This window comes from Panicum hallii, chromosome 3 (assembly GCF_002211085.1).
Source record: "Panicum hallii strain FIL2 chromosome 3, PHallii_v3.1, whole genome shotgun sequence".
In the NCBI taxonomy this organism is placed as follows: Eukaryota; Viridiplantae; Streptophyta; class Magnoliopsida; order Poales; family Poaceae; genus Panicum; species Panicum hallii.
In genome coordinates, this window is record NC_038044.1 from 58234834 (window position 1) to 58295781 (window position 60948).

The 60948-nt window shown below is 44.8% G+C and overlaps 6 protein-coding genes across 8 annotated transcripts; 4 read left to right on the forward strand and 2 right to left on the reverse strand.

Annotated features, from left to right (window-relative positions):
• The first annotated feature begins 6656 nt into the window (after window positions 1–6656).
• LOC112883995 (LIM domain-containing protein WLIM1) lies at window positions 6657–8853 on the forward strand. The gene is made up of 5 exons (XM_025949274.1): window positions 6657–7059; window positions 7236–7332; window positions 7438–7475; window positions 7928–8011; window positions 8439–8853. Exons 1-5 carry the CDS (start codon window positions 6919–6921, stop codon window positions 8658–8660), a joined length of 582 nt encoding a protein of 193 aa, XP_025805059.1. The 5' UTR covers window positions 6657–6918; the 3' UTR covers window positions 8661–8853.
• A 2074-nt stretch (window positions 8854–10927) lies between these two features.
• Window positions 10928–14412, reverse strand: LOC112887525 (F-box protein At3g12350). The gene is made up of 2 exons (XM_025953714.1): window positions 13566–14412; window positions 10928–11656 (listed from the first exon to the last, which is right to left on the reverse strand). Exons 1-2 carry the CDS (start codon window positions 14319–14321, stop codon window positions 11219–11221), a joined length of 1194 nt encoding a protein of 397 aa, XP_025809499.1. The 5' UTR covers window positions 14322–14412; the 3' UTR covers window positions 10928–11218.
• A 2407-nt stretch (window positions 14413–16819) lies between these two features.
• LOC112887425 (heptahelical transmembrane protein 4-like) lies at window positions 16820–20860 on the forward strand. 2 transcript variants are annotated; one of them, XM_025953598.1, is made up of 4 exons: window positions 16820–17243; window positions 17379–17679; window positions 19325–19347; window positions 20005–20860. In XM_025953598.1, exons 1-4 carry the CDS (start codon window positions 16924–16926, stop codon window positions 20639–20641), a joined length of 1281 nt encoding a protein of 426 aa, XP_025809383.1. In that variant the 5' UTR covers window positions 16820–16923; the 3' UTR covers window positions 20642–20860. The 2 variants fall into 2 exon arrangements, with proteins under 2 accessions (XP_025809383.1, XP_025809382.1); XM_025953597.1 differs by lacking the exon at window positions 19325–19347 and having other exon boundaries at window positions 19991–20860.
• Window positions 20861–23856: 2996 nt separating this feature from the next.
• On the forward strand, window positions 23857–26892 carry LOC112886063 (protein CLT2, chloroplastic-like). 2 transcript variants are annotated; one of them, XM_025951820.1, is made up of 10 exons: window positions 23858–24233; window positions 24371–24516; window positions 24684–24721; window positions 24946–25061; window positions 25281–25380; window positions 25455–25490; window positions 25656–25706; window positions 25822–25945; window positions 26231–26356; window positions 26496–26892. In XM_025951820.1, the coding sequence occupies exons 1-10, from the start codon at window positions 24094–24096 to the stop codon at window positions 26651–26653; spliced, it is 1035 nt and encodes a 344-aa protein (XP_025807605.1). In that variant the 5' UTR covers window positions 23858–24093; the 3' UTR covers window positions 26654–26892. The 2 variants fall into 2 exon arrangements, with proteins under 2 accessions (XP_025807606.1, XP_025807605.1); XM_025951821.1 differs by lacking the exon at window positions 25656–25706 and having other exon boundaries at window positions 23857–24233.
• A 9374-nt stretch (window positions 26893–36266) lies between these two features.
• Window positions 36267–41943, forward strand: LOC112886724 (indole-3-pyruvate monooxygenase YUCCA2-like). The gene is made up of 4 exons (XM_025952700.1): window positions 36267–37104; window positions 38598–38846; window positions 39086–39208; window positions 41470–41943. The coding sequence occupies exons 1-4, from the start codon at window positions 36352–36354 to the stop codon at window positions 41686–41688; spliced, it is 1344 nt and encodes a 447-aa protein (XP_025808485.1). The 5' UTR covers window positions 36267–36351; the 3' UTR covers window positions 41689–41943.
• Window positions 41944–43558: 1615 nt separating this feature from the next.
• Window positions 43559–46121, reverse strand: LOC112884150 (polyol transporter 5-like). The gene is made up of 3 exons (XM_025949501.1): window positions 45646–46121; window positions 45173–45519; window positions 43559–44763 (listed from the first exon to the last, which is right to left on the reverse strand). Exons 1-3 carry the CDS (start codon window positions 45776–45778, stop codon window positions 43765–43767), a joined length of 1479 nt encoding a protein of 492 aa, XP_025805286.1. The 5' UTR covers window positions 45779–46121; the 3' UTR covers window positions 43559–43764.
• Between the last annotated feature and the right edge of the window lie 14827 nt (window positions 46122–60948).

A 60948-nucleotide genomic window follows, 5' to 3' on the forward strand; every position in this document is an offset into this window, starting at 1 on the left:
TTCATGATATATGTTCCAAAATTCAAGTTAAATTAAGTAAAGCCTTAACAAGCCTGCATAAATCTAATAAAATTTAGTTAGGTTCCTTAATTGAAAAAAATAGGGTGTTACACCGCGACTATGCTGGCCCCTAGCCAAGGGGATCTTTCGTTTGACTCTGCAGCGGAGCCCTCCCGTCCATGTCATCGGCCAACGCGGACAGGGTGCCGCAGAACAAGCATTTGTCATGTAGGTAGCTTTCATTTCTAGAACAGTTTGTGCGGGGGTCTTGAAGGGCCCCGAGTGAACAATGTTATATGCTTGTAATCGCTTTCGTTTTTATGGTCTTTTGGGAAGCTTGTTCCGTCCGTATCCCTTTGTTTCCTAGAGTGATTTATGCCTTCGCACTTTTCCTTTCGAACCTGCTCGTTAACCGTAGGCTGCAGCATGTAGCCGGGGACTGACCTGAGTGGCGTCAGCTGCTAGTTCACTGCAGGTTGTGACGAAGGTTCGGTAGGTCAGGTGGCCCAACAAACATCATTTAGGTCGCGTGGAGAGAAGGGGTCGCCCTTTCGCTTGGGCGAGAAAACAAAAAAGTTGACTTTTTCGCGCGTGATTTGCAGAAGGGGGTAGCAGCGCACGTGGCGGTGCATCCCTGTGGGGGCCCCGAGTGACCCGGGCTGAAAGTGTTCAGGCCGGGGCACTATAGGAGTTGGTTTTTGGAATGAAAGCACATGAAGAGACTAAATTTAGGGGAAGAAACGACGTAAATGTTCGATATTCCAAGTGTTGGTGAGGATGTTGCCATCGCTGTCCTTCAGTTGATAGGTGCTTGGTCGGATCACTTCCACAATCGTGTACGATCCTTGCCAGGGCGGAGAGAGTTTGTGCTTCTTCTTGGTCGACTGCACCCTCCGTAGCACCAAGTCGCCGACTTCGAGGGTTCTTCCCCGGATCTTCCTCTCTTGGTACCTGTGAACGGTTTGCTGGTAGCGAGCCGAGCGGACCAAAGCCATCTCCCGGGCCTCCTCCAACAAGTCGACCGCATCCTGCTGAGCTGCCACGGCTCGGTCGGGGTCAAAAGCTTTGACCCTTGGGGCGCCATAGTTTAGGTCGAAGGGAAGCACCGCTTCTGCCCCCGTATGTTAGGAAAAGCGGGGTGAACCTAGTGGATCGATTGGGAGTTATCCTAGGCTCCAGAGGACAGCCGGGAGTTCCTCGACCTAGCGCCCAGCTAACATTTTGAGTTGGTCAAAGATGCGAGGCTTGAGTCCTTGGAGGACCATGCCGTTCACCCTTTCAACCAGTCCGTTGGTGCGTTGAGGCAACGTCGGTCATTCTTCTTCCTTCTCTCCTGCCTTGAGGAGGGGCCCTCATCCTGGTCCTCCCGCTTGGCGTTGCCCTTGGTCCGACTGTAGATGAAGACCGCCCCAACCGACTCCTCACGGGAGGTGTGGTTCGTGGCGATGTCCAGGAGCTCGCGGTGGTGCGCGGCTTCCGGCAGCCGAGGTTGTGAATGAGGGACTTACAGGTGGTCCCAGAGATGATTGCACTGACGACGTCCTCGTCGACGACGTCAGGGAGAGAATTGCACTGCTTGGAGAACCGGCGGATGTAGTCCCACAGGGACTCGCCAGGCTCCTGTTTGCAGCTCTTGGGGTCCCAGGAGTTTCCAGGGTGCACGTACATCCCCTGAAAATTCCCAAGGAAGACCTGTTTGAGCTCTACCCAGCTATGCATGCTGTTGGGTGGCAAGAATTCAAACCACGCTCGAACGTACTCCCCGACACAGATGGGGAGGTACTGGATGATAAAGTAATCATCATTCGCTCCTCCGGCCCAGTAAGCAAGCTGGAAGTCTTCCAGCCATACAGCGGGATTCGTCTCCCCAATGTATTTGGTAATGTTAGTGGGCGGTCAGAAGCGCAGGGGAAATGAAGCTTTCTGGATGCGACGTCTGAAGGCCCGCGGGGCCAAGCCATCCGGACTGGGGCTCCGGTCGCCATCCTGATCGCACAGTCAGCCACCACGCCTAGGGGCGCCTCCTCGTGCTCCCACTCGAATTGGTGGGCATCAGTCACGTCCGTGGCGGCCCGATCGAATTCGGCGCCGCGGCAGGCCAGTTACCACGAGTGGATGACGCTGGACGAGTCATAGTTGGGGCCTGAGCTGGCCATGCACGGGCGGGAGCTGCGAGGCAGGCGCCGGATCGAGGTGAGGCGCAGCCGCCGCGTCGCGGCCCGCCTGGGGCGACACACTTGCTGCTAGTGGACTGAGGGGTTTGGCTAATGTGAGCATACGGCCCCCCAACTAGGCAAGAGGCTGCATGCCGACGACGTGACGTGGAGCTTTTCGCCAGCTGCGTGGCGGCACGCTCCACCAACGTCCGGATGTTGCGGTGGATCTCCTGCTGTTGATGGTCCGCAAGCTCGGGCAGGTTGTGTAGGAGCATCACTACGCGCGGCGATGTTCTGCCCGGCCCGTGCAATCTGCGGGGGATCATTGGCATCTGCGACGATGGCCTGCTCGACTTGACAGGCACGTGCCCGTGCGCCGCTCGCAACATTACGAGCATTCGGCTCGGAGTTGCGCTGGAGGTGCACCGACGCGGGTGGCGGCTGGTGGTGCTGCCGCTGGCGTAAGTCCTCGCCGTGTGCCTGGGTGTTAGCTAGAGCCTGGGCGCACGGGTCTGGCAGGGTGTTTTTGTCCTCGATCTCTAGCGGGATTGGCAGTCGCCCTGCACCTCCGCCAAGGCAGATTCCCACAACGCGGGATAGCCAAGGGGCGACAAGTCGCCCTGCACCTCCGCCAAGGCAGATTCCCACACTTGACCCTTCGCTTAGGAGGTCGTCGTCAGAGAAGAGATCGTGGAATGAGGCGGGACCATACCCCGTCATGCCCACAAACTCGGTCAGGGGCGGGGGCTGCGGTATGTCTCTCCAGAGCCCCCTGTCATAAACGCTCGCAGCATTTGTGAGGCCAAACAGGGAGCGACCGCGCGGTGAGCACGGTGGGGACAACGGGGTCCCTCGAAGAGCTGGTGGAAGATGTTGCGCAGCGAGAACAGAAGCAAGTCCACGTCACTCGTTGTGGGGGTTGGCACCAAGCATGAGCTCGATGTGACGTGCGAGCGCCTCAGTGTCAAGGTCAGCCAGCGGCCCGTTTGAGGGAGTGTCTCCCTCGAGCGACGTTAGAGGGGTGGCCTCCTCGCGGAGGCGAAGCATGCCAAGACGATCAGCAACAAAGTCAAAGCTTTTGAAGCGGAAGGCCTGGAAGGGCGCGAAGACGGGAGGTGCCCACAGCCCAGCGCGCAGGGCCCTGGGAAACTCCAACGAGCCGAAGCGAATTGTATCGCTCAGGTTCACGAGGCTGGACGTGTTGGAGACGGAGGCCATCCGATCGCCGGGATGGTGGATGCACAATTTCCTCCCCACGGACGGCGCCAAACTATCGGTTCCGGAAATGGCCGGCAGCTAAACCTTCTCGAAGTGTGTATCGCGCGTCGTGATCGGAGGTAGCCTAGCACACAATGACTCATGATTTATACTAGTTCAAGCAATCGTGCCCTACGTCCAATCAGGGGTCAGTCAGCTGTATTGCTTGAGCCCAGGTGCTCATGAGAGTTTGGTGAGTTACAAGCTTGCGAGTGGATGATATGGTATATCCCGATCTCCCTTTCCTAGGCGGATGACCCTCGCTTTTATAGTCCAGGGGGGGTCTCCATTACAGGGTAACCAAAGGTAGAAATATAGAGTGTTCCTTGCTTCGCCGGTCGAGGTCACCAGCTCTGTCACTCGAGTCCGCCAACTCTGTCAGTCAAGACCTTCCGACGACCACCGCCCAAATCCCGCATCATGGGGTGGCCACCTTATCTCGTCCATGTGCGTCATGCTCCGTCCCTGGCGCTACGCCCCGTCACTCCGTTGTGATGGAGGTATGTCTGCCGCGTCGTGATGACGCTGCATCCCATCTCTTCGCGAGGATGGGCAGGTGGAATAGTATCCCCTACCGTGGGGACAGATAGGACTGTAACCTCCGTGGAGGGAGTGGTTGGCATGTACGGCTAGTTGACTCCGGCGTGTCCGTCCCTATCCTCAGCAACTGCCCCGGGGACGGTCAATGTGCGAGGCCCGGCCGGCCCCGTCCTCGTTAGCCAGGGAAAGTGATACATGTATGGCGGAGTTAAGTCGGAGGACCACAGTCAGATCCGTGGTAGAGACCCAATCCCTGAGCTTCTCCTAGGTCGGGGATGCGAGCAATACTTTTCCTGACCGGCCGGTCAGCCGGGATCATGAGCCTGAGCTGCCTGGACAAAGCCGCGGCCCACGAAGGTGGGCATTCGTTCCAGGTGTTGTATTTGAGCTAGTCGGAATGCCAGCGGGAGGCAGGTCCGCTGCGGTTTCTTGGACCCGTCAAAGTCAAGACTCAGGAGGGGAGTTAGGGCTTAAGGTGAAAGGAAAAGTGAGGTTACTTTGGTCTTCTTATAATTTTTTTCAATTGTTTTTCCCTTTTTCTATTCATTTTATTTTTTACTCAAAACGCAAAAGACAAACATCTGAATTAGGGGAGCAGAAATACATTTGCACCGAATTAATTCATTTGCACCGACCCAATTAATTTTGCATTTTCGCACACGGGCACCGCGCCGCCACCAACATACAACCCAGACACGCCACAAAGATGTCACCCTCACTGCCTCACACGTTCATCAAACCACAATCACTTGTACTCTCTCCACCAAAAAAAGAAGACAGAGAAAAAAGTTTATCATCATCACCTCATCGTGCATGCGCGGCACGATGGATGGATCTGCAGACAGAGCTGCGAAAATGCAATTAGTAAGCTGGACCCACGCACATGGAGATTTACGTGCCAACAACATCCATCTTAAATCTTAATCAGGAACAGCACTTGTCTTTACAAGAGCAAATCATGGCCAATGAGTAAGGCTGAAGGTTGCAACAGAAGAATCTGGCCTGACAGGGATTTGCTTGCTTCAGAAAAAAAAAAGCTGACTTGACTGAGCTGCGAGATTTGTTCTCTCACGAGCTTGCCAGCATTCTAAGGAACTGCCGACAAATTAAAGAGGCGGAACGGCGAAGCTGAAAAGAAGACGAAACTAAATCCTGCACCGTGCCTACTTGAGGTTGAGGGGCACGAACAGTTAACTTCTTTAGCTATGGAGAGGTACGAAAAATAAAATTTCTTTTACAAAAGAATATGCATGTAAACATTGCCTGCCCTTTTTGACGCATTGATCTTGATATTTGTATTGCATATATTCCTTAAAGAAGCAAACGGGTCAAATATGCTACGCAGTTTACATACATTTCAAATATGCTACGCAGTTTACATACATAGTGAGTTAAGTGTTTGGTTCTTTTTTTTTTTGTTAACCGTGTGATGCATCATGTCGGGGTAGAATATGAAGAATCATGGAAAAATAGAAGCGAGCAACCCCTCCAGAATGACAGAAGAAAGGGGGCAAAGATTGACTGTTTAACTTTAACTGTGGCTAGAAGCAACCAGAAGCAGTGAAGACACAAGGCTGCAGCCACGTCAAGCTCTGTTCAGTGCACATGGTGTGGTATGGCCATGTTCCAATCAAGCAGAGATCCCCAGAACCGGTTTCACTCGAGGAGGAATACAAGGCCTTGCCAAGGTCACAAGCTACCGACTACACCTCTGGAGTCTGGAACCCCAAAGATAGAAACCAAGCTTTTTTTTTTGGAAAATCAAACCAAGCTGGTTTTCACCCACCTGCATTCCCCCGTTCTGAATACACGCACCCAAATCATCTCTCACTCTACTATTTCAAAAAAGAAAAGTAAGTACGGTTTACACCCTCGAGCTATCGCAAAAGTTCAATTTTCAACCTTAAAACCGAAAACAGAAAATCGAAAACCGAAAACTGGATAAGAGACGCCATCCAACTGTCGAAACCTTGCAAATTTGGTCCTTAAAGTGGTTTCGAATGTGGTTTTCTATTTTATAAAAATTAAAAATATTTAAATTTAAACTAAAAGATTCATAAGTAATTCATTTCAAATCTAGAAAAATACAAAATGAGTATAAATTTTTTTCTAAAAATATAATCTATCTATTGGCACTGTACTTGTCAGTTATTCTGATCTAATTTTTATGTTCGTAGTATTTGGTTGATTTTAGTTATGTCTATTATTTTTGAATAAATAAGATTCAAATAGAGAAATAATAGATAGCTTATATTTTTAGAAAAATTTTGGTACTAGTTACATATTTTTCTGATTTAAAATGAACTACTTTTAATTTTTAGATCTAATTAGGATTTTTAATTTTTTTAAAAAATATAAACCACCTTCGAAACTACCCTAAGAGCCAAATTTGTCCGGTTTCAATAATTGGATGGTCTGTTTTATCCGGTGTTGTAGTTTAAAGTTGAAAATCAAACTTTTACGGTAGATTAAGGATGTAAACTGAATTTTTTCAAAAAAAATCATCTCTTACTCTCTCTAGCTATCTCTCTCTCTCTCTCTCCAATTATTGACTCAAACTGTTTTCTCGCACCCTTTTGTCACTGTCGGTCTCATTTGCTTCGCCCCTCCGCAAATTTTCCACAACCACCGCACCACCATTTCCTCCCGTCCATGCCGGCCCGGACCGGCCCCCCGCCTGCACCCCTCCCTCCCCAGCTCATCCACCCCTACCCGGCCGATCTGCCAGACCCCCAACATTCCCTGCCCCCTCTCTCCCCTATTCACTAGCTGTGTCCTGCCCAGCGGTGTCAATGCCTGGCTGCAGCCCGCCTGCCACCAACCACCCGGCCACGCCGTGCCCAGCTCCCATATAGCCAGCCAGCAGCCACTAGCAGCAGCCTGGGAGCGCTGGCATCACTAGGAGCCCTGCCTCTGTAGGTAGAGACTGTGTTGTTGCAGGGGGAAGAAGGGAAGAGGCCGGGCAATGGCGACCTCCTTCCAGGGGACGACCACCAAGTGCACCGCCTGCGACAAGACGGTGTACCTCGTCGACAAGCTCACCGCCGACAACCGCGTCTACCACAAGGCCTGCTTCCGCTGCCACCACTGCAAGGGCACCCTCAAGGTACAGCCTAGCCCACCACACACTGAACTAACTCAGTTTGCAAAGTTGAGCTCTTAAGCTCAAGCCCCTACATTTAAACTCAATATAGAAGTTTATCTTAAGATTTGTATCACTACTGGGATGTGCAATAAGGCAGTGAGACTTACCGGTGTGCGTGGCGATCTCTCTTGCTGTAGCTTGCGAACTACAACTCCTTCGAGGGGGTGCTCTACTGCAGGCCTCACTTCGACCAGCTGTTCAAGAGGACGGGGAGTCTGGACAAGAGCTTCGAAGGTATGATGATAACCCTGTTCTCTTGATTCCTTTGCGTTACATACATAGAGATCCGGTGGTTCTTGAGCCTGATTAGCCTGTCCTCACTACCTGCAAATGGTTCAGGAACTCCGAAGGTTGTCAAGCCAGAAAGAAAGAATGAGGTATGCAACAATCTGTGATTCATGCTTTACTTAGTACGTAGATTCATGTCGAGTAAATGTTAAATTGCACCGTGTTTTTCAGTAATTAAGGTACATATAAAAAACAGTAGGCATTTGAACCATTCATCAGAATAGATGCAGAGCAACTCCTCAAATCTGAAGTGACTATAGATCGAGGACACACAAATACACGGTGGTGACTAGTGAAGATAAGTAGACACTCAAAGCCTGATGAATGACGCATGGATCTGAACAGTGTAAGTCTAGCTCAGTAAGAAGTGACATATAGGGAGAAGGAAATATTCATAACACCTTGCCCCCCTGAAATAGATCGTTGCATCAGTGTTGTATGTTTTTAATGTTTCATACCATCCAGTTGGCACTATTCATCCTTTGTTCTTTATCAACAACTGGCACTTGGTGATGCTCATCATGATTGGGTATGTTGGCAGAATGCTATTAAAGTCTCCAGTGCCTTTGCTGGCACCAGAGAGAAATGTGTTGGATGCAGCAAGACAGTCTATCCAATTGAGAGGGTACGGCTCTATATTCTACTATCTCAATTATTTGCCTGCAGTGTTGAGTGTCCTTTACTTGACTATCTGTTACCAACTTCTCATTCATCATTTAAACAAATACAATGTTTTTGAGAGAAAAAAAATATGTAGAAAGTTATATCCATGAAAACTGCATTTGCTGCATTTTTTCCAAGTTGGATGCTCAATTATTGATGCTTGACAACAGTAGCTGAATTCACATTCGTGACTTATATAAATGTGTTTGAAAAAAATAATAGAAAGTCTATTCATGAAGACAGCATTTGCTGCATTTCCATGTTGGAAGCTTGATTGTTGATACTTTCTGCTGAAAGATAAGAAAAGGTGACAGGCATATCGTACCTCTTGAGAATTAATTTTCATGAATAACAATATGCTGATTGCGACACACCCACTAATCCTTCAGGTTACCGTCAACAACACAATGTATCACAAGAGCTGCTTCAAGTGCTGCCATGGAGGATGCACCATCAGCCCTTCGAACTACATCGCGCACGAGGGGAAGCTCTACTGCAAGCACCACCACATCCAACTGATCAAGGAGAAGGGGAACTTCAGCCAGCTCGAGAATGATCACGAGAAGACATCACAGGCTGGCTCGCTGGAGGACGAAGAAGCAGAGTATTAATCTTTGAGCATTTCCACAGATGAATAATGAATCTCCTTGCATTTGCTCGAGAGCAATATATCTTTCTGTGGCACGGTTTGGTTTCAGTTTTACCCATGGAGGTCATGTGCGCTCGGAGAACAATGATACATCGTCTTGTATCTGCATGTAAACCTTGTTATATCTGAGTCAAAATCTCTACCTTGTTTCACCATTTCCATTGCTTAGAAGATGCACCTGCTATACAGGATAGAGCTGTTAATTATTGATCCACCCTATTTTTTAAAAGATATTTGGCTAAAGGATGCATAACAACAGAAAACTAACAAGACCAACAAAACAAAAGGGTGTGGGGGGTTTGGGGGGGATGCATAATCTGAATGAGCAAATGTTTCAAAAAAGAGAGAAAACATCGATTAGCTGGCACTGCATCAAAAGCAAGAGGTATAGATCCAAACTGAATTAATAATCGGTACCAAATAGATGATCCAAGGTGTAATGCGAATATAATTTTATGCCAGAAGGTAGAGAAAAGCTTTCGTGCAGGTGTAAAGCAAGTCAACAAGTCCATTATGACAATTCGGAGCGTTGCATGGTACCGAATATCACACAGAGTACTCAACAAGCACATCTTTTGAGTTTAATTGCCTAAACGAATTCAAAATTGGCACAACCATCACATTTTATTGTTTCTGATAATATGAGAGATGTATTATTTACAAATAGTTCAGGATCCCAGAGAGGATAATAAACCTGTACCAAGAAAAATAAAGCTGGGAGGATCCAAGCTGGCACTTATTTTATGAATCATGACAGTCACTGCCCAGCTGCTGAGATCCCCCAGCACCAGCTTGAATATCCTGACAATTTCCTTCACTAACTGTCCCTTAGACCAACTAACATGACAACGTCCCATCCATCAACCATTTTGGTTTGTTTTCTTGCAAACAGGACAGTAACAATTATTGTGAGGGCCCTTTGGACTGCACATCTAATTTGGCATGTGCACAAAAATAATGGGAGAAACGTAAGGAATTTGCCATACATAGTACCAAAATTAAGCATGCTCCGGGACAACCATAACTCCAGTGTACAGAACGAATGAATGATGCAGTACAGTAAAAATACAGCAAGTAGATATCTGTGAGGACTGAGGAAAACGAAGATTCAGTGCATAATGTGGAAGCCATGCAAAATTTTATATAGAACATAAATGTTTTAGTACAACTCGCTATTTAAATTACCATAACATCATCCTGCGGTTAACTGATTTTAGGATGTATTAAAGTCAGCACCCCAATGGATATTAGATCTTTTTTTGAACTATTCCTGCGGTTCTCTACATCTTCATTTGTATTGTTGTGGATCGTGCAGACAAATGATAAAGCCTGTATCATGTATGCACCAGAGCTGTCCTCAGCTGTATCTATTGCTGTTGATGCAAAGTCAAAAGTTGGCAGATGTTCTGCAGCAATATTGCAAATTTGCAATAGCATTTTCTGCAGGAATAGTTTTCCACAAGCAAGGGTCTTAATTTGCTCACCTGATTTGAAGTCATAAGCAATGATCAGTGTATTCAGATTTCCATTAGATTCCATGACTACAGATAGTAGCTTCTGCAAATCAGATTTCCACCTAGCGCAGAAATACAAAGGCCTTATTAGAAACAAATAACATGTTAGTGCCATCCATATACAAAGTACACAGGAAAAATCAAAACATATGTAAATCACTGTACCACAAGATCAAAACCAGATAAAGTTACAGGACAAGGCTGCAAAATATTTGGCCTTAAGCTACATATTTGAATAATGGAGAGATCAGACAACAATCTGCCAGGAATTTTTGACACCAGAAACCTGAAGAAAGATTGCACAGGAAGAGATGCTTTTCAGGACAATTAAATTGAATGATTGACTTATCTTTGGAAGATGCAACTACAACGACAACAATTATTTTACAGAGACGAGTGAGTAAACCAATTATGTTCAAATACAGATAATCAGCTATGGAACTGGAACTACTACTATTACCAGTACAGTTTCAATGTAGGAAAAGTATTTATACAAGATAAAGAAACCTTCATATAAACAACAAAAAGAACTGAAGAGACAGCAAATGCTTTTCTAGTCTCAAGAGAAGACAACAGTAAATGACAACTTAACAAACTTCCTATGCTGGACAATGACATTTGAAAGTTGGAGAGTCAGAAACATCTCTTTATTACTGGATTGTGAAGTTGGCAACAAGGACATAGCAGTCATCTATAAGGATGTACCAGCTCCCACGAGGAAGTAACAGTTGCAATTTATTGGGATTCAATGAAGAAATGATAATGTACATTGGTATTCTGGCAACAAGTACATGCCAGAAGGGACCAAGTTTTGGTTCAGTATCAGGATACATGGGTATTCTAGCAGCAATTACATGCCAGAAGGTACCTGTATTCAGCAACTTGTCATCAAGAGTACAACAACTGGAGGCAACATGCCTCAACACCAACTATTGAATTTTCCTAAAAGTACTGTACAAGGGGTTCGCTGGCAAAAATTATGTGCCAGCCAGACCCAAATTTGATGTTAAGTATCAAGAACACAACCAGCTGAGGAGACATGCCTCAGATCTATCACTGAATTAGTGCCAACAAATCCAAACCCGAAGGTTCCATCCTCATATAGCCAAATCCTTCCCTCCACACTCCTCGCATCATCTAAGGGGGTCGATAGTTGAGGATCAACCACATCATGACTGGAATTGATGCACAATATCCGAGAGATAACCCTGTTCTCAGCATCTGCATGGTTGGAAGTCACACCTTGGATGTGATAGCGGCTACTGTAATTATCCAGCTCTTGCTCGGAGAATGGTGGTTCAAGAAATGTAGTATCTGTCGTCCAAAAGACAGGAGAGTAGCCAGAGTTTTGGCCCCTTGGATCACTAAATCGACGACAGGTTACTCCACCAATGTCATCATAGGCGATAAGGTAAAATTCCAGAGTCCTATCCTCGCATATACCCTGGGGGAACATGGAAGTTAACATAATATGCATGGCAAAGCTCAACTGTTAAAAAAATAGGTGACTCATTGATATATAAATCATGCAACCATGTAGATAGTAATCCTCTAACTGGACAGAGAATCATTTCCTTAAGTTAACACCATTCTATGTGCATGGCAGAGGACCAATTGTACAACAGGAGGAAATTAATTATTTGAAGAAATGAAAAGAATGGACATTAACAAAATCAAAATTGTGGACATTGACATTCACCATTCACGAGATAAAATTGAGGAAAAAGTTAATAGATTTCAATGATAATGTAAAACTTTCCCTGAGTTCTCACATCTAGAGAATCACAACGCCTACAAAGTTGCACGAATAAGCCTGTACTTTTCCAAATCCTATAAAATGGTAAAATGTTGCACCAAATCTAAGAGGCAAGAGGCAAAAAGCTGAACAATCTGACACCGTGTTTGAGAAAACAAGATGACATTAACCGCAACATGTTGTAGGATTCCATACGAGGGTCATCGTAAACCACAACTAATTCACCCTGATAATATGCAGCCAAAGGCACATCTAATTCTATCCAGCCTCCATAATGATTCTCATAAAAGAAAATAGTTGATAACATATTGATATTGTAAAAAATTAACTGCTAATTCCCACATTTTCATTGACAGAAGCAACCCAGAAAACCACGATTATTTTGACACATACAAATCTCATTAGGAACTAGCCAGTCATGGAGGGTATTATATGTCCAGAAATGTTCCGAAAGACCAAATGTGATTTATCCAAGCTTCTGAAGTATTAAGATCCAATGAAACTAATATCCAAATCCCTAGGTTGTTCTGGGTACCCATTTGCATATTGCGATTGGGAACTAGTATGCTTCCTGGTTGACATCAAGTTAGGGTCAAGAGAATCACAATAAGGCTAAAGAACTCCAGTTCATAGTTTATGAAATGGCAGTCATCCAACCATGAAAGATGCAACTTGGCATGCTGTCAAAACAAAACTCCATCTCAATTACAACACTTGCAATTTGACTAGCCTAATTTGTGACAACAACTAGCAGCTCCAGTAACAGTAAAGGATTCAAAGTCTACATGAACACCAGCAGGCAAATATAGTCGGCAAAATTAAACCCCAGAATATTTAAACGCTGTCCATGACTGCTTGAGCATATAAGTGCAGCTAAAATATTAACAGGCCAAGCTAGCAACAATACCAATAGTCAACTCTAAAGAAACTGCATCATGCTCTCCTCAATGGTATTCAATTGAGCCAATTAAAAATAACCATCCGAGAAATTCTAAATGTAGTTCAGCATAGCAAGAACACTAACTTCAAACATGACAAGCAAGTGCATGGCAAGCACTAAGCAGGTCAATGCAGATGTGCTGCTGAATGTGCAGACATGCAACCTGACTGGACATCTCTGGCTCCATGGAACTATACCATGATAATGCGACTCCTTTGCAGCATCCATTCAATATAGACTCAAACTAATGCATTCAGCATTCAGCCCAATGTCCAACAACTGTGCTGGTAATGTGTGCCAATCAATGTGAAGTACATACAGGTCCTCAAAAAGGTGAAGTCGTCAAGCACGAAGGCTCCTTGCTCCTCAATCTTTACAAGGGTGCAAGGTACCGATCCCATCCAACAGTGTGAGGTTCACGGCCCAGAGTGAATGAGGCATCTTCATGGGAATTGGCGTGCAAATTGTGCAGTCCCGGACCTCTCATCTATGGACTATTGCACGAACAAGCAATGGCATTTCACGGTTCTGACCAGCTACATCGCGAGCACTTAACAAGCATGATACTGGAACAATCAAACTTTGCAACAGAAACAGCACTGCTGGGACATTGCGCAACGACAAGTGAGCAAGCTCTGCGTAGAGAGGAGGAAGCACCTTCCACAGGCCCTGAAGCGGCCGCGCCCGTGTCGGCTCCGCATCCGCGATCCTCACGAAGTGCTCGGCCTCCATCAGACCTCCCCTCCTCCCGTGCTTTCCGCGCCTCCTCCTCCCGGACCCGGGGCTCCTCCTGTTGGCGAAGTGCGCGTACATCTCCTCCGGCGGGGACCCGCTCACCACCTCGATCTCGTCGTCCTCCCCCGCCGCCGCGGGCTCCACCACGATGTGGTTGTTGCCGACGAAGTTGACGCAGACGGGCACGTCCCCGAGCTCCGCCACGGTGTCCCCTGAGTCTGCGATGGAGAGCGTCACGAAGGGGGACCTGGCGACCCCGCCGCGCGCGGAGGGGGCGAGGAGGGACGCCGCGAGCGCGGCGCGCGCGGGGGCCCACTCGAACGCGGCGAGGGACGGGGCGGGTGGGTGGGGCTGTGGGGAGGCGGAGCCGGAGGACGGCAGGCGGCGCCAGAGGCCGAGGAGGCGGCGCAGGCGGTGGAGCGAGCGGAGGAGCCTGCGCGCGGCGGCGGGGCTGGGCGGGGCCGGGAGGACCGGGCGCGCCGGGGAGGCGGGCAGGCCGAGGCGGAGCGCGAGGGCGAGCGGGAGCGCCGGGGAGGACGCGGCGGCGGCGAGGCGGCGGCAGGCGCAGGCGGCGGCGGCGGCGTCGGGCGGCGCGAGGAGCGCGAGGATGCACAGCAGCGCGTCCTCCGGCAGGTCCTCCAGCGCCGTGCCCGCCGCCGCCAGCGGAGAGCTCCCCATGGATGTTGCGTCGTGAGATCTCGATGGCAAATCGGAATGGGCGGTGACCGGAGAGCGCCCCTGATGAGCGGGGAGGCGTGGAGGAAGAGGAGCGGGGAGAAGACAAGAGGTGTGGGATTCCGCGGGTGGAATATTCGGGCGTGGATTCCGCGGGTTAACAAGGCGTTCCCCGCGGTGGGTCTGTGGGGTCACCGACGCGTGGGCCCCGGTGAGGCGGCACGGCTGGCGTGGCCCGCTCGTCAGTGGGTTGTGTGCAGGTCTCGCCGGAGGGAGGCGCGTGCGTGCAGCGTTTCCTCGCCGGTCGGGAGAAGTAACCGGTGTGGGCGGAATGATGGACGGCGCTCCGCGTCACGTGACGTGGCGCGGCCGCCGGCGTGCACTGGCGTGGCCGAGGTCGGCAGCGGATCACGTGCTCATGGCGGCGGCGGCTCCGGCTCGCCCGGCGGGTCCGAGCCGCAGATTGCACGAAAAAAATGTTCAGTTCAGGAAGAAATACAGTATATTTTCTGTCAAAAAATAAATAAATACAGTATATTCGTATTTCGGAAAATGAAATACTGTATCTCTCCGACTCCCTTGGCGTGGCTATACGACGCCGTGCAGGTCCTGTACACGGCATCTACGGTAAGCGGTCGCCGCGTCGTTGGTGTATACCACAAGGCAGCAGCTTTGTTTTCTCCAAAAAAAAAGGCAGCAGCTCTGCGCTATACGGCATGTGCCATGGGGGAATCCGCTTTTGGTCACCTGCTTGTGGCTGCTTCCTCGAGGTCTCATGGCTCTGCGACCCGTAGACGTACACCTCGCCTTCGGCTGCGTCTCTCTCTGACCATGTCCGTCCAGGGGTGTTTGGTTTTAAAGTGTAACACCTGCTTCTTTTATCCCATGAAAAAAGCAATTCTACGTTTGAAAAAAAATTCTACAAAGAATGCAATTCTAGAAATTGGATCTCAACTACCTGCCTAATTAAATGGTTATATTTGATTTTTGTTTTAAAACTAACCGCATATGGCAAACAAATGAGAGTATGAAAGTACCACAACTAATTTGTCTGGAAAAAAACTAAAATTGTATGCACTCTTCTTGAAACGGAGGGAGTATATTTATTGTTGAAAGCCCAGATGGTTAATAAAGCCACAGCGGCCATTCCTACCACAGAGCTACAGCTCGATTTGCATGACTAAACTTTGGTTGATGGGCCCTAACAGGGTGTTTGTCTCTGACGAACTTCTCACGCATTGGTTCCAAACTTTTGTAGATGAACCATTATTTAATATAAGTAATTAGTTAATTGTAGCGCGGAGTAAATCTATATATTAGCGTAGCTGGTTGGTTTGCACAAAAGCATACCAATAATTCCAAAATTAAAAATTTCGTCAGTAGCACACATCTAAACTACTAAAGAATGTTCTCATCTCACATGCTTGATGCTGATTCTCTTTAGTTTGTACTTGAAGCAGGACAAGAAGGGTCTACAGACTAGTTTCCACCACAGAATTTTCACTGATATCTGCAGATCTTGACCATTCTGATTCCTCGTCCTTTCACCCTGATGTAACCTGCTGCCAATCTCAGTTAACATGTCCCTGCTCACGCCTACACAGTACTCTGAGGAACAGAGAATGCCATCCTCCCTGTTGCTGGAACTGTTTACTGCACATCGATGCTTGCTGGAGCATATGCATGTGCAGCATCCATCAGATCTGTGGATTCAGGGTGTTTTGACAGCCCAACACTACAAGGTGAAAAACTAAAATGGAACAAATAAATAAACAAAGTTGGCTACTGTGACTGGTCTATGGCACCAACTGACGACTGAAGAAAAGGTTTGGTAACTACTTCTCCTAATGCTAATTATCTTGTTTGTTCGTTGGTCGTTGCGTGTGTTCTGCGGCCGACCTTTCTTGCTTAATCGTCCACCTATCCTCGCATGATTTCTTTCCCCAAAGAAACAGTGTGATCAGATGATACGCCATCGTCATCGAGCAACAGACCAACAGCAATAACGAAAACTCGATCTGATGATCTTGCTCTATGATTTCTTGAAAGAAACCACGAATAGCTTTTCAAAAAAGAAACCAAGAATGCATCGTCGTCAATGCCCGGCACTCCATAAATAAATCAAATCAAATCCTGCAAGAAAGTCATAAACATATACAACAGTACTGAAAAAGAACAGAAAAGGGACACATGGGACAGGTTTTATATTTCTCCTCCCTATTGAACACACATGGGAGTATATGGGACAAGCAATTTCAACCACTTCTCTCCCCGGCCCTCTCTCTCACACATCAACACACACACAACTACTAGGCCACACACACAGCCATAGGAATCTTCGCATCTACGTGGAGGGATCAACTACTGAAATTGGAATATTATCAGTATATGGTCTCAAATTAAGGATCCCAAGAGAGAGAGAGAGAGAGAGAGATGCATATATAGAGAGGAAGACACGTCCACTTCTCCACACACAAAACTTCTATCTCTGTACCCTGACACAAGCCAACCACCATTGCCAGCCGGCGTAGCAGCTTGCTTCTCTGATGCATGGTTTCTTGTCTTGACCAGCTACACAACCACATTGCTGTTGGTGCGGTCTAGCATGTGTGCAAGAAAGGCCAGGGCCACTGCTGCACCGGCCAAGCCTGCCACCAAGAGGTGCTGGAGAAGCATCTCCAGGAAGAGCTTGGAAGAGGAACCCATGGCTTCTTCTTCTACCGCTACCTCCTGCATAGCTTGGAATGGCGCCGAGGACAAGGAGGAGGAGAAGAAGAGCAAGTGTGAGCTCATCAGGTACGAGGCGCTGCCTGACTGGCTCAAGGACAACGAGTTCATCCATGGCTACTACCGGTGCGAGTGGCCGATGAAGGAGACCATCCTCAGCATCTTCTCCATCCACAACGAGACCCTCAACGTTTGGTCGTAAGTCCGTCCATCCATCCCCTCATGATTCCCACAACAATTTAGTTCCTTCTTATCCATCCATTGATCTCCTTCGTTCATTCAGACACCAATTCCTGAACATATTTGCCTGACATTTAACTGTTCCTGCTGCAGGCATTTGATAGGGTTCCTGCTGTTCTTGTGCCTGACAGTCTTCACAGCAATGGTGATCCCAAGGGACGGCAGCAGCAGCAGCAGCTGGAGCAGCCGTAGCAGCTCTGCATACTGGGGGAATCTGGTGGAGATGGCCAACATGACGGTGGCGCTGAGGCACGAGGCACTTGCAGCGTGTTTCCTGCTGCCACCATCTGCCGCTGCAGGACCTGGTTTGTCTGAAGATGGTCAGCAGATCCCAACCAGCTGTCCACCCAACACATCCTCCTCTCATCATCGTCACCATGGCATCCAGATCCAGGTACTAATTAAATTGCTACCATTTCTTTGTTCGTTAACCAATATATTTGGGTTTTGCATGTTCTCAACATTTTCAAACTTTGACCATTATGTTTTAAAAATCTCAGCTGTGATGAACTTTGTAACTTTGTAAGTGGTGTAGCAAAGTTAGTCTGGGGAATGATTCCTGAAACAACACTCTGTAGATGTATATGCTGGTTAATTTAGTCCTAGACTTTGACCTTATTAGAGACATGCATTAGCAGGAGTAGACTGTCAGTGTCATGTGATTATGTGCTCTTGTTAATTGAGCTTGTCACGGTAGTACTGATCTCATGTAGGTGGCGCCCATCCCATATTAACTTCCGGGTTAGTTGGCATGTTTAATGGGCTGCTAGCTGCTGGCAGGCTTGCGTCTCCATTGCATTTACGCACACCAAGTCCTTTTGGTTTACTTTCCCCCTGCTAGCTAGGGTTCTTAACGACCTTGTCGATGCGTGCTTCAATCTGCTTTAGTTGTTGCTGCTGTTGTTCACTTTTCATAGTTTCGTCAGTGTGGTAGTACAAGCAATAGTACTCTTCTTCTTTTTTTGTTTACTCGCTCCAACCGATCTTTTCATGTTTGTGGCAGCCGTATGGTGGAGGTTATTTATAGCACTAAAACAGTTGTGAGTTTGTGAGTCATGCCAACATGTTGGAATTAGTTGCAGGCTGAACCAGCTGGAATTTGCAAGTGCGAGTGATTGGTACCTGTAACGGTTTCAGTGAGGAGTATGTAGTGCAACTGTAGCTGCTTTTTCTGTGGATGTGGTGGGCAACAACCGGTTTATGCATGCAAACCCTTGATTTTGTTTTGGTCAACCATTATAATCATGGTAGCTACTGAATGATGCCTGCATTGAGACGACAGCAACACTAGATGTTGCTTTGAGATTCGTGTTTGCAGCTGAACACTCAAGCATATATAATTTTGCTAACATGCAAATCTCATATACAGTGCATGTTCAGTTAACCGGTTTCTCCTCGAACCATGCCCTAATCATAAGTTTTTATTTGATCGAGCAACAAATAAGGCATAAACGCGTGCATGGTCATATGCATTATTTGTAGATGGTGACCTAGCATCCATGCATGCCTTGTACCTTCTGGATCTCTGTTTCGGGAATGCATACGGCATACAGAAGAGCAGACCTGCAAACAAGAGTAAATGGATGTTTCCCCTGACACTGGACCACAAATCCTTCGACTGTAGCAGTCTGGCACATCAAGTGTATTTTAGGTTTTTTTTGAAAGAAATATTTTATTTTTGAAACCAGAGTTTCTTTAGCATCATGTTTAGATGGCCAAATCGTGCGGCCCGGCACGACATGGCACGGACACGTCCAAGCACGACACGATTGAACACGGATAGCTAATCGTGTCGTGCCGTGCTGCCACGCCGTGCCGGTGCTGCAGCCCAGGCGCAGCACGATACACGTGTGGTCGTACCCGCCCTAGCCCGTTGTTAGGAGGCGGTGCAGGTGGTGGCAGCGGGCGCAGGGAGGCCGGCGGGGGCCAGCGCCGGCGACGACGGGTGCGGGGTGGCGGCCGGCGGCGATGATGAGTGCGGGGGGCTCGACGGCGGCAACAAAAGGCGCGGGGAAGGCTGACGGTGATGGGTAGGGGAGGCCGCGCCCCTCGCGGGAAGGCTGTGGCGGCGGGAGCCAAGACAGCGAGGCCGCGAGGGCGGAGGGGCACAGCGGTGGCGAGGGAAGGTCGATGGGCGAGGGGAGCGGTCGAGCGGAGGGGTGGCAGGGTCATGGGAAAACGCGAGAGAGAAGAGAAGGGGTGAGGCGGCAACTGGTTGGAGGGAGATAGAGAGTGAAGGAACAAAGGGTTTGGAGTGGAAGCATTTATACGAGATATATGGGCCTTTAACGGGCCAAATCGTGCCGGCTCGTGCCCGTGCCGGTACTGTGTCTTGGGGTTTCGGCTCACGCACGACACTACGGACGTGTCGTGCTGGTAATGGCACTATATCCACCGTGTCGGACCGTGTTCGTGTAATATTTTTTAGTGTTGTGTCCCGTGCGGTCTATCAGGTACGGTCCGTTTGACCAGCTATAGCATCATATTTTACCTAGCCAACAACCCCAGCTGAATTTTCTCTAACTAGAAAACTGCTCTTGAATCATCCACTGTGTTTCACTGTAGTAACTCTGATAAAGAACTTCAGTTCCTTGAAACATTTTCTTCACATTCAGTTTTTACTGATTTATCCTTTACCGTAATAAACCCGACAAGAACTGCATCTGTACACGTGATGTGATCATCAAGCTTGGATGTGCTTGCAGAAGGAAACTACTAGTACGGCCACGGACGCGCTCGCCGCCGCCGAGCCCGTCACGCGGTGGCCGCTGTTCGCGTACCTCGGCGGCGCGATGCTGTGCCTGCTGACGAGCAGCGCGTGCCACCTGATCCTGTGCCACTCGGAGCGCACGGCGTACGTGACGCTCCGCCTGGACTACGCCGGCATCGCGTCCCTGATCGTCACCTCCTTCTACCCGCTGGCCTACTACTCCTTCCTCTGCGCCCCCGCCCTGCGGCGCCTGTACATGGGCTCCATCACGGCGCTGGGCGCCGCCGCCGCGACGGTGTCGCTGGTGCCGGCGTTCCAGGCGCCGGAGCTCCGCCCGCTCCGCGCCGCACTCTTCTCGTGCATGGGCGCGTCCGGGGTGGTGCCCATCGCGCACAAGCTCGTGCTGTACGGCGGGACGGCCCCCGGCGCCGTGGCCTCGGCGGCGTACGAGGCGCTCATGGGCGCGCTCTACGGGCTCGGCGTCGCCGTGTACGCGGCGCGCGTGCCCGAGCGGTGGGCGCCCGGCAGGTTCGACCTCGTCGGGCACAGCCACCAGCTGTTCCACCTCTTCGTCGTCGCCGGCGCGTACGCGCACTACCTCGCTGGGGTCGAGTACCTCAAGTGGAGGGACGTCGACAAGTGCTAGCCGGCCGGCCGGCGACGGCGTGGCGGCGCTGCTAGGAAGGGAAGCTGTGCTCGTGCTATAGATTATGTAATGGGGTGTATACCAACAAGAGTACCTGGGCTAGTAGATTAATAGTAGTTAGTAGATACATCATTGGGATGATTGTTTTTTCTAATTTGTGCACTGATTGGATCATCAAGGGGTGTAAAACAGATTACTATATATGTGTGTTACCATCTCTCCCTGTCTGAACATCAGGCAGTGTTCAGTTTCAGTCTCTGACTTGAAGTCGTCAGAGATATAGAAATATTCTTTAAAGTTAGCTCTGGATGGTTCAGTGTCTTCAAGTCTCAGAGTTTAAGTTAGCTCTGGATTGCTCAGTGACATCCAGGACGCGATCGATTCAGCAGTTCATGATTCCAATTCGTTTGCACTAATAATCCAAGAAAGGAGCTGGAGAGGTCTTGTTTTGCTAAGTGATCTCTGATGAGTGATGACTTGAAGCCTGAAGCTGAACGATGCCTGAGAATGTGCACAAATTGAAAAAAAAATCACCTCAATGCTGTGGGTGCGGCCGCACCCAGGCCCAAACAAATACTACAAGGATTTTTGGATCACAAATACGGCCCGATCGATGTGCAAGGTATTTCATTTTTTTTCTTCCAATTTTACGAGGAAAGGGTGTGTTCTATTTCATGCTATCTGCTATGAAAGTCCAGACGATTTGAAATGTTTCTCCATTGAGAATGATTAAAGCCCTATTTGGATCATGGTATAAAGTTTAGTCCATCAGATAATTTAAATAGATGGATTAAAATGTAGACTAAAGTTTAGTTCCACCCTATGTAAAGTTTATTCCATTAGTTCTTAAGCCTACCTAATTTTAGATTAATCCAACCAGCGACCTGCGAAAGACCAAACTTCCCATCCGCCGGCAGCCCGCCCCAGCAGCCGCAACTTAATTTTACTGTACGTGCAAGAGACCTGGGGAGCAACATAAACATGTCTTTGGCTCCTGAGGAAAGTTGCATACAAAAAACTGAAGGTACATCTGCCATTACTCAGTGCCATTCAGTTAGCACTCCAGAACATCCAGATGATGAGGGTGGCATTGATAATTATCAAATGCAGTATGAAGCAGTTCCAGCTTCTAATGAGGCAAATAGGTTAGATGATGGTTGTGTGTCTGTCATCTCTGAGGAGGATGTGTTGATTTCTGCAACAGAGGCTAACACAATGGAGCTTCCTGGTAATGGTATGTATTCATGACTTGCTAAATTTCATATTCACTTTTTAGCTCCAAACAGCTCTGGTTGTCTTGCCCTAAAATAAACAGCTCTGGTTTTCTCAATGTTTTAAGTATTCCTGCAAGTGATGATGCTTATTGCAAGCATTTTCAATATGAACATAATACAGCCTTATTTGATAAACATATTTCCAGTGATTAGGCTCCATTTGGCATTGTAGTGACTTTTCAATAGCCCTTATTTCTTTTGTTAAGATTTATATGTGGGAGTTAGGTAGTAGCATCGTTTCAAGTGATTTTGTAACCAGGACAAGGTGATTGCATACCCTTTTTTTATGTTCTTAGTGCCAGTGCTTGTGAAAAACCAAACAAACACAATATATTGAGGATATAAGTGTAAAAGAACAAAATTAAAATCGCTAATTGGAAATTTGGAATAATACCAGTAACCAGCTGGTTATCACCGGTTACCAGTCATACCGAACTTGGACGGGTAAATTTGACTAGTCTTTTTTTTAGCCCTTGATTGTATTACAACCAAATTTATTGTGCACACTAGAGTGGAGGGAAAAAAGATTCTGAGTGGTCGGTTAGCGTGCAAGGCAAGGCGTATGCAATCTGCCATCCATGTAAGGCATCCTTGCTGTATTTTATCTAAAGATATAGCAGATAACTTGACTAGAAAAGTATGGTTGTCTAAGGCTTGTGTATATCTAGTATCAAACCATGTACCCCCATTGTTGAAGAGTGCCAAGAACATGGTTTCTTTATGAGTATTCTATTTAATGGATGTATCACAACACAAGCCTCAATCTTCAATCCATACTTAGTACTAGATTTAGGAGGAAGAGAGGAATATAGTCTGCAACTGCACATATTCATCCATATTACGTTTAGATAATATACAAGGGAGAGATGAGCTGTATGGGCCAAGATAGTATGCACAGTACTGCACACTAGCACAGCCCTTGGTATCGGTATTTTAATGCATTTTTGTATGTGCTTAAGTTTGCCAACTAAGTTCAGCTACACATTTCTGTCTATCCTCACTGTAGCTATGCTGCAAATCCAGCGCATTTTCCATCTGAATTTGATTAAAATCATATTTGGTGTTTATGTCAATTAATTAACACTAATTTATGTCTGACCTGTTGAAGAATCGCTGGCTACAGTTGAGGGATCAAGGGAACAAATGCAGAGATGCTTCACTTTAGAAGAGGTTACCGGTACAATTCTCTTCTGCAGTTCCATTGCTCAGGACATTGCATTCAGGGCTGCAGCAATTGCGCTGGAGCGTGAGCAGCAGTCAGAACTTGCTTCTGCTCCTCGCCCAACAGCTACAACTGTAGGACGATCCATTCCAAGGGGCGAGCGACAGTTCAACGAAGCCGCTCCACAGACGGATGCCAAGACATCGGATGTCAATTCCTGGAGAGGGAATGAAATTTCTACTCCGGATGTCTGTCTTCATTTACTTGTGTATTCTTTTGCCGCGCATCGGTTTGCGCACCTGACAAGGAGTGAAGTGCGACCGTAGGTTTTGACTCAAATGCAAGACTGTAACTGCATATTGACACAGGAAGTTATAAATGTATATTGGCTTGTCTAAACCGTGTCGGTGAAAGAAAAAAAAAGCAAGTTAATAAAATAATTTGGTGATTTTTTTACTCAGATGTAGCTTCTCTGTTTATTCCTGGGTTAGCCACTGTTACAAGTTAATAAAATAATTTGGTGATTTTTTTTAATTTTTTTTGTATATCACGTATTTTTTTTTATGTTGAGCCCAAGGTTTTTATGAAGTGTAAATGCTACAGCCACGTAATCTGGTCAACCGCTGAAGTTTCATCAAAAGCAAAAAGAGCCGGTCGTCAGACGCTTGCACTGCAATTCTCGAATCACCTGAGGTTCCTTACGGAACTTTCCCTTTCCTATACTATTATTAAAAAGAAAAAGGCCAATAGGGGCAAAGTCCAGGGGTCTAATCGTAAATACTCCAGCTAGTGGGGGTTGGGGGGAGAAGAGCAGAGACGGTTTGATTCCCGCACTCCCACGGCAAGAAATCCACGCGCCGGCCGCCGCCGCCGCCATCCCCAAGGTTTTCCATGCCCGGTTCCGAGTCCGGCGATTCCATTTCAATGTCCTTCTTCCTCCCGAAACCTTTCCCCACCTCAGCCCAACGACCCCTCGATCAGTCGAATAGCCTGGCGGCGTAGCCCTGCCGTGCGCGATGGGCTCCTCGCCGGCGGCCGCCGCCGCTGCGTCGGCGGCAGTGGTGGCTCTGGCCGTCGCCAACCGCGTGCTGTACAAGCTCGCACTCGTGCCGCTCAAGGCGTACCCTTTCTTCCTCGCCCAGCTCACCACCTTCGGGTAAGTAAAGCTGAACAAAGGCCCCCCTTCTTTCTCTGCTGCCGCAGGCGGCCGCGGGCTTGGTGCTCGACGGAATGCGCGGGCGAATTTCACTGCGCTCGATGTGGTAGCTAATTTCTCTTGATTTGCGCGTGCAGGTACGTCGCCGTGTACTTCTCGATACTCTACGCCAGGTACCGCGCGGGGGTGGTGACCCGGGACATGCTTGCGCTCCCCAAAAGCCGCTTCGTTGCCATCGGGTTGCTGGAGGCGCTCGGAGTCGCTTCGGGCATGTCCGCTGGAGGTAGCTTTCTTTACACGCCACAGGATGGTGTAATCAATTGTGGCAGATTAAATTGTATTTCCCGCATGATCGAGAAGACATGGCAAAAAAAGAAAAACTGCATTTCTTGCAGAATTTTCAGTGTTCATTTTGATTGCTTAACTGGTAGTTATTTCTGAATTTTGCAGCCATGCTGCCTGGACCTGCTATCCCTATACTGTCCCAGGTATGCTCCTCGGTTGGTTTTTGGTTTTGATCCGCCATTTACATTTGTTCAGCTATATGTGTAGTTCTTTTGCCTCATTTGCTTTCGTGAATCCTTCCGTGCTATGCATGTTTATAACCTATGCAACTGTATCCCCAGTTTTTCAGATCCATCTGGTCAATGATTTGTGTTAAAAACAGCTGCGTCTGTGTAATGATGTGGATTTTTATGAATTTATGCTGCAGTCATTCCTGGTGTGGCAGCTTATCTTCTCTGCCCTGCTCTTGGGAAGGACGTACTCTGCGAGACAAATAATTGGGTGCCTCCTAGTAACTTCTGGTGTGATTCTTGCTGTTGCAAGGTATGCCATTTGAAAACTCTGCTTTATTTTTCTGGTCCTTGTGGCATAACATATTTTTGGAGGAAAAGTTATATACGTGCATTTGGGTCTTTCACTGCTATCAGCTATAGTTTTCCACATAACAGTTATTTTATCCTATTGATTCTGCAAAGTGGTTTTGCCATATTGGTAAATTATGATTGATTTGGCTATGGCTATCACAAAACTTTGATATTTTAGTGGAGCAAATGAGGGGCAATTTCTATCTGAAGTCCAGTTAATTTGGCCAGCACTGATGATAACCTCGTCAGCATTTCAAGCTGGTGCGTCTATTCTTAAGGTATGGCTGCTTAAGTTGTCTCATGTTGTTCCTTTTGCTGCTGGTGCTGAGACTTGGTACATTTCGTACGACAGGAGGCTGTTTTCATAGATGGTGCTGAACGTCTTAAGGTTCTTTCTTTCATCTATCATTTTGTTTTTTTAAATTACTGTGTTTCTGGGATCGAGGCATATTTTTTTGACACTTCATTCTGTTGATTAGTTGGTGATTTGATTTATCGCCTCATGGTCAAATCACCTTTTATAACAATACCGTGTTATGAAATATTTGCACAGGGGATGCGCCCAGACATCTTTGTGGTTAATTCATTTGGATCTGGATTTCAGGTGACCTTATGAATTGGATAAAATTGGTCTAGAGTTTCTTGCTCAATGCTTCACTGCATCATCATGCCTTTGAACCTGGATTAAAAAACATATATTTTGTTATATTCTTTTGCAGGCCCTTTTTGTCTTTCTTCTTCTTCCATTTCTTTCTAACTTGAGGGGAATCAAGTTTGCTGAGCTTCCTGGTTACGTAAATGGTGGTGCTGAGTGCTTCTTAAATGTTGGGGAAAGTCCCATTGGTAATGCTTCTTTCACGTAATCAGATATTTTCATTTAATTTATATATTCTTGTAGTACAATATGTACACTTTTGATAGCTCAGTAGCAAAATGTAATGTATAAGACTTGTGTGGACTGATAAATTTGAAAACACGGACTTGTTTATGTTATGTTTGTGATTTATGATAGTTATTTAAGGATATCTTATTGTTGGAATATTTCTTTCTAACTTACATGCATATGTAGGTCTCCTTTTTAGGAAAATGAATAATCTGTATGCGCATGTTGATCCCTACTTTTTATAGATTGCGGAGGAGCACCATTCCTGCCTTTGCTGTTTATAGTGGTGAATATGGCGTTCAATATCTCACTCCTCAATTTGGTGAAGATGTCATCTGCCCTTGTTGCTTCCCTTACATCAACTTCAGCAGGTTCCTTTTCTGGCACCTTGCCTTTCCCCTCCAATTTTTCATGGTCATTGGTTCTGGTGCCACTGGGTGGTACACTAGATCAAATGAATCTCTTCACGACCATGCTGAATGACTGAATCATGTTCGTTTTCTGTTGTAGTGCCAATATCAATCTACATCCTTTCGCTTCCTTTGCCCTACATCCCTCATGGCGCAGAGCTAAGCACGTCTTTCGTCATTGGTGCTGTGGTAATGCTGATGGGTCTGATTCTGTATAACCTCCCACACTCGTTGTCGAAACAATCAAAGGCTGATTGAAAGCTAGGGTGAAAAGCTGCCAAATGACTGGTTCAGAAAGTTTACTGATTGAAATTGTAGCGAAATGGACTTCCACTGAACTATACGGACCATGTAACACATTCAGATTTGTAAATATATGTCATACTAGTAAATGTGCCCGTGCGTTGCTATGGTTGAAAGGCATGTAAGGATCGCAGCTGTTTTTTTTTCGTGATGGGGTTTCTTCAATACAATTATTGTTGTGTTTTCAGTTTTCACATTCTCATTGTATTTCAAGTCCGTTTAGGTTACAGTATAATGTTGTTGTTTGATTCTCATTATATATGCTTTGGATCCACCTGTCGGTGATACATGTTGGACCAAACCAAAATTTTTAGTGGAAATGTAAAGATGTCTGTTACTGAGACGAGCGCAAGCAGCTCGTGCGCGTCCTAGGACCATTGATATTTCCCATGTAGTCTGCATGTGCTCTCTGTAAGGTGAACTCAATGAAATTGGTGCTCATAATGGTCCCGTGAGTTCGATTACATTGGTGCTATGAATGATGCTATATCCTTCATAGGCATAACACAATTGCTGTCGCACTCCTCTTAATGATTTGTTCATGCCTCTCGGACCCAATCATCACCACCGCATTGCGATTTTACTCTCCCAGGCAAACACTGCTCATTTAAAAATTAAAATGCTAGGTTCCGGCACAAGGTAAGGCCGAAGGATGTCACAAGGTAAGGCCGAAGGATGTCGCACTGATCCATGCTGATAAGACATACTCCCCCAATTTCAAATTACTGGTCGTTTTGGTATTTCTAGATGCATAATTTTTACTATGTATTTAGATATGATGTATATCTAGGTGCATAGCAAATATATATCTAGAAATATCAAAACGACCTATAATTTGGAATGGAGGGAGTACATGGCAACAAGAGTACATTGACCCACAGAATTTATGTATTTTGGCCATTTTTAACATTAAATATGGATGAACAACACATCACTTGTAAGAGAGGGTGGGGGGGGGGGGGCACTCCATTTCAGTGTATGGAACAATTCAAATTCAATTTGTTAGGTGGACTTCGTCAGGTGAGTGGGCTTGTTTGATTTTCAAATTTTCAAATTTTAGATTATTTTGACAAATCTAGTTTTTCTATAATTTGGAACCAATGGAGTAGGACTCCCAACAATATCATGTCGATTCTCAATAGCATGTCATACGTTAGGCACGAGTTTAGTAGATACACGACGATGTATATTTTTGTATATGCCCACAGCGCATGGTTAAAGTAACACACCACTCCTGTGCAAGTTGTAAATAGTAGGCACACTAGTACGTATTGCTCCATCCTTCTCAAATTACAAGTCACTTTTGTTCTATTCTAAATCAAACTTTTCTAATTTTGACCGAACATATAGAAAAAACATCAACATCTACGCAACAAATTAATTTAGCTGAATCCACTATAAATATGTTTTAGACCAGAATCAAACTAATTTAGCTGAATCCACTTTAGTAAGGGGAGAAGTGAAGAACAGGAGTAGGTCAATGCGATTCTTGATAGGGGTGCAAATTGGTGACCCTTAGGTGCACCTTCAACCCTCTTTAGTTCAAAATTTTATGTTACTTCTCCAAAATAGGATCTTAATTTAAAAAATTAGCATAAATATTTGAACTAAAGAAGGTTGGAGATGCATCTAAGGGTCACCAATTTACACCCCTAATTCTAGAGATGGAATTAAGCTCGTTTGAAGCTAAATATCCAAGGTTGCCAACACCATCGGGGCGAATGAAGGGAGAAAGGTTCCAGCCACTCAAGGAAAGACTAGTAAAAGGCCAAGAGACTTTACGGAAAAGAATATGTCCGTGGCAGCTAAGGAAATTTTAATTAAGGCAGTTGCACAGGCCTTACCAACATATATAATGAGTGTGTTCAAGCTACCATTAGGTGTTTGTGATGACATGACTGAGTATCATTGGTGAGTTTTGGTGGGGGACTGAAAATGGCAAGAGAAAGGCGCTTGGGTAGCATGGAAAGATATGATTCAGAACAAGTGCTGTGGGGTGGACTTGGGTTCAAAGATCTTAGGCTGTTCAATCAAGCATTGTTGGCTCATCAGATGTATTTGGAGGGATTCATGGATTCCAAGGTGTTAAAGTATAAGTGAATTGCCTACCTCTTCCCATCAATTTAAGTTTTTGGGTTGAATTGGTTGGTGCATGGAACTCAACATGGTATCAAAGCCAGAGGTCTCGAGTTCGAATCCTGGTGGGCGCGATTAAATAAAATAATTGCAGCCGACTTTTAATTTCCACGTTTGAGGTCTAGCGGAGCCTGCACGTGAGGGGAATGTTGAAGTATAAGTGAATTGTCCACCTCTTCCCATCAGTTTAAACTTTTGGGTTGAGTTGAATTGGTTGGTGCATGCAACTCAATATAAGGATTCAATATAAGCGAAGAAAGGAAGATGTAGATTGAACTGGTTTCAGAACTACTGGACATTCATGGGAAAGATTGGGATTATGACAAGATAGCTGGTATTTTTAACCCAGCTGATGCAGACGCAATAACAAGGATCAAGTTGCCAGCAAGATTAGCAGAGGACTTGATGGCTTGGCCTCTGGAAAAATCGGGAGCCTTTACAGTTCTTGAGTGCATATGACCTTGCCCTGAGGCTGCAGAACATACATGACAACAGAGCATCAAGTTGGGCTCCTGATGGTGAGAGGAAACTGTGGATCTTTGTGTGGAAGGGCAATGTTCCACCAAAGGCCAATGTTTTCACATGGAGTGATGGAAATTATGTAGGGATGCTCTGTCGACTAGATGACGAAAATTCAGAAGGAATTTGGAACAGGAAGACACCTGTTCTCTATGTGGCTTAACGGCTGAAACAGGTTTTCATGCTACGGTAGAATGTCCTCGATCAAGCTAGAAACATGAGGCAGGCTATGCGTGCTCACTGGTCTCTGCCGGAGGAGTCACTGTTTCGTTATACAGGACCAGATTGGTTATTGCTTCTTCTTGCCTGGTGTTCTTCAGAACAGGGGGACCTGACAAAATTGGTGCAATGGAGAGCACGGACAGTTCATAATAACATCATGCATCAATCAGGGCCGTCTCAAGTAGATGAATCTGTCTCCCTCTTGCTGAGTATGAGGACATCCATTGAACAAAGTCGACAGCAATACGGGAACTCTTCTCTGAAAGGAAAGGAACCCTGTAGAGCGTCCGACAATAGAACAAGAAGCATGCTTGGAGGGCTTTATTTAGGTGTGCCAGTACTTTAGAAGCGGAGGCAAGTGCTTGCACTGAGGGCATCAGACTCGCGACGCAGTGGATACAAGGCCCAGTGATCATCGAAACAGATTGCTCACGGATGGTGGAAGCTCTGAAGGCTAAGGAGGACACAGATCGGAGCTCTGCTTTATCATCTTAGAAGCAAAGGAGCTGGCCCAATTGATAGGAGAGTGGAGAGTGGTTCAGGTGAAGAGAGAGTGCAACAGAGTAGCACATGAGTTAGCTCATTTAGCTAGGCGTAATGTTCAGTCTGCAGTTTGGCTAGGACATGCACATGCGTGTCACGGAACTGGTCGCGAATGATTGTGTAACTCTATCAGTGCCTAGTCAATAAAGCTCTCTTTTTACCCGAAAAAAAAGGCAGGCAACCATTTGGGAGGGCCACATTACAATTTGGGAACCTTGAGGTCACCACTTTGATTCTTTTGATTCCCAAATCTAGTGATCATGCAAACATACACACTTCGATATTGATAGTTCATCTTAATGTTTGCAGATAATAACTTGAACGAAAAATATATCAAAGTTCATTTCTGAATATAGAGAAACTAAAGTTGATTGGAGGTTCATAAAGTCATGTTGTAGCAGAATGTTACCTTAAGGTCTTTCCTCATGAAAGCTTAGTTTGCAGATCTTCAACCCTTTCCCTTAATGTCAGTCTCATTTAGTCAAAACTCTTCATGGATCATCGTGTGACCCACATGGATATCCCGTGACCTGCATGGATCATCCTCACTATTTACTAAATGATTCATATCCATTTGCACCTCCATTCCACTCCCATGTTGCATCTAGACATCTAGTCAATGAACAACTGCTAATAGCTAGACTAGTTGGCACTAGCCGCAAAAAAAAAAAAACACTAGTTGGCACACTTCACATGTCAATGTCTTGATGTGTATGTAACGGAGAGCCACCGCCATGTCCCATCGATCTCACATCTCTCTATTGCCATGGTTTTCAACTTATGATTATGATCATCGATGCTGGCTATGTAATCTAGAAAACTGTGGTTTATGCAGGAACGGACGAGGGCCTGTGTGGATCCTGCTCTTATGGCAATAGGCATCTTCTCCGGAAATTGGTTTCTTTAACATAAGTAGAATTATCAGAATCTGTACCAATCAAGGATTCACACAACCTATTAAAAATTACTCTTTCCATTACAAACTGTGGGTCGTTTTGACAAATCTAAATGCATAACTTTTGCTATGCACCTAGATAAACACTATATCTGGATATATAGTAAAAACTAGGTATCTAGATTTGGCAAAACGACCTACAATTTGAAACAGAGAAAGTACAATCAAAAGGCCAAAAACCAAATGTGATAAATCATAACTAAATGTCGTAACCAGCAATAGGGTCAATGTGAAAAGCTACTCATGGATTGACTATTTTACTTTAAAACAAATATATTCTAGGCAGTTTGCAAAAGACTTCGGTATTAACTGGCATCACAACTTCCACTAAGATCTACAACTTTCACTAAGATCCACACCACTGGCTGACAAGGTGAAAGAACCTTGTCTACCACCGAACTTATTAAAGCATTACCTACCCCCTTGTTCACACTCTGGAGACATGTCTTCCGAGCTTTCTCTTGTGAAAATTTACACATAGTGATCTGTTGCCTCTCTCGGTTAATGCAATTGTGCAATCAAGTTATGTACTGCATAATCCTTATTTTATTTGGAATTATTATAATTAGAAGAAGCATGTCACTTATCTCTCGTGAACTATAAAATCTTGCAGCCTCACCACATTAGGAATTTGGGAACATTTTGGTCATATTGATGCTTATTCTTATAATTCTTAGATCTTGGCTAGGACATATATAGCCATATCGATGATATGCCCAGCGTACACATATTTCCGAATATAGAGAAAACAGCATCTGAGGTCCATAACATTGTGTTGGTTCAAAAAATTGTTATTAATAATTAGTCTCTGAACATGAAAGCTGTGTTAGGTCAACATTTGCAACTTATATAGGTTTCAGTTAGTCAAAGTTGTTGTGGTTTGATAAAGGAGGAATAGTTCATACGGATCATCACGTGATGCACATATGGATCACCTTTGATCAATCTAAATGTCTGTATCGATTCAGCACCTCCATGCCGTTCCCATGTCAGCATCTTGTCAATGAACAAGTGCTAACAGCCTGATGGCCACAATCTACAAGTCAATCTCTTGATGTGTATGTTAAGGCAAATCACTGCCATGCATGTCCAATATATCTGGCATCTCTATGTGTTGCCATGGTTTTCGACTTACGGTTGCCCAGCCTCTGCATCAACTAATAACATACAAAAAAAGGGATATGATGCGCAACATATAGCGCTGCTATTAGGCAAGCACTCATTAGTCATTACAACCAAAAGGTTAAAACCAAACACAACAAATGGTATCAAGAGGGCAACACATTGGTGGAGCCAACACTAATAATTACATATTTACACATAGGGCCAGTTAGTGAAAATTAGAAATAAATTAAATTTAAAGTGAACATATACTAGTTGGTTTAATTTATAAAAGGATGTGGTGTTGATTGACTCCATATATACCATGAATTTTACTTGTTATTAGATAGATCTACCATCTATGCCACATGCTAGCAAAGTTATAGGCCTCTTGTTGACAATGCAAAGCATCCGACACCTTTACACTCCGAAAACTCCGGAGAGTCCTCTCTACTGTACCAGTGGATTATTAACGGGAGCATCCTCTATGCCCATCGACAGTGACGTCTCGAGAAGTTCCTTGCAGGCATCTCGTGTTCCTGATGGGGGCATCATATGGTTATTTATGGGTTATGACCGCCCCAACAATCTCCACCGCGATTGATAGTTCCATCGGAATCCATAGAAATCGATTGGCATCCATACGCGCACCTTGCAACCGATAACAGAAGAATCATCCACATATCATCCCGTCGTTTTCATTTCAGTGGTAATAATAACAGAAGATCGTCCACACACCATCCCTACTTTTGCAACTTATTGTTAGGACTAAATTCTCAGCTAAATTGGATCACAAGAGCATCAGATGAATACTATCATGTTAATCATCTTAGATGGTGATGCCTTGCTATGCAAAGTAAGCTAAGGCAGATGACAGCCCCACTCTTGTTGATCTTCAATCTCGGTCACTACACAAGCTCATGCCTAAGCAGAGCAAGCACACATTCAGGCTACAGAGACCTTACCATCACATCCACTCCAAAAAAAGACTTTACATACAAGCTATATAGCCAGCATATCCCAGCTACTTCCCACAATTATTGTTCATACTGTTTTTATGCATGGATACGATCAGAATCAGAGCGTACAGTCCTACACGTTGCTATCACGCATTGAACTCGTAGCACTGTCGCCGCCGCACGTACGTTACGTACATACACTACGCCACACCTCATCACTTCACTCGCAAGCTATTTAGCTAGCTAGCTATAGTAGCTCTCGTGCTCGTGCCATCCATCTCTTCGATCTCTTGGGTTCACACGCGCCCCCCATGCCTCCCCGTTGCATGTGTCACGCGCCTGCCATCCCCTGTGTCCATGCTGAGATGATCCACACCTGTCAAACTCAAATCTAAATCTTGCAGCCTAGCCATCCAGTTGGACACCCTATTACAAGTGTGTGTACACACGGTGTGCAGCTTTATTTTTTTTCATTTATCCAAACAAGTGGCCTGCCTTATTGTGAACTTTTGCAGCATGGCTGGGAATATGCAAATCTAAGCCATGCATCTATTGTGGAAAGTTGTTAATTATGGGGTAACAGTAGCCGAGATCAGTACCACACTGCCTCCATTATAGACCTTATCCCTCTTTGGGATTTTATAAGATTTTTGTCACCTTAAACCCAGCAAGATTCAGCATGGCTAATTGATCAATTGTGAAGTTTTTCGGCATGTTGTTATTTTTAAGAGTACAAGTCTGACACGTGCGGGCACACATGCATACACATGTGCGTGTGTGGGTCCCAGCACAAATGTGTCTTAAACAAGAACATAGGCCCAGTAGCCTTACACACATCATATGGGCAAGACAGGCCTCAAACAAGGTGCTTAGTGTGAGTCTCAAACATGAACGAGCTAGTAATTCTCATATGGACAACTTCACCAATAATTGAGCTACGGCCCACTTCTATTCTTTTGCATGTTGTTAAGTTCATATAGTTCATAGAATATTACTTGATACATGACAAGTTTACAAATTCCAATAGACCTATATCATACCAACAAAACAATGAACTTTATTTGTGTACCTATTTGGCATAAAAATATCGATGTTAGTCAAGTTTCTTATGGGGAACCTGTTCAACTGGATCTGAATTCTAGACTCAATACAGATGCTCATATTTTTCTAGATTTCTTCTATAAATTACCACTACTACACTTTCAGTAGTAGGCAACATGTACACCAGCAACGAGTCGCCAGTCGTGACTTTTTCAATATCGAGGCATGCTGGCCTAATCTCTCATAGGTGCTAATTAATGGATGTAGGGTTGCGTGCATGTACTTATAGAGGTGAGTGCGCGTAGGTGTACGTGAGTGTCTGCGTCTGTACTATATGTTACGTAGAAAAAAAAGTCATTTTGGGTGATATGTTATCTAAATCTAAATAGCATCCTGGCACGTGTGTGACACATGTGAAAAATGTTGACACTGTACACAGAAATGTTGCTAGGTTGCTACAATTCGTTGGCGTAAAAATATAAAAGTTTCTCTTGTGTGCTAAGTTGTGAAAATAATTGTGGTTCAAATCTCATATTTAGTTGCCTCCCAAATCAAGAACTTGTGGTTTCTAAATATATTTAAAATATATAAATAGTGCTTGACGAACCATAAACAATATATTCGAGATTTGTGGGCCATTTTATTAGATCTGTTTGGACCAGGGGCGGATCTAGGACCCGGGCTAGGGGTGCTGCAGCCGGGGTCCAGTCCACAAAACTCCACTAACCTCCATAGAGTATATACTGAAAATTAGCCTAAGTATGTTCTTATAACTCACACGTCAGATCAATCTTCATTGGTGCAGCCCCGGTCCAACTCCATTTCTGGCTCCGCCCCTGGTTTGGACGAGATCAACATGATCCCACCGCATGGCACAATACATACGCACGGACACACTTGCACCTATGAATGGCTATGGCAGTACTGAAATAAAACTGGTTGAGCAGCGAGTTAGGGGGTGAATATCCATGCTGGCTCATAATAGAAGCTGGCATAAATACTCAAACAATACTTAGCAAAAGAAAATATTTTTTCTAGACCCAGAGGCCACTCTGGATTACCCACACAGTCACTCGCCTCAAGCGACAAGTCTCACATTTTCCACAAGCGTGGTATGCGGCTTCTAAATTTCCAACCATAAGCTCCCACTTGCGTGATCCCTCCTTATCATTCCATCCATATTCATTGCTGATGGAATGGATAGTTTGTCTTTCTTTACCTTTTGTTGTTTATAACTTTTATTGACTATTTGGATATTTAAACGACTTCGAATAAATAAAAAGTAACTAGAAAATTCTACATCTCATCGAAACCTACAATGTTAGTTTGTCTATATCTAAATTCATATGCAAAGTTAAAAGTTTTAAAATAGTAAATACAATCTCAAATCACAAATGCTAAAAATGTATTTTTACAGCTCTTAACAAGAGTTGGCATGAATGGTCTCCAACTTACCCGTTGGCTGTGGATAACCCTTGAGGGTTTTATCCTTCTGACTTTTGTTAGGAGCCAACACGAATGATTTGTCTTAGGTTAATCTGTGTGCATTGTTTTCGTTGCAAGTTACAAGACTAAGAATTTGGTAACCGAGGCATATAAGTGTCACGGGGATGAAACTCCTCTATCTCTCATCTCACAAAACTCTCCTTCCTTTCTCCTCATAATTGCCTTGCCATGGCAGCAAATTCGCTAATGTGATATAATATTTAATGCACATGAAACTCCGTATGAAACTTCCACTAAGATTGACCTTACAGTGGCACTGATGAATGCTTTTCTAGTAGAAGTGTTTACTAGTCATTTATATATATATATATATATAATAATATAGTGTCTCCGAACTCCGTGGATATGTTCCACATACAGTCTATACAAATACAACTATCATTATCAATCCAAATGCCAGTCGTATAACAGCAAACGAAAGTACAGATGTTGACACATTCAAGGATGGCGTCTATTTTATTTTGGACCAGAGATGGTATATATGTCTATACATACACATTGATAAACATGTATATATAAAGCACTTGGTGTAGGTGTCTAGCTATGTTCATGTGCAGTACAAGCTGAAAGAGCACATCTTGAGAGACACAGATTTCAACACACTCCACAGTAACTATAGCTAGATAGAGCAACGTCTTTCACATTACACATACACCTGTCTCACTGTTGCCATGCCAACATCGCGAGGAGAGGGACAAGAACCCGACCACCCCACCACCACCATCCTACGCCGCGGCGGGGGCGACGGTGGTGGCACCGGCGGGGACGCCGCCGGGGACGGCGGCGCCGCGCCGAGGCAGGTGTGGGTGCCCGGCCCGGTCATCGTCGGCGCCGGCCCGTCGGGGCTGGCGACGGCGGCGTGCCTCAAGGCGCGCGGCGTGCCGTCGCTGGTGCTGGAGAAGGACGCGTGCGTGGCGGCGTCGTGGCGGCACCGCACGTACGAGCGCCTCCGGCTGCACCTGCCGCGGTGCTTCTGCGAGCTCCCGCTCTTGCCGTTCCCGCCCGGCACGCCGCCGTACCCGACGCGGGACCAGTTCGTCGCCTACCTCGACAGCTACGCGCGGGTCTTCGGCATTGCGCCCCGCCTCGGCGCGCGCGTCCGCAGCGCCGCCTACGACGCCGCCATCGGGTTCTGGAGGGTCACCGCAGACGAGGGCGCGGAGGGCGGCGGCGCCACGGCCACGGAGTTCGTGTCGCGGTGGCTCGTCGTGGCCACCGGCGAGAATGCGGAGCCAGCGTGGCCGGAGGGCGTCGAGGGGATGGACGGCTACCGCGGCGTGGCCATGCACACGAGCAGCTACAAGAAGGGGGACGAGTTCAGGGGCAAGAATGTGCTCGTCGTCGGCTGCGGCAACTCCGGCATGGAGGTCAGCCTCGACCTCTGCAACAATGGTGCCAAGGCCTCCATGGTTGTCAGGGACAAGGTAAGTGCGTAGTCTACATACATAAGCGCTATTAACATACTGTAATGCAATTAAACTAAAAGGATTCGCTTGTTCAAGTCATACATTTACTGGCCAACTAGTTAGGTTTTAAATTAACTTAGCCAAAGCACTATTAGCATGGTCGTATGCAATTAAATTAGATGAAAATATTGTGCAAATATTTATTTTTGAATTATTCTACAATTTTGAACCAAATGCTACAATAGAATTTGGTACTCAATATTATTTATGTCATATATAGAGACAGTTCCCATGTCCAAAGCAATATATATATAATTCGGCTTTTATTTCTGTGAACTGGATTGCTTGAGTAGTCAATTCTGTGTAGTGCCACATTGGTTTCCTTCCTTTTTGCTCCCCTCTTCTATAGGTTCCTGTCACTTTCACAAGAAAAAGGAATCTTAATATATAAATACGTATATTCATGAAGTTCAAATAGGATGTAATACTACTATATATTTTGAATAGATTGTTGTAGAGGCATTAGGAATTCTGAAAAATTTACCTTGTAATTTATTATCTTTAACACTGTCGACAGTCCATAGCGTACATTGCGCTATGGTACATATACATAAATTAGTTGATGAAACTTTCTTATCCTGAAATATCGATCTTGTGAAGCATATGTTGTGCTACTTGGAACATGCTGTTTCATAGAAATGTATACTGATGTGGTGCAATAGTGACCCATAAGTTTCCCTTTCCTTATCTTGTGTATTCCTGCCTGAGAGATAGGGAAAGAACAAGAAGATAACAAGAGAAGTGACAGGGAAAAAATGGACCAGAGCTTCAGAACCCTCGAGAATTGCCTTTTTCTCTTCTAACGACATGTGGCATTTGTGTGTGTGTGTGTTTTTCCTGAAAGGAAATAAAATTAAATAGAATTGGTAATGTTGGACATAGTAGATTTTGCTAACTATAGAGAATGGCAGTAGAAATATCCCAGCTGCAGCAGTTCAAATGAAATATCTAAAAAATAACTCTTCAATACTCCAGTAGAAAATGTATGAAGTTTTAGGTTTAAAATGGATGTTGTTTGAGTTTTTGAAGCAATAGCCTTAGACAATCTACTCTACTACTTTGTTACTGGGGAGTTAGTATTCAATCAGCAGGAGCAATCTACACCAATATGCCATATAGTTTGGCTAGAGTTAAGACCATGCACGTAGATTGTTGAGCAAGAGCCAAAGTGTGAACCGGCGCACCTTGTGCTGGGTACATGGATGCAAACCAGAGGGATATATTTACAAAGGACAAAATTAACTATTTTTAGAATATTTATATTCGAAGTAAAGTTATTACATTATTTTCTTCGAAAAATAATGATGATTCCCCAACAATTATTTAGTGAAGATCAACAAAATCTCTTTCTATGCACATAGTAAAAATTGACAGATTAATTGACTCATTTTTTTTCATATATGTTCCATATTTATATACACGTGTATATGATGTTTCCTTTTCTTTTTCAGCTTCATGTGTTGCCCAGGGAGATACTAGGCATTTCGACATTTGGCCTCTCTGTGTTCCTTCTCAGGTGGCTCCCCATAAAGCGGGTTGATTCTGTGCTGCTCTTCTTCTCTAGATTGATCCTTGGAGACACTGAAAAATACGGTCTCCCGCGACCAAAGATCGGGCCACTTCAAATCAAGAGTTCAACTGGTAAAACACCAGTACTCGACATAGGAGCTCTGAGAAAAATAAAAAATGGAGAAATAAAGGTATGTGATCCTAATACTCCCCAAAAACTATGTCTAGGAAGTTCATTGTTAGAACCATGGAGTTGCTGTAGCAGTGAACTCTAAATGGGATCTCAATGTACCACCAGGAATAAAAGCTACACAGATCTCGAAACAATACAAAAGAGTCCTAGATTGATATCGGTTGTCAGTAGGTGTACTCGATGGTAGTATGGTGCATATGCTGTCCCAACTAATGTCTCTAGAGAGAGATTCTGCAGGTGGTCCCAGCAATCAACCGGTTCACAGAGAATGGTGCTGAGTTTATAGATGGCCACAGAGAGGACTTCGATGCCGTCATCTTCGCTACCGGGTACAAAAGCAACGTGCCTTCATGGCTCAAGGTACACACTTACCTACACCATTTAATGAGCTTGCATAATCTTGGAAAAGACATGAACGATCTTTTGATACAGTGGTATAAGGTCATTCTATGGCAACTCGTTTGGGAGGATGTTTCTAGAGTTATGCCTATATTATTCTGAAATTTAAGATCTATTTGGCACGGCCTCACACTACATATACTTCATTTTTGCGCATTCTCTCTAGGCTTCGATGTCGAATCGAAAATACACCTTAGATGCAAGTAGGTACATTCATGCCCTTGTCAAACCTTACAGCATCCACACGTAGATTCGTATGGGAGAAATGCATGCTTGTATATGTATCATGTGAATTAAATGTGCATGTAGTCCTTGTCCAATTAAGCGAGGTTTTAGATAGCAAGGCATGGGCAATGACAACGATGCTTAAAGGAGGGCGATATCCATCCGATGGTGACACACAAAAAAAAATTGACAATCAAGGGCAATGTTGCTTGCTGCGTGCGGCATTAATTTTTTCAGCCTAATTTGTTGGGGAGAAAGTAATCAGTTTAGGCAGAGATCGAAAGGAATGGACGCAAAAAGTTATAGGCCATATATATTTGTGTTTGTTTTATATTATGGTCCTTGGTATGATAACTACTTGTTTAATTTGTATTGTTTTAATTGTATGTATCTTCTTGCACGCGTAAATGGTTGCATCATTGCGTATGTGTATGTAGACAAATATGGACACTCATACGTACAGCTGTTGGTGTCACGTCAGCACGTCAAAGTTTGAACGTGCAAACTAGCTAGACCGAATTAAGGATGCATAGTGCACTGGCGGCTTGATCTTAGCTAGCATATGTAGCTCTCATGCGTGTGCATATTTTGTTTTCGTTTCAATGTATTTGCGTGCTTGTATTTTGTATTATTAATTGTTGGTGTATGATCCTGGTCAAATAGGGTAGCCCCTACCAAGTACAACATGGGTGTCTGGGCCATATAACAGTGACCACACATTACCAAAAAAGAGGGATGAAAACGACAAGTCTATTGAAGATGTATTTAAGTTCTAATTATGTATCATACATGTTCCATGTTTACACCTTTTACCACACAGACACATGAAATTGCTCTTCAAATAAGGAATAGTTTCCAGGAAGTCGAGATCTCACCTTTTGTTAGAAACATGATAGTGGCATAGAAAAATTTTGCAATGCACACGCCCGTATTTATTTTTCAACAAAACTTATTCTTCTATAAGACGGCACTATCCATTTCTAGCGCTAAACTTGTCCAAAATGCAAACAGCTATGACTTGCCATCATCTAAATTTGTCTTGGCTTTCGTGTGCTTCGTTCGAGCGCAAATCAAACAATACCTATAACTTCACCAAAACCACAGACCAAAATTTGAGAACATGCCAATCATTATTTAAGAAATTTGCTAGCTTAATAAGTGGCTTTGTGTGTGTTGAAGTATAATTAAGTGAATTGCCTACCGTATCAGCTTAACCTTTTGGGTTGAATTGGTTGGTGCATGCAACTCAATAGTGCACCTGCTTGTATTGATAGCCTGCCCCATTTGCACCTCCCTGCCACCATCATATCAAGCAACATCAAGTGGGGAAGGAAGCTGCAGCCCTGTGGGTTGGGAAAGAGGTTGCCAGAAACCCCATGCATGGGGTGAGAGTTGGGTGATCGATGCACATGCATGAAGGCTGGCCCGTAATGATTTTGTGGTGAGAGGTGAGGTCCATATGGTCATCATCATGTGCTGCCCACCCTACCTTTTGTAGGGTGGCCCATCTAGATGGCTTGGAGATTGTTTGATGGATCCCATCTGTCTAACTAGATTTGATATGAAGGTCCTTTGCAAGTGTGTTTAGCATGCTTTGAGATGGTTAAACAATCAATTAATTTGCAGTTGAGAAGAGATGGTTGAGATTTGAGCATTGAATAAATGTGAACAATGTTTGTCGAGTTTTCTTTAAAAAAAAAAGATTTTGGAAGGCCTGTTGTTGGTTGGTCCCCCATCTTAGTTTTGTTCCATTTCCAGCTGACAAATCAGTGTTTAAGAAAACCATCAACTTATGCATTTATAGTACCTAGCTAGTTATTTGTTCTCTTTGCATATTTGCATCTTTTGCAGAAGGAACCAACTTAAACTAAAAAGAAGCAACAAGATCTCTCCTCAACCTGATCTTTTGTGTGTTGAGTAGGAGAGATGCATAAACATATATCATTCATCTATCATATGTACAGTTTGAACTCATTTGGTAGTTTCTGCTTTCATAGGAGGAGGAGTTCTTCAGTCATGCTGATGGGTTCCCAAGGAAGCCATTCCCACACAGTTGGAGGGGCAAGAATGGCCTCTACGCCGCCGGCTTCACCAGGAAGGGCCTCATGGGCACCTCCTATGACGCTCTGAGGATCGCCGGCGACATCGTGGACCAGTGGACCGAGGCCTTTGCAAGCCCCACTGCTGCTCACAGAAGCAGTGACCACGGTGCTTGAGACGCACATCATTATGGGCGCCGCGCGCGGACCCGTCTCCGGTCCATAGGTGATAGGTATTGGTGCCGATCTCTAGATTGGTTATGTTTCTGGTGTCATAAATCTTCAGCTGTTAATTTTTTGTTTCCATTTTACTTCCTGTGTGAGAACTTGTTGTGACTGGAGGTGCATGTGTGTGTATATGTGTGAGATAAACTCTTTATGTAACCACAATAGTAGCAGTGGAATATAAGGTGTGTGTAGGTTTGGTGTTCATAAATTTTCTGTCTGATCTTTCTCCATTTTCTTGACAAGATTCTTTTGTTGGTCAATGTTCTTGACAAGATTCTAACATGCATGGTGTTGATGGTGGGCTGAAACGGGCCTTCCATGGGCTGTGCGTGCATATGATACGACGCTCTATTCTCCTGTTAAAGCTCTTCTTGTATTTGTTCATCACCCGCATCAAAACAAGCAAAGCTAATGGCTCGAGACACTTAAAAAAGAACAGGCCAGCCAACACTTTCTCTATCTGCATCAAAGAGGACAGGGTTCTAGTCGTTTTAGCCTTCTCAGCAACTTCTTTCAAAATACATGTCATCAGACAAAACTTCTAGGCATTTTTTTCTCTTTTCTTTCTTTCTTGCCCTTGCTAAATAAATGCTACCACAATTCTAAATCTGCCGAGAATGGACGTGAAGAAAATGTGCCACAGCAGTGATGTTGATCTGGAGTGCAAGGCGGAGGAGGAAGCCCAGAGAGCGGCGAAGCAGCGGGAGAAGGAGCTGCGTGCTGGGGGACAAGCTCGACACCCCAGCGACAGGTCTTCGAGCTTTTAATTTGGAGTGAGCGAGTGAGTGGCGCATGTTGGAATTGTGGGCTTTGGAGGAGTGCGGTGGGCTATATTTTTGGACTTGATGGGCTTTCGGGACCAATGGATTCTTATTACTGGGACAATAAAATTACATTACAGAACTATTTGAATTAAAAATAAAATAATATTAAGGTTTATTAATTACTAGTGAAGAACTGAAGATGCACGTGCGGCCCTCATGTACTTTTTAAAAGATATAGTAAATATGATCTGAGTCTAGCAATTATTTTTGATCAAATGTGTTTAAATTAGAAACTTAATTGGCTATGGGGCTGGTGGGAGAAAAGAGGTCTCTAGGTGAAAAAAAACAGCTGCTTTGGTAGAATCATTTTCTAAAAACATTTAATGCTTTGGTACCTCTTAGTCCTACGTAAATGGTTTCTTTCTGAGGAGTACGGTGGATTTAATATAGATAAGAAATATTTTTAATTATTTTACTTTCCATTATAGAATAGTGGCTGTGTTCTGAACACAGCCATGTGCCGTGACATGGTTTGCTATGGGGAGTCAATTGTATTAGACACGGACTTTTTGCAACATCAATTCTATTTAACACGCATTCAAGATTTCTTTAAACCCAAATTTAGTTACATCAACTGCATTTCAAATCCGCTGGGTAGGGGTGTGGATCTACTCGCAGATCCCACATCCAAATCCGTTGCATAATTATCCGATCTCACCCTTATGGTACAATTCCCAAATCTTCAATGCCCGGAAATGATGTGGCCGTCATGTTACTTAGAATGGACGCTATGGATACGTACATTGTTTCCGAGACTATGAAATTTATTGAAACTGGCACTGGCATTGGAGGTTAGAGAGTTTCATTTCATCTAACAATATCCAATCATATGTCTCGCAATTAGATGCTTTGGTCAGCCTATGCTGAAGCCGCGAAATGAAAATGTGTATCGGGGATCTTGTTTCATTCACCAACTCAAATCTTTTTCGATAACATCCCACTCTTGGAAACTATAAAATGAAACTTACCACTAAGAATGACATGTGGCTGCCAGGTCATTCCAAACAGTTCTCTGTGTCAGAGCAGCAGCAAGAACCGATATATCATTCCCAATCAAAATTGCAAAATTACACATCAACAAAACAAAAATAGTGTACTGTACTAGTAGCAATTATACTAGCCAACCCCTAACCTTTCGGTTAACCAATCTTACATCCTTACGTAGTACTCGCTGCCTCTTGTCTCTGTCTAGAACTCTAAATCACGACAGCGTCGCCCGTGGCGAGGGCTTGTTGGCACCGGCGTCGAAGAGCGCCTCCATCTCCTCGAGGCTCCTCCCTTTTGTCTCCGGCAGGCACGCGTAGACGAACACCCACGCCGCCGCCGAGAACGCCGCGAAGATGTAGAAGGTCCCGGCCATGCCGACAGCCTCGTACATCGAGATGAAGGTCATCCCCACCACCGCGCTCATCACCCGGTTGATCGCCGTCCCGATGCCGGTGCCCTGCGCGCGCAGCCGCAGCGGCAGGATCTCCGACCCGTACATCGAGATCACCGGCCCGAACCCCAGCGAGAACGTCGCCATGAACGCCGCCGCCGCCGCCACGCACGTCGCCGCCGCCCACCACGAGTACGACGCCGCCGCCGGCGGCGCGCGCACCGAGAGGCCGAGGACCAGGAGCGACGCGGCCATGCCCGCCGCGCTGGCGAGCAGCATCGGGCGGCGGCCGAGGCGGTCGGTGAGGAAGAGCGGAACCACGATGGCCACCGTCTTGGCGGCGCCGAGGAGGACCGTGGCGCCGAGCACCGCGCGGTCGGAGGTGATGCCGACGTGGCTGAACACCCGCGGCGCGTACAGGACCATCGCCGCCACGCCGCACGCCTGCTGGAACACCTGCAGGCCGAGGATGGCGAGCATCACGCGCCGCACGGCCGGCGTGGGGCGGAGCAGGAGCTCGCGCCACACGCCCTCGCCGCCGGCGCCGCCCTTGGACGCCTCCCGGACGGAGGCCGCGATCTCCCGGAGCCGGCGGTCGGCGTCCCCCGCGGTCCGCGCGAGCACGCGCCGGGCCTCGTCGTGGCGGCCGTGGAGGACCAGCCAGCGCGGGGTCTCCGGCATGGCCAGCACCGCGGCGGCCGCGAGGAACAGCGGCGGGACGGCGCCGATGCCGATCATGAGGCGCCAGTTGAGCGTCGTGGGGAGGTCCGCCAGCGCGAAGTCGGCGATGTAGCTGAGCAGGATGCCCGAGTTGCCGGCGATCTGACGTGGCACACGCATGCACGTCATCATCATTAAACAAAAGCAGACGAACTCAGCCCGGCGTGGGTAACATCATCATACAATTCCGATATGACTTCGCTCCCAATTTAATTTACGCGTAGATCCAATCAACTTTCAGTTTAAAATTCAACAAGTTTCCTTATACTTATTCAGAAACCGCACGTCCTGATCTAGTAGTCATCAGGCTTGCTCCTACCTAGGTTTCAGATCTTACCAGTTGACCCACTTCGTTTTTTTATACCAACTTGCTAGTAGCTTAATCATTTCCACAATTAGGAGTAATTAGCAATCAGGTCAGGACTACCGCGTTGGCAAGAACAAGTAACCATAACCAACGGCAGCCATGCAGCAAGCGCGAGAGACGCCGCCGCCGCCGCCGTGACCGTACCTCGGGGATGGAGGAGAGGAACCCGCGCGAGCTCGCCGGCGCGATCTCTGCGATGTAGACGGGCGCGACGACGAGGCCGAACCCGCAGGCGACGCCGGCGACGAGCTGCCCCGCCATGAGCGCGGCGTACCCGTTGGCGGCGGCGGTGGCGGCGGAGCCAGCCAGGAACATGGCCGCGGCCAGCGCGACGGCGCGGCGCCGGCCCGCGCGGTCGCAGGTCCACCCCGCCGCCAGCGAGCCGACGAGGGAGTACACGCTGGTGGCGCCGATGAGCACCTCCAGCTGCCCGTCCGTGACGCCCAGGTCCGCCTGCACGAACTTCTGCGCCCCGCTCATCACGCCGCGGTCTGCGGTAGGGCGCGCGCGCGCGCGGGCGAGAGATCAGGAACACGTTGCAACGTGATGGCGCGCGGCCATCTCCACGCCAAGAAGAAGATGAAGAAGGAGAAGAAGCCGGCGGCGGCGGCACCTACTGTAGCCGTAGATGATGGAGGTGAGGGAGGCGAGGAGCGCGCAGACGAGCGCGTACGCGCAGCCCTTGGTGTCGGCCGGCGCCGGCTCGCCGTCGGACAGCAGCGGCGACTCGAGGTCCTCCTCCTTCTTCATCGTCGCGGCCAGCCGGCTAGCCTGCAGGCCGCTGCTTGCTACCTAGCTAGCTGGAATTGCGTAGCAAGAGGTGGCTCTGCCGCCGGATTTACTATTTAATCTCCCTTATTTCTCCTCGATCGAGAAGAGGCTGGATGACACGCGCGGGGTCTTCTCGCAGCGCACAGATTGACAGCTATATAAGCACAAGGCGCCACGGCATGGCGTCGGAGCCCAATGAGAATATCGTGGCGCGCGCGAGCCGGCGCAACGAGAGGCTGGACGCGGCGCGACACGCACGGCCTCTAGCTCAGGTTTGCATTGCCAGCCTGAGCGCCCTCCCCTCCAACTATAGGTCTATTGGGGGGAAAACAAACTTTAGTCATCGACATGGTGTTTGTCCGATTTAAGATGGGTAGGTCTTTTTATACTAGCAAATATTCACGTACGTTGCTACGGCTGAAAAATAATATATACTATATTGTTGCACGAGGCACGACCACTCCCACCCCTTCTCAAAGTTCTTATGCATCACTAAGCACCACTTGCCATCCACCGCTCGAATACCAACTTTGAAGCGCATTTCCGTCTCACCGGTTCTGTACGTATGTATGCGAGGTTTGGTTGGTAGAATCTAAGCTAGCTATGTCTGCTTATATGGAGCTGGCACACGAGAGATGCATGTTTGGGTGGAACTTGATTAGGCGAAGTGCAGCTATAAGAGAAACTCCGATTAGAACTCCTATTAGCACTGAAACGTGCGGTGATATCAATCTGTACAGGCCATGCCTGGACCGCGCGAGGCATTGATTGTCCGTATGTTCCGATGAGGATTCCGATTGATATGTTCAGATTCTGATTATAATTTCTATTGACGGACTAAGAAATCATTGTTTATTTTAGAAATAGTAAAGATGGAGATAGAGATATAGTAAAGATGGAGATAGAGATAGAGATAGAGATATAGCTTTATTTGGATACACTCAACCAATGCTACCTAGTTAATTTTGATCTAGCTAATATAATGCCCATTCAGCTAGACATAATGTATATTTAGGTGCATAACAAAATCTATATATACCTAAATTTGCAAAATAATCTATAATTTTAAATGGAGGGAGCAAGAAACCTCATGTCATTTGAATTCCAAATAATGAGTAATGACCAATTTAGTGGAGACTGCAAAAAAAACCCAACAGCCACGCGAGACTCCTCCGGATTTCAGTTTGTGGTGACCTTTGAGTTAGCAAAACTCCAGAAACTTTAACGTCCATGCACATCCAACTAGGAGGGTTCTTCCTAGTCTAAATAAACCTTGTATCCAAACTTTTAGGAGACTTTTGATGAATCAAATACAACTCCTTTTTTCACCTGTGTGATAACAAATTTAGAGAGTGTTTCTCTACTCATTTGCTTTTATGATTTCTCTTGGCATTATAGAAGCGGCCGCTTCATCGGCACCCAATCCGCGCTCCTCTGCTACTTCGAGTACAGATTGCGTAGGTTGGTTTTTTGAGAGTGTGATTAGGCGAATCCTTGATTCAGACTACTGTATAAAGATGGCGGTTGGCTTCTTGTAGGTGTCGTCAGGTTACTCTGATTATCCAGCTGCTTGCAGCTAGTTATCTTGGTTGAGATTTCAGCTAGTTATCTTATTTAAGATCCTACGTCATGAAGATCAGGACCGAGTCTCATCAGTAGAGCATTACTTGATAATCATAGGATTGTTATAGACACGAAGAAGTGCATCGGAGTGCTCTTGGGTCTAGCTTCGTCTCAGGTAAATGATTAAATTTTAGTGTAGATAATCTAAGAGCCTAGCTCAAAATACATCGGATGACCGGACTCCTATCTTATACACTTCTGATTTAAATATATATTTTTAAATCATATATATAAATATCAAATTAAATTATGAAGAAAACACTAAAATCATGATCTATTACCGTCCTTGCAAGCAGGAGGAGCCCATCGATTGCGAGGTCGGCTGGCAGCGCCCGCAGGTTTTCCGCCGCCGCACAGTCAGAACCTGTGATAATGCAAGTGGGCCCACGTTAGAATCATGCCCGCCGCGCATGCAGGTTCCGGCAGCACCGGCGCTGTACCACCCGCGTGCACGGCCGTTGGCGCGGCCCCGGTCGCCGCCGGCGGCGATCGTCCCGGGGTAATGACCTTGGCAGCGACATGTTTGTCCCGTTCGGTTAATTAGCTTATCTACTGATTCATTCACTGATTATTTTCATCGGGTAGCAAAGCTAGCTTCTACTTGCGTCTAGTCAAAGGCAAGATGCAACTAGACGGCGGCGCATGATCGATTACAGGATAGCTTTCATGTCACCTTTTTTCCTTTGCCGCGCTAAGATGGGCGTGTCCTGATCAAGTGATTCGTTTTGCTTCGTCTTCCCATTCGTTTCCGTGTGCTGGTCTCGCGCTCTCCCTGTGATAGGATGCTACCGGCTTTCACGAGAACCACCAGTCCACGAGAAATGATCTTGATGTATGCCTCTCCCAACCAGAGACGGTCGACAAGGCTTCGCACATTCGCCACTCTTGACATTGTAGGAATATATATTTCTAAGGGACTCCCTCCATTCATAGTTGTTGGGCAAACACTAATTTTACTGTGCAAATAAAGTTGACCTTCACTAGAGGAAAAAAAGGGTTGACCTGTACTCAATGACCAAACATTTTAAAGTGCGGCGGTTTAATAACGCCGGTATGTATTGTACAAATTATTACTCAGAAATATATATACCAAACATCTTAGGTATAAATATCGCTCTTTCTCCTGAAAAGGAAAACAGCTAGCCTAGCTAGTGCAATCGGTTCGAGAAACCTTTTGCCTAGGCAGTTCTCAAACCGAGTGGCATATTTGTACACTTAGATGGTAACTCAGATGATAAGATTCTTTATGGTGAAATCTGCCTACAAGGGTTCGAGACCTCGACTCATTACAGGTACTCGTATTTTCTGAATTTATTATAGGATTGTATCGACGTGGTAAATGTATGTGTCGGCAACGAGGTGCCTATGGTGACTTTATAAATCTGTTCAATCTTTTTGGATGTAGTGTTGCGTACATATATTTAAACTCCATCTATTCCAAAAAGCAAGTCGTTCTAGGAATTCTATAAGAGATTACCAAGGAGTCAAAATGACCTTACTTATCCCTATTTATTAGCCATATATATTTGGTACTAAATGATTGCATGCACGTACTAAAATGGGTAAAATAACTTATTTTTTGATAAATTTTGAATTCTATAATGAATTTTTTTAGTGGAGGGAGTAGCTAGGGTGGGTGTGCGTGCGTATATGGGAGTGTTTACTTTTGTACTGTGTTTCAAAAAGAAAATCATCGTCTGCCTAATATTGCCCACCTTAATTATATTAAGGGACAGAGGGAGGATACATATATAGCCGCACAAAATGTTTGTACTAATAATTTGTGCTAATTTGTATTCAGACGATTTGACTCGCGCAGCTGCAAGCTATAGTAGGACAAGAACATTATCCATCCATCAATTGGATTTGACACCTATGCTTGGGTCGTTCCTGTGGCTATAGCTAGATCAATCATCCAAAGTAACCGTGAAAGTTACGGCATCCATGGACACAAAACCTGAGGCCGGTAAGATTTCTTGCCTTCTTGGTACATCATCCTCCAACGCTCTGTCGACAGGCGACACACCTCTCGCCATCGATCTCATCTGGAATCTTGGCCACTTTCTTGTTGTACAGATAAATTCCAGAGAAAAAGAAATTAAAGTGCATGGCCAGCCAAGGAATCTCAATCCAACAAGATACATCGGAAGGGAGCTCTTGTTTGTCGCGTCCTCCTGGCACGTGTGCTGATGACTAGGATCAGTCAAGTAGATGGACGGATTGACAGGCAGATAATCTGGTTGCAGTAGCTTTGGACGCTAATAATTACTTGACCTCTGCACATTTGAACTTTGCATTTGAATTCAAAATTTAGCTTATCTTTTACATGTTTTTTGCTCTCGGTACGGTCGTGGTGTTACGCAGTAACATCTGAAGCTTCAATTACAGAAAAATGATTTCTCCAATCCACGGTCAATTACAGAAAGATATTATCAGCACGTTAAACTTGGATCCTTAGGACAGTGGTGGGCTCCGTTCTTTTATCTTGTGGATGAGAGATTGGCTCTCTTTTGCGTCCTAAAAGATCTTGCACTTTGCATTGTCTACAAAACTTGACCCGCTGACGGATACATGAGACATTAACTTTGCATTAGAGCTGAGTTTTGCGGTACATGAAAAGAAAAGCTAGATTGTTGCTACATACCCAGACTTGCAACTTTCTTCACCCGTCACCTAGCAAAAATGAAGCTCGTCACCAGTGAGGTGACCGGCCACGTTCTTTGCTTGTCGCTAATGACTTGGAGCAGGACACTAGTGACCACGGAAGAGTGACAAATTAAACTTTTAATTTGTTGCTACCTTCCACTTGTAACCCGTTACATGTTACCGGCAAAGATTTTCACGATGGAAGCGATGCCGGTCACATGCTACCTTGTTCTCACGTATGTAATGGTTACGTGACAGCGGACAGCCAACGGCCGAGACACAAGAACAAAATCAGGAATAAGGGGTTTTCTTTCTAGGTCATCTAGGATTTTATCAATTAATTCGCAGGTACCGGTGCGGACGTAATCGGAAGAACGTGACGATGTTACTCTCTCATCGACATCAAACTGCACGACCCTCTGTTTGTTTCTGATTATAATCGGCTTATCAGTGTAAATAAGCGAAATCCCACCAAACGCCTCACTTATTTTCATCTATTTTTGCTTCTGTGCTTCAAAAATTTGAACTAGAGAATTGAAAAGCGAGAAAATCTTTGTTTAGATTATACTCTTAGCGTGGCTGAGAGAAAAAGAAACAGGGCCAAACTGCCCTCCCGTCGCGGCTTTATTTGATCAGTGGGAAAAAGAGTGGATTACACTGTGGAGAAAATTGGGCTTCACCTCCACGTCATCACGTGTAGAGAATAGGAAAAACTAATTAACTTGCCTCCATCGAGATCAGGCGCCGATCGAGAAGCCACTACGTGAGGCATGAGTCATGAGCTGTTGACCTGTTGTTCATTTAATCGCCATCCAGCACGTGTGCACGAGACAGTACAGCCGGTTGCGCTGCACGCGCGCGGCACACCGGCCACCACGTACGCGCAGTACACGGACTGGCACATGAGTTCGGTCGGTCCCACCCACAGTGACCGTGGGCCCAGCGTGCGGCTAGCTAAAGACGAATGCAACTTTGCATTTTTATTTTTCGACAAGTCAAATAATTTTAAAATTTAATTAAAATTATATAAAATAAGAATAATCTTTATGTTGCAAAATAAATATTATTAAATTAATCATTAATATATTTTTATATTAAATCTATTTGGAGATTTAAATTTTAGTAATGTTTTTAATAATTTTGATTAAATTTAAAATTATTTAACTTTTTGGAAAATGAGTGTTGCATTCTTTTAGAGATGGAGGGAGTACGTGTTGTTCCTCCTACGCTGAGCTGGCGCCGGCGGCCGTGTCGATGTGATCTTTTTTTTCTATTTTGATAACAAGATCTCCAGCTTGATCAAGTCATACTGGTATTGGTCAAACAGCACAAACACACAGCGTATTGGGATGGAGAACATACCACAAGCTGTAGTTTTTTACATTTTCATGACATGGCGGTTTGGGGAGAGCGAATGTACCGAGAGCAGCCTCAGGTCGTTTGTTTGAGGGAAAAAGAACGTAGTTGTTGTCCTTTTACAGGTTGTCGTTCGTCATGAAATTTGTAATTACATGTCTGATGATGGAAGAGTTAGTAGTCTCGTTGGGTTTGCATCCTGGTCGTCCTAGCTATTTATTTGGTTGTCCATTCATTCACTTAACTGGAAGGACGGCGAGGAGGACCAGGCCGGCCAGCTACGATCTGACGCAGCAGCACCGGCACCAGCGTACATGTGATTGGTGGGTCCATCTTGGCGTTTGGTTCCACGAACTAAATTTTAGTTCTTATTATATTGAATATATTGAAATATTTATTACTAATTAGGAGTATTAAATATAGACTAATTATCAAATTAATTGCACAGATAGAGACTAATCTGCGAGACGAGTCTATTAAACCTAATTAATCCATCATTAGCACATATTGTCAAATCATGGACTAATTAGATTTAATAGATTCGTCTCGCGAATTAGCCTCCATCTGTATAATTAATTTTATAATTAACTTATATTTAGTCCTTCTATGAAGATTTAATATGATAAAGACTAACTATAATCCCTGTAACCAAATATCCTCCATATATATCTATGATTGATTGCTCCAGCACGCCTGCCCCGGCGATCTCATGGATTGCTAAAAAGAAAGCAAAGACAAAGGAAGACAGATGGTCAGTCAGATCTCATCAGATGGGTCGTGGGTGGGCTCGTGGCTGGCCTCTCTCTCCCTCTGGTGCCTCAGTATACTTGTACTAGTAATTTCAGATCACAGCAGAAGCAGAGAAGCTGCATCATGGCCCTACACTGACTCTGCGGTGCGGATATTCAGATGTATGGCCCTACACCTGGCACTGCGGATATTCAGATGTACTCCTCTATTCTATCTCTCTATTCTAAATTAGAATAGATTGCAGTTTATTTTAAAAATTAAGATATATAATTTTTACTATGTACGTAGACATAATATATATATCTATGTCACATTCGGTTTTAAGAACAAAATCGAATACACAACTATATATTTATCAGGATCAAGTTTCAGATACAGTGATTTCATTACTGAATAATTAGTAACAATATCACGAAAAAGATAAATAAACGACTAAAACACTATCAGAGTTATACAACCTATCCTGGAAATGAAAACTCCAACCTTCACAGCCAATCGACCAGGGATTGCGTAGGCTTAGAACTCAGGATCATCTCTAACAGACTTCACAGTGATTTTCTCTTCTAAGCAGCAGATATAGCAAGTGTGAGTACAGTTATAGTCGGTACTTAGCAAGTGTTGGAAATTATATGATATGAAGGCCAAAATCAAGGAAAAGCTGACTAGCTTACTGCGATAAGCAATTTTAGACGGTCAATTTTTGTTAGCATCTGATTACTAAAGTATAAATATACACCAACCAACATTAACAGAAACAGATCAAGTATAACAGAAGCATAACCATAACCATAAATATGGTCCACGATTTAATTCATCTTCAAGTTCATTAATCATGTGAGGGTCCAAGCAGCTCTTAACCGTGAGCACGGCTGATATATCAGTTTTCACTCTGCAGAGGTTGTACACTTTAACCACAGTTCGTGTCTCCCAATTTTTCTGAGGTAGCTAGACTCTAAAACACTTTAAAGGTGAGTGACAAGTGATTCACTACGAGGTCTTTACAAATATTCCCTAACTTATGACAATCCACTGAGGTTTCAAGTCAAAACGATCATAACTCTCCCTAATAAAGAAGTGCCTTGATCAGGACCACAAATCAAAGCGTTAAGAGGACTGAGCTATACCCCGTCAATGCAACCCCTCTTTCCCTTTCGGTAAGATTGTCATAAGCTAGTGTTTCTAATTAATCAGCCAAGACCACAGCCATATAGTATCGTGGTTGCACTGTTTTTCTGGGTGGTTCTCCATATTTCGATTAAAAAGATGATCTTAAATTAACAACGCAAAGTAACCAAGAATATGAACTAAAATAGGTGTAGCATCATCTTGTTTATAAATTATTCCCATACCAGAACCAGTTATAATAACTAAGCAGTAACTACCCAACAGAAAGGTAAAACCCAGATTAGTAAGGAATGATCGTAAAGAGTAGACATATCCTTAATTAGGATCTATCAAGTTAAGACACATGCATGCATAAAGAAAGTTGTATTTATTATAATTATTAGGATAAAAGAATGATCAAGGAAACACTTTTCTTTCTTCCAAAAAATAGCTTCTTAGGATTTTCAGCTCTTGTTCTTGAAACTCTTAATCTTCAAAACTCTTCGATCGCGCTCCTACTAACGTTACACAAGCAGCGGGCTCAAGCATACAAGCAAACAAACAAACGAGAAAAACTAAGAACAGATACATCAAATAAAAGAAAAGCTTTAAAAGAGCATACTAAAGGATAGGGCCCGTTGCTACGGTCACGAGAGCGCTAAAAACGCGGAAAATGAAGATTGGGTTGAAAATAAAATGCAATCGAAAGATTTATCTTATAAAGGAAAAATAAACAACTATAAACTTCATTAATTTTATTTAAAAAAATATAAAAGATATTTAAAATAAATATCTGAAATTATAATTAACTCATATTATATTTTGCATTTGTAAAAATGAAGTAGAATTTAGTCCAATTTTATTTATAATTACCTATGTATAAATTATACCAATTAAAAAACTAATTAGAAAAGAAACTGATGAGAGCATCTAAATATCGAATTTTATGGTTCGTGTTGAACTAAACACATTAAATTACAAACATATTTGAGTTGATATTAATCAAGTTATATTAATTATGAAAACCGAAGTAAAGACTTAATTAGATTTTATTTAGAAAAACTAGATGATAGGATATTAATCAAAATAAATTGATACTTAATTTTAAAATAGTAACTATGATACAATGACACTACTAAATGATAGCTTACACAAAAACAAAACTAACTGTAAGCATCTAGGCCCTTAAGGTATGTTTCGGTGATTAATGACAACCATTATTGTGACTAATGAGTTTGTGCAGCTTTATAGATCATTATTGCTCATTTGGTTATATGTCAAAAGAGGCCCCTAATTTTCGTTATTCAAAAAGGCGATCTCAGCATTCAACTCTATAATGTGTCAAGACTAAGGATCTTTCTAGTCCTAAGTGTCATAAGGTTGAGAAGGACACTTAGGTTAGTATAGATTTTATAGTTTTGTAGTGATCGCACTATTAAGAGGGGTTTAGGCTTAGTAACTTGAGCATGGACATGGTCATTTGAAAATGGATGCACACAATGGTCACTCAGGTTTCTAGAAGCTCAAATAAGTGGTTCTCAACTTATATCTCAAGAATATTTGGATTTCATTCAAGACTCAAGTCAGAAAAGGCAAAATCAGAAAAAATCCTTATCACCGGATTAACCGACGTGTAAAGTTTTCTATACGTCGGTTAAACGAGGTCACCAGGTCTGGACAAGTCAATACACCGGTTAAACCGGCGTTATTTGAAATTGGACGTCGGTGCAGTTATCCAGAGACTCGGTTTTCAGTTGATCAGTGAACAACTACACTCACCGGTTAAACCGACGCTATTTGAAATTGGACGTCGGTGTAGTTGTCCAGTGACTTGGTATTTCTGTTGATCAATAGATGATTTCACTCACCGGTTAAACCGATGCAACGACGGTTAAACTGCCCAAGCTGTAACGGCTAGTTTTCAGAAGTGGCAGTTTACATTCACCGGTCAAACCGACGATGACTACTGGAGGGACGTCGGATTAACCGGCGCTACGCAGTTTTTCTGGCAGCTTTTTCTCCAACGGCTCTATTCGTGTGAGCTGCCTATATATACCCCTCCAATGGGTCATTCTACCACTCTTGACACCAGGCAACATCCAAACACACATACTATAGTCAAGAGCCACCTTTAGCTTCAACATTTCATACACTTGATCATTCAATCATTCAAGAAGCAAGATTAAGGACTTGAGTAGAGAGAAGCTTGTGTGCATCCATTCTTTGTGATTGGTTCTTGCTCAAGTGAAAGCCTTAGCTTGTTACTCTTGGTGATTGGCATCACCTAGGGGATCTTGGTGATCGAGGTGATTCTCGCGGAGCTTGCCAAGGATTGTGGAAGCCCGGAGAAGAGATTTGTACGTGGCTTGATCTCCACCACACCGGGATGGTGAACGGAGACTCTTAGTGAGCGCCCTTGTCTTGGTGACTTGGGAGGTGACAATACTCTTTGTGAGTGTCACAACGTGGATTAGGGGTGTGTGCCAACACATCGATACCACGGGAAAAAATCCGGTTGTCCCTTGTCCACTTTACTTATTTCAAGCATTATCTTTCATGCAATTCTTTCATGTGCTTGACTTAGGAATCACTAGTTAGATCTACCTTGCTAGGCTTTATCTCTTTTCATCTTAACTAGCTTGTGTAGGTTGTTTAGTTATCCGGTTGGTGAATTGGAGCCTTTCTAGTTCTTGTATAGATTAAGGTTGTTTTATCTTGTTTTAGAAATTGAAAAAGGCCCAATTCACCCCCCCTCTTGGTCCATCGATCCTTTCAATTGGTATCAGAGCCTCGTTGCTCATTTGGATCATTAGGCTTCACCGCCTAGAGCTATGGCCAAGATGGGTGGTTCGCCGCCTCACTTCGAGGGCAAGAACTTTGCCTATTGGAAAGTTCGCATGGCTGCATACCTTGATGCGATTGCCCCCGAAGTGTGGTTGGCAACTAAGGTCGGGTTCACCGGAGATCCCACCCCCGACCAATTAAAATGGAATGCTAGAGCTAAAAATGCAATTTTCGAAGCTATTAGTGAGGAGGTCTTTGCTAGAGTTAATGGCATGGACCTAGCAAGTGATATTTGGAAGGAACTCATTGAAATACATGAAGGTTCCACCAAAGTTCGTGAACAAAAATATCACTTGTTTAGAGCTAAGTATGATTCCTTCAAAATGCTAGCTCATGAAAATTGCAATGATATGTATTCTCGCTTGAATGTCATTGTCAAGGACATTAATGCACTTGAAATATCCAAAATTGACAGTGCATCCATCAACCGCAAGATCCTCATGCTCCTCCCGAAGCTCAAGTATAACATTATCAATGCTATGCTTCAAAAGGAGGATCTCGCCACAATGGAAGTAGGAGAACTTGTGGGCGAAATTCGCGCTCATGAAATGAGCATTCTTGGTATGACCGAAGAGCCAACTTCAAGCAAGTCAATTGCTCTAAAGACCAAGACAAACAAATCCCGCAAGCTCAAGATGGTCAAACAAGACTCAAGCTCAAGCAATGAAGAAGATGATCATCATGAGAGCTCATCCGATGTTGAAGATGATGGAGAGCTTGCTCTCATGATGAGAAAGTTCACACGCTTGAATGAGAAGATCAATAAGAAGGGCTTCAACTTTGACTCCAAGAAGGGAATGTTCCGGCCAATGGATGTCAGGAACAAGATTTGCTACAATTGTGGCGAAAAAGGACACATCCATCCAAATTGCCCCAAGCCGGACAAAAGAAGCAAGGACAACAAGAGTAAGCATCGCCATGATTCAAGCGATGATGAAGAAGAGGAGAGGAAGAACAAAAACAAGAGAATTGGGAAGAAGAAGACCCATGACAAGAAGACCAAGCTCTTCCCGAAGAAGAAAGGGCATAACAAGAAAAGTTTCTTGGTGGAGAAACAAGAATGGGTGACCGATGTCTCATCAAGCGAAGACTCAAGTGATGAAGAAGACATTGTCACCATCGCCCTCACCAATGAAGAACCATCTCTACCTCCGCCTCCTATGTGCCTCATGGCAAAAGGTAACACCAAGGTATGTGAGGTAGATAGTGAAGATGATAGTGATGAAGAGCTTGATCCAAATGAATTTACTAACCTCATCAATGAGTATACATCCGTCATCAAGAGGGAAAAGGGCAAAGTTAAAGTTCTTGAGAGCACTCATGCTAAGTTAGAGCTTGCCCACTCCGACTTACTTAGTAAGTACAATGACTTGCTCAAAAAGCACAATGAGTCACTTGTACTTGCTAAGCAAGTTGAAGAGAGCCACAAAAAGCTCAAACAAGAGCATAGGGAGTTGGCTCACAAGTATCAAGAACTTGAATTTGCTTATGAAGTAATTGACCCAAGTCTTGAGAAAATTGTTAATGAAAAGGTCAATGCTTCTACTTCATGTGATGACCTACTCATTGATGCATATGCCACTAATGTTGTGCCCAAGCTTGCCTCTTCTAGGGAAAAGGAATTGATGGATCAAGTGGCAAGTCTCAAGAGTAGTGTGGAGAAACTCTCAAGGGGAGAATACATCCACAAGGAGATTCTCTTCAACAATGCCCGTGACTATGGTAAGAGAGGTCTTGGTTCATTTCCGGAGCCAAATATGGCTACAACTCCTTCTCCGGAGATCAAGACAAGCTTCATCAAGGAAGTTGGTTCATATTGCCAACATTGCCAAGTCACCGGGCACCACACTAGGGAGTGCACTTTACCATCACGTCCTCTTCCTAAATTACCCAAGAATTACTCATCAATGTTTCAAAATAATCATTTTCTCTTGAGTAAAGTGAAGGGCAAGGTGAAGGCCAAGTTCATTGGCAAAATTGCTAAGGAGTCGAAGAAGAAGCTCCCCAAGCAACTTTGGGTCCCAAAAGCTCTTGTCACACATGTGCAAGGCCCAAAGCTTGTTTGGGTTCCGAAAACTCAAAAATAAATTCTCATGTGTGTAGGTGAACTACAAAGCCGGTGGAAAACATTGGGTACTTGATAGCGGTTGCTCTCAACATATGACCGGCAATGATAGCATGTTCACCTCACTTGAAGACCCCGGCGATCATGAACATGTCACCTATGGTGATAACTCAAAGGGGAAAGTCTTAGGTTTGGGTAGAATTGCAATCTCAAAAGATTTATCCATTTCAAATGTTTTGTTTGTAGAAGCACTTAGTTTTAACCTCATCTCTATTGCACAATTGTGTGATCTTGGACTAACGTGTGCCTTTGACAAGAATGGTGTTGTAGTGACTTATGAAAAAGACAAGTCATTGGTATTCACGGGGTTTAGGCATGGCAATATCTATTTGGTGGATTTCTCTTCAAAGCAAACAAGCACCATGACTTGCCTCTTCACCAAGTCGTCTCTTGGGTGGCTTTGGCATAGAAGAATTGCTCATATTGGCATGAGCAACCTCAAGAAAGCCCACAAGAGAGGGATGATCACCGGCATAAAGGACGTCACCTTTGACAAGAACAAGCTATGCAAAGCATGTCAAGCCGGGAAGCAAGTCGCAACTCATCATCCTATCAAGACGATGTTGTCTACCTCCAAGCCGCTCGAGCTACTACACATGGATCTCTTTGGTCCAACTTCATACAAGAGTATTGGTGGTAACCTCTATTGCCTAGTAATTGTTGATGATTTTTCACGTTACACTTGGGTCATGTTTCTAGGCGATAAGGGTGAAACTCCGGAAATCTTCAAGTCATTTGCAAGAAAAGCTCAAAGGGAATACAATTCCCCAATCGTGAAGATCCGGAGTGACAACGGCACCGAGTTCAAAAATATGAAGATTGAAGAATGGTGCGATGAAGAAGGAGTCAAACATGAGTTTTCCGCCACCTACACGCCCCAACAAAATGGTGTGGTGGAAAGAAAGAATAAGACACTCATCACCCTAGCAAGAGCAATGTTGGATGATTATGGCACGTCCGAGAAGTTTTGGGCGGAAGCAATCAACACGGCGTGTCATGCATCCAACCGTGTGTATCCTCACCGACTCCTCAAGAAAACTCCATATGAGCTTATCACCGGGAAGAAACCAAATATATCATACTTTCGAGTCTTTGGTTGCAAATGCTTTATTTATAAGAAGAAAAGGCTCGGTAAGTTTGAAAGTAGATGTGACGAAGGTTTCTTTCTTGGTTATGCATCAAACTCCAAAGCATATAGAGTATTCAATCAAACCTCCGGGTTAGTTGAAGAAACATGTGATGTGGAGTTTGATGAATCTAATGGCTCCCAAGAGGAGGTTGTTGGCTATGAAAATGTAGGGGATGAAGAGATTGAAGAAGCCTTGAAGAAGATGTCCATTGGGGATATCAAGCCGGAAGAGGTGCATGAAGGCAATGATCAAGGGGGAGGACCTTCCTCATCTACACCAAGCACCTCCATGGCACCCCTAGTGGATGAAGATCAAGATAAAATTGATCCACTACCTCAAGAAAATGTGTCAACACCAACACCCCAAGTCCAAGAACAAAAAGAGCAAAATGTTCCACCACAAGCACAAGTCACTCATGATCCACCCCAACAAGCATCCACGCAAATACCGCTAGTGAAGCATGGTCGCATCTCCAAGGATCATCCAATTGGTCAAATCATTGGTAGTCCTTCCAAAGGAGTAAGAACTCGCTCTAAGTATGCTTCATTTTGCGAACATCACTCGTTTGTTTCTTGTATTGAACCCACTAGCATAGAGGAAGCACTTGAGGACTCGGATTGGGTGATGGCCATGCAAGAAGAGTTGAACAACTTCACCCGCAATGAAGTATGGGTCCTCGAAGCTCCTCCGAAAGACAAGAACATCATCGGCACAAAGTGGGTCTTTCGAAACAAGCAAGATGAACATGGGGTGGTTGTACGCAACAAAGCAAGACTTGTGGCAAAAGGGTTTTCTCAAGTCGAAGGTTTGGATTTTGGTGAAACTTTTGCTCCGGTCGCAAGACTTGAAGCTATCCGCATTCTTCTTGCTTACTCTTCACATCATAATATTAAGTTATATCAAATGGATGTGAAAAGTGCGTTCTTAAATGGCTTTATTAACGAACTTGTTTATATTGAGCAACCTCCCGGGTTTGAAGATCCGAGAAATCCTAATCATGTTTATAGGTTGCACAAGGCACTCTATGGGCTCAAACAAGCTCCAAGGGCTTGGTATGAGAGGCTTCGTGACTTCCTAATCATGCAAGGCTTCAAGATCGGGAGGGTGGACACCACCTTGTTCACAAAAGACGTCAACGGGGATCTTTTCATTTGTCAAATTTATGTTGACGATATTATCTTTGGCTCAACTAATGATTTGCTAAGCCATGAGTTTGCTACCATGATGTCTAGGGAATTCGAGATGTCCATGATTGGCGAATTGACTTTCTTCCTTGGTTTTCAAGTTAAACAAATGAAGGAAGGGACATTCATCTATCAAGAAAAATATACTAGAGATATCTTGAAGAAGTTCAAGATGGATGAATGTAAGCCAATCAAGACTCCTATGGCTACAAATGGGCATCTCGACTTGGATGTGGATGGTAAACCTGTTGATCAATCCCTCTATCATTCAATGATAGGGTCTTTGCTTTACCTTACCGCATCTAGGCCCGATATAATGTTTAGTGTGTGCTTGTGTGCCCGTTTTCAAGCTAACCCTAAGGAATCACATCTTTCCGCTGTGAATAG

What these genes read in the sequence shown, in the direction of transcription:
- LOC112887525 (XM_025953714.1), bottom strand. Translation starts at nt 14,321, where the DNA reads ATGGGGAGCTCTCCGCTGGCGGCGGCGGGCACGGCGCTGGAGGACCTG. An exon ending in CGCTTCAGGGCCTGTGGAAG is followed by an intron (nt 11,657 to 13,565) that starts GTGCTTCCTCCT and finishes ATGTTCCCCCAG; the next exon opens with GGTATATGCGAGGATAGGAC.
- LOC112884150 (XM_025949501.1), bottom strand. Translation starts at nt 45,778, where the DNA reads ATGAAGAAGGAGGAGGACCTCGAGTCGCCGCTGCTGTCCGACGGCGAG. An exon ending in CTCCATCATCTACGGCTACA is followed by an intron (nt 45,520 to 45,645) that starts GTAGGTGCCGCC and finishes GCCCTACCGCAG; the next exon opens with ACCGCGGCGTGATGAGCGGG. An exon ending in TCCTCTCCTCCATCCCCGAG is followed by an intron (nt 44,764 to 45,172) that starts GTACGGTCACGG and finishes GTGCCACGTCAG; the next exon opens with ATCGCCGGCAACTCGGGCAT.
- LOC112886063 (XM_025951820.1), top strand. Translation starts at nt 24,094, where the DNA reads ATGGGCTCCTCGCCGGCGGCCGCCGCCGCTGCGTCGGCGGCAGTGGTG. An exon ending in TTCGGGCATGTCCGCTGGAG is followed by an intron (nt 24,517 to 24,683) that starts GTAGCTTTCTTT and finishes TGAATTTTGCAG; the next exon opens with CCATGCTGCCTGGACCTGCT. An exon ending in CCTTACATCAACTTCAGCAG is followed by an intron (nt 26,357 to 26,495) that starts GTTCCTTTTCTG and finishes TTTCTGTTGTAG; the next exon opens with TGCCAATATCAATCTACATC.
- LOC112887425 (XM_025953598.1), top strand. Translation starts at nt 16,924, where the DNA reads ATGTGTGCAAGAAAGGCCAGGGCCACTGCTGCACCGGCCAAGCCTGCC. An exon ending in GAGACCCTCAACGTTTGGTC is followed by an intron (nt 17,244 to 17,378) that starts GTAAGTCCGTCC and finishes TTCCTGCTGCAG; the next exon opens with GCATTTGATAGGGTTCCTGC. An exon ending in ACCATGGCATCCAGATCCAG is followed by an intron (nt 17,680 to 19,324) that starts GTACTAATTAAA and finishes TGGGTAGGGGAG; the next exon opens with GCCGCGCCCCTCGCGGGAAG.
- LOC112886724 (XM_025952700.1), top strand. Translation starts at nt 36,352, where the DNA reads ATGCCAACATCGCGAGGAGAGGGACAAGAACCCGACCACCCCACCACC. An exon ending in CCATGGTTGTCAGGGACAAG is followed by an intron (nt 37,105 to 38,597) that starts GTAAGTGCGTAG and finishes TTTCTTTTTCAG; the next exon opens with CTTCATGTGTTGCCCAGGGA. An exon ending in ACGTGCCTTCATGGCTCAAG is followed by an intron (nt 39,209 to 41,469) that starts GTACACACTTAC and finishes CTGCTTTCATAG; the next exon opens with GAGGAGGAGTTCTTCAGTCA.
- LOC112883995 (XM_025949274.1), top strand. Translation starts at nt 6,919, where the DNA reads ATGGCGACCTCCTTCCAGGGGACGACCACCAAGTGCACCGCCTGCGAC. An exon ending in ACTGCAAGGGCACCCTCAAG is followed by an intron (nt 7,060 to 7,235) that starts GTACAGCCTAGC and finishes CTCTTGCTGTAG; the next exon opens with CTTGCGAACTACAACTCCTT. An exon ending in TCTGGACAAGAGCTTCGAAG is followed by an intron (nt 7,333 to 7,437) that starts GTATGATGATAA and finishes CAAATGGTTCAG; the next exon opens with GAACTCCGAAGGTTGTCAAG.